Below are 68,773 nucleotides of genomic sequence, written 5' to 3' on the forward strand. Positions count from 1 at the left end.
CCGGGCTTCTCCAGGAACAAAGATGTTCTCTCCACGTTGTTTCTTCCAGAGTAGGAGACTGGATAAGAGAAGGCTAGGAGCATTTGGAGCATGGAGAGCACTAGCATCTAGCCTCAGTAGGTTTCCTCTCCTCCTGCTCTTAGAGCTGAACCCTGGAGCCATGCTGTGGTAACTGTTTCTGCTGCAACAAAATGCCCGGAGAAAGCAACTTAGGGAAGGAGTGGTTTGCTTGGGCTTACAGTTTGAGGATATAGTTCTGGCAGGATCTGGAAGTAGCTGGTCATATGGCATCTGCAGCAAAGCAGCGAGTGAAAGCTGGTGCCGCCCACACCTGGGATGTGTCCTCCCTCGTGTCCAGAGACTTGTCTGCTAGCATGAGTCCAGGTTCTGTCAAGTGTTCCATCACCAGTAACCATAACATGTGTGTCTCCCCACAGGTATGCCTACAACATTAGCCTGAAGGAAGTGATGCAGGTCCTGAGTCATGTAGTCCTGGAGTTCCCCCTGCAGCAAATGGACTCCCTGTTTGACCCAAACCGCTACTGTGCCATGCTGCTTCCTGTAAGCAAAGACTGAGGCCAGGTGCAAGGGGTTGAGTGGAGGCAGCCAAACATCTTTGCAGTGCTGTCTTAAAAGGAAATTAGGAGTCAGTGGGCTTGCTATGGAGTTTCTGTGTTCATTCAACTTGCCTTTGGAAAGTGGTTGGTTTCTAGAGTGGCAGTAGTGGGCCCAGGGTCCAGTAATATTTAATACTGAATGGTCTGTAAGACTCCAGGATTGAGGGCATTCCAAGCCCCAAAAGGGACATTCAGAAATAGTACTGGAAATCAGGTATTATGGAATATATCTGTAGTTTAACTCTTCAAGGGAGTTAAGGCAAAAGAATCAGTGGAGCCTAGCCAGAGTAACACAGCAAAAGTCCATCTCAAGACTACCCCAAAGTCTAAAACAACATGGAGACTAGACCTGCTGTTACTGAGCCCACAATGATTTGATCCAGAACAAGATTAATCCTGGCTGGGGGTAGGGATTTTCAGTCAGTCTTTAGCATCTCTCTGACCCCCTTTTCCCTTCCCTGAGAAAGCTCATCCTTCCCAACCTTTTGTCGGAACAGTCCCTGAACACCTCTTAGGTGATTTCGTACTGCCTGCGTCACCTCACTCTGTCCTTCCGTGTCCTCAGTATTGATGGCCTTTGCTGTTGAGCTTCAGGAGCATGCTAAGGAATTCCTGCAGCATATCACAGTTCCATTTCCGCCTTCCCCTCCTTTCCCCATAGCTGCTCAAAGCCTGGAGCCCTGTTTTTAAGAACTACATAAAGCGAGCAGCTGACCATTTGGAAGCACTGGCAGCCATCGAGGACTTCTTCTTGGAGCATGAAGCTCTTGTCACTTCCATGGCCAAGGTGAACACCATCTCACACTTCCGTGTCCTGCGTGTGCATTGAAGCTCGCCTTCATGAACCCCCCAGAAACACAAAACTGAGGAAGCTTGTTCACCAGTTCACCATACTCTGTCATGCTGACTACTAGAGTTATGCAGCACAGAGCCAGGCTGGTGCTGATGAGGCAGCCATTGAGACTGACCAACATTCAGCAGGAGGTCCACAGGTCATGCCTGTCTCAGTACCAAAAAGAGTGGTTCACTCTTGCCTTTGGGGGGTAATGATGGTGATTTGACTTGGTTTGTATGTGTTTGTTTTCCTCAAACTGGCCTTAAACTTGTGGTGCAGTTGAGTTTGGATTCCTGATCCTCCTGCCTCCCTCCCCTCTACCTTCACCCTACCCCCTTCACCCCTGCGTTGGCATTACGATACCATTCTGCCACTCTCTTGTCCGTTTTAAAGAGACTTCTTGGTTTGTGCAAGGAAGCTTAGAGCCTGGAGGTGCTGAGGTCTCCTCTCCAGTGTTAGCCTTTATTGTTATTATATCCTTGCTAGGTCCAAGAGACCCTAAGAGTCCCCCTTTGACTTTCTGTAGGTTCTGATGGCTTTTTATCAGCTGGAGATCTTGGCTGAGGAAACAATCTTGAGCTGGTTCAGTCAAAGAGACATAACTGACAAAGGCCAGCAGTTGCGCAAGAATGGACAGGTATGTTAGGCTGCCCTCTGCTCCTTGGATGCTCTAGTCCTTCACCTTAAACTCTAGGGACTTTGTGGTCAGAGCTGTTTATCCAATACCAAGCTCAGGGGCATACATGTATCCCCTAACAGCTCTCCCTTCTGCTTCCTTGCAGCTGCAGAGGTTCATCCAGTGGCTGAAAGAGGCAGAAGAGGAGTCATCTGAAGATGACTGATGGGGACTGCCGTCCTGGGCTGTGGTATTTATTGGCTGCCCTCCTAACAGATAGGGCAGAACAAGAAAACTAGCTACAGAAGTGTGAATGGACACTCCAGACAGACTTGATGGAGCACAAGTTGCAACTACAGTATTCCTACTGCTGGCAACCATGTGCGTCCCATCCTGACTGAAGTTGGGAACAGGAGGTTAGACTGAAACAAAACTCTAGGGGAAAATCTAGACAGACCCTGCAGTTGGAGGTAGACCAGAGCAAGCGCATTGTTCTCCATCTTTCCCTCAGGGAACAGTAAAGAGCAGCTGGCCCTCTCTGTTGTTTGTATTTGTTAATATTAAAAAGAGGGGTGTATTGGACTTCTCGCCAACTTTGCCTGATCAGCCAGGAGAGAACGTATATGATCTGACTTAGCTGCTTTTAGCCAACACCTGGAGGGCAGGGAGAAAGGTTGTGGTGGCCACAAGGTGGTGCTATGCTACCTGACTAATTCCACTCCCCGGGCTCACAGAAGTGGATGGCTGAGCTTCCTTCCCAAGCTCCATAGACCCGGCTGGTCTGGGGTGTTGTGACAGAGCCTATTTCCATAGCCTTTCCTGGTGTGGACAAGCTCCACCTGAAGGTGATGGTGCCAGGCATATGTGAAGCCATCTGCCACTAGCCCTTTCCAGTGGACCCAGTACTGGTTCTGTCAGAGATACTGGGCCACGTTCATCTTAAAAGATAAGGAAATCCACTGGATGTAGGAGCACAGGGCTTTAATCCCAGCACCGTGGAGGCAGAGGCAGCAGGATCTCTAAATTCAAGACCAGCAGAGCTGTTACGCGGAGAAACCCTGGGGTCAGTGGGAGAGTAAGGAAACCCACCTAAGATGTTTTGAACCTTGCAGGACATAACTACATACTTTAACCTTATTATCCAGAATTCTGTCTGCTTCAGTGAAGTGCAAACTGTCCCAGAAGCAAATGAAACCTAAAGCCAGAGTGGACATGCTAAGAACATAGAAGTTCCTGTGAAGTATGCTTTCGCTTATGCTGAGTTTAACATGTAGCAGGAATTCTAACTATTCATGTGCTGTTTCACTTGACCTTTGCCGTCCACCCTGTGAAGTAGCTCTTGTCATTTTCTGATGAGCTGCCTGCAGCTTAGAGAGATCTCTGACCTTAGAACTGGAGTTTGTCATTGTGTTATGCAGCTCCTGTAACTCAGTACTCTCCTGTTGTGAGGTCTTTGTTGCCTTCATATAGGGTGAGTCATTAAGTTTCTCTTGACATTAACCTATAGTAAATGTCACACACTTGGCATCATAGGCAAAATAGGTGCCTTTGTTTCAGTTGAGTGGAAAGGAATAAGCTAAACGGGGCTATTGAACTCTACTTACGGGTGAAAAGGCATTTTTGAAAAGGAAGAACAAAAAGATCTTGGCATAGTAGTGACACTTGTCAGCACTTAGAAAGTGGAAGCCAGCCGTTCAAGAGTCCCAGGCTAGCCTGGGCTGTGGTCCAGGATCCAGTGTCTGGAGAGAGCATACAGAGATGATGGCCTGTACCTATGGGACAGTTAAGAAGCTATAAGACATCTTGATCTTGGCTAAGTGATGGTGGCACACGTGTTTAATCCCAGCACTCGGGAGGCAGAGGCAGGTGGATCTCTCTGAATTCAAGGCCAGCCTGGTCTACAGAGCCAAGAAGGCTCCAAACCTACACAGAAACCCTGTCTCAAAAACAAACAAAAAGACATCTTTATCTGTTGAGATAGTGCACAGATCGGAATTGACAGAACTTTAAGAAGGGATTTTTCTATTAGGGTAGTAGAGGAGGCTTCACCAAACAGCCTTGCTTGAAGTCGTCTCGGGCAGGAAGTAAAGCCAGAGCGCCTCCAAAGCAGAGACCTCCGAGCCCTGGGGGAGTGGTAGGAAGGTGGAGAACAGGAGAATTAGATGTGAGGGCTAGAGAGATGGCTCAGTGGATAAGAACTCTTGTCCTCAGGATCCAGTTGACTCCCAGCACCCACTGAGCATAACTCCAGTTCAGGATGCACACGGTACATAGACATACGTGTGAGCAAAGCACTCGTTCACATAAATCAAAGATTAAAACTTCATGGAATAATAAAAGGTGGCTTAGAGTAGATGATTCTTCTTGGTGATGTAGAGTTACTAACAAGCCAGTGTAAGGTCTAGCGCAGTGGTTCTCAAACTTCTGTGCCGCGACCCTTTAATACAGTTGCTTACATGGTGACCCCCAGACATAAAATTGTGTTGGTTGCTACTTCATAGTTGTAAATTTTGCTAGTGTTGCAAATTGTAATGTAAATATCTGTGTTTTCTGATTTTAGGCAACAAAGGTTGTTTGATTCCACCCAAAGTGGTTCTCTACCCACAGGTTGAGAACTGCTGGTCTAGAGCCTTAGGGGAAGGTAAAAGGGTTAGAGGCATGGAACAAGGAGCTCACAGAAACCCCTGCACACATACCATTGCCACTTACAGACCGAGCCAGGGGACTGCCTCTTCTCTGCAAGAAATAGTTAAGTCTGCGAGCAATGGTAGGGAGAAATCACCAAAGAAAAATGTTAAGAAGGTCATGAAACCAGGCATGGGGCATGATTGTTATCTCAAGATCTGTGTAGAAGTTACTGTGGTAATGGAGCACTTGGGAGGTGAAGGTAGGAGAAGGGAGGTCAGGAACTCGTGATCATCCTCAGTCCTAAGCCAGTTTGAGGTCAGTGCAGGCTGCCATGCCTTCTCTCAGACAAAAGGTCACAGGTTTCCAGACCGGAGTCTGCGCCCCCAGCACGATAAGTCCCATGGGATTTCAAGATGTCAGACTCGACTCTGTCAGAAATGTGGTTGGGATGGGGTATTAAGTCGACTAAGGAGTTAAGAGAGACTCTGTGAGTGCTGGAGCCTTGCATCCACACATTTACTTGAACCCCCCTAGACAAAAACAACTACAGGGAGGAAAAATTGGCCTTTGAATGTTGACACATTCCTTTCCTTGACCTTCCCAAAGAAAGACTTCCCCTGCTTTACCACTCTGCAGTGAGACTTAATAGTGCCCCTTGCACATAGAGCTCCAACCTGCATTTTTGTGCCCTGCATGCAGTAAAAGCCAAGGCTCAAACATTTGAAGAACCCTCCAGCATGAGAAGCAGAAACAAAGCAATAAGAGAAACAAGCTCTGCTAAAGTAGGATATTCCAAAATATTAGGGGCAGAAAGCTATAATTAGGATTATGAAAACTCAGGGAAAATACCATGTCCATAAAGAAAACTCACGGGGAAAACTGAAGAATAAAAGAGTTCTTAGAACTTCTGAGGGCTGGCAAAATGACTGAGCAGGTAAAAGCACTTGCCACACAAGCCTGCTGACCTGAGTTCAGGGAAAAGTTCAATCCCCATAATGGAAGGTGAGAAATGGCTCCTGAAGGTTGCTGGCTGCCACATACTTGTGCAACTGCAGTGATGACAGAAACAGCTTAAAGTGGCTGTAAGAACTGAGGGCTGGGTAGGACCGGGGTTCTCGCTGCGTTCTCAGCCTTACATCTGCTTGGAGGTCAATTTGATTTCATTTTCCCCCAAGCCTTGGTATACCTGTTTCTATCCTGTCTGGACATACATAAATAGCAATATATCAGATAACTAAACCCTGATATATTGGATAAATAAGTAGTTGAAATGGTTCTAATAGGAAATCTTGTAATATGAAATTCTCAAAAATAATAGAGCAAAAAGGATACAAAGAATCAATCTGGAAGGTCCAACAAGTAATAAGAATTCAGAGAGGAAGAAAAAAGGTTAGTATAGTATCCATTCAGATGTTGATTTCTAGGTACTCCAAATGCTGGCACAGTGCATGAGGAAAGATCTCCATGAAGCAAAGCCAATACATACCTCTACTCCCAGCTTATCAGACACTGAGCCAGAATGGTATGAGCCCAGGACAGAAAAACCGGCCTGAGCAACACAGAGGCCCAGAAATAAAAAGAATGCCCCAAAGCCTTCTAGAAAGAAGCCAAGTCTTGAAATGACACCAAATCAACCCCTTATTAATGAAAGGAGAAAACAAATGCCTTCAAAAATCTGAAGGGAAATTATTTTCAACTCTTTTTCTTTGTTTATTTTTTTTTTAATTATTTTGCATGTGTGGAGGTGTTGGGGAGCATGTCAGGTTTGCAGGACTTAGTCCTTCCACCGTGTGGATGCTGGGGATCAAACTCAGACTGTCTAGATGGCCTGTGCACTGAGCCACTGTGCCAGTCCTCAGTCATATGTGAGACAGACAGCTTAAAAACAATCTGGGCGGGCTGGAGAGATGACTCGGTGGTTAAGAGCATTGCCTGCTTTTCCAAAGGTCCTGAGTTCAATTCCCAGCAACTACATGGTGGCTCACAACCATCTGTAATGATGTCTGGCGCCCTCTTCTGGCCTGCAGACATACACACAGAATATTGTATACATAATAAAAAATAAATATAAAAAAAAAACAATCTGGGCTTTAGGGGTAGAAATCTCGCCTACATTCACAATACCCTAAAGTGAGGTGGGGGCACAAGCCTGTGATCCTAGGCAGGACTTTCAGTTTAAGGCTAGTCTGAGCTGCATGCATTCCCAGCTGAAGACACCCGGTCTTAGAAGAAAAGAAAAAAAACAAAATTATATTTTTCATCCTTCCTTTCAAAGAGACTTGTCAAAGGAGGCAAAAAGCTTTACTAAAACAGGAATAAAGTATCCAAGAAACAACCAGATTGGAGGAGACATAAAGGGAATTGTGGGGCTATTGAAAAGTCGCCAGGTGACAGCTGACAGATGGAGTCAGCAAGCAGTGTTCACCAGAGCAAAAGAAGGGAAAGTTGCAGAGACAAGCAAGCCTGGATTACCTAATAGATTGGACTGGATGAACAAAATGTCCTGAGAAACTACTGGGTTGTGTACAAAGAATAAAAGTTAACCAAACCATGTAGCAAAGAAACAAGGAATACACGAGACTTAGAAGTATACGTTCACTGATAGTTAAAACACTATTAAGTATTAAGTACTATCTAGTTAGCAAGTATATTTCAGTTTTAAGAAGTAAAAGGTGGGGGGCAGGAGAGATGGCTCAGAGGTTAAGAGCACTGGAAGCTCTTTCCAGAGGTCCTGAGTTCAATTCCCAGCAACCACATGGTGGCTCACAACCATCTGTACTGAGATCTGGTGCCATGTTCTTACGTGCGGGCATACATTGAGGCAGAATGTTGTATAAATAAATAAATCTTAAAAAAAAAAAAAGAAGTAAAAGGTGGGATGTCAATAGGCAATGTCTAGAATGTGTAAATCAAGAAATAGGCATGTAACATGCCTGTAACCCCAGCCACTCCAGAAGCATAGGCCTAAGAGTAGAAAGTTCAAAGCCATCCTGGCTTTTATTGTTAATACTGGGGCTGAGAAATGGCTCAACTGCTGAGAGACTTGCTGCACTTCCAGAGGACCTGAGTTCAATTCCCAGCATCCACATCATCGATAGGTGGCTCACAGCTTCCTGTAATTCTAACTCCAAGGGGTTAACACCCTCTTCTGACCAACTCAGATACCTATAATGTGTGTACACACACACACACACACACACACACACACACACACACAGGCCAGTCTGGTCTACAGAGAGAGTCCCACAACAGCCAATGCTACACAGAGAAACCCTGTCTTGAAATTTTAAATAAATACATTGTAGCATGCTTTTTCAGACTGCCATCCCCAAAATGATGACACAGAGACTTATTAGTTCTGAATGTTGGGCTTTATTGTATACTTGTTCCACAGCTTTTCTTAGTTTAACCTGTTTCTGTTCATCTACATTTTGCCTCGGGGCTTTTTACCTTACTCTCATTCTGTATGTTCTGCTTCATGTCTGTCTGTCTGTCAGCTGCCTGCCTGACTGGCCCTGGGTGTCCCCCTCTCCCTCATTCTCCTTATTCTTTGCCTGCTAGCACCACCTGTCCCTGTACTACCAAGCTATTAGCCACTTAGCTTTTTATTAGATCAATCAGAAGCCTTAGGCAGGCAAAGCAACACATCTTTACATTGTTAAAAGCGCATAAACAAATGTAACACATCTTTACATGGTTAAACAAATGTAACACATCCTTACATCCTTAAATGCAACATAAACAAATATAACATCTTGCCTAAAGTAATGTTCCAGAACAATAAATATTGAAAACAAGTTTTAATATTGCTTAGTTATGAATACTCATTACTTGGAGAAAAAAATTAAATGAAGGGTAGGAACTTAAAACATATAACTGCTACTGATTATGTTCTTTTGCCCATAACCAAACGTTTGGTTATGGTATAATGAGAAAGACTATAGAGGAAGATTGACATTAGATTATGAAGGGCCTTGTGTATCATGTGGAGGGCTCTTGAAAGGTGATATGAAGAGGTTTCTCAGCAGAGGAGGTCCTGACATTTCAGGTGATAAAAATAGGAGCCAAAATGCAGACATGATAGCACATGGTAATCCCAGAACTCAAAAGCCTGAGGCAGGAGGGTTTTGGTATACATTGTTACAAATGTATACACAGAGAAGCTGAACCACAGACTGGCTGTACCTAGTTCTGGTTTGACACCTACTGTCCCAGTCATGCACATGCTTGTTTGCGCCCCCTTTTTCTTTATTTTTTTTTCATATGGGCGGGTGTGTGTGTGTGTTATATTTCGAGACCGGGTTTCTCTGTGTATCCCTGGCTGTCCTGGAACTTGCTCCATAGGCTAGCCTGGAACTCAGAGATCTGACTAAAGGTGTATGCACCAAGCCTGGCTGTTTGCACTCTTTCCTTTCTTTCTTTCTTTCTTTCTTTCTTTCTTTCTTTCTTTCCTCCTCCTCCTCCTCCTCCTCCTCCTCCTTCTCTTCTTCTTCTTCTTCTTATTCTTATTCTTTTTTGGTCGGGGGCAGGGTAGGGTTTTCGAGACAGGGTTTCTTTGTGTAGCTTTGGCTGTCCTAGACCTGGGTCTGTAAACGAATCTGGCCTCGAATTCAGAGATTCACCTGCCTATCCTGAGTTTTGGGATTGAAGGCGTGCACCACCACATCTGCCCAATCCATTTCTCAAACTACTTGTGTATAGGCGCTGAAGTTATAAGGATAAGAACTTGAACTTGCTCAGCCCACAAGGAGCTCAGTTTGGTCCTGTGACAGCAATGATGTTGGCAGTAGAACCCAAAGATCTACACCGAAGCCACCCTCTTCTGGGGATCCAGTTAGGTCTTCAAATCCATCCTCTTCCGCAGAAGGTGGCACCTGTGTTCCACCCCTCCCGGCTGCACGGAAGCCAGCAGACTGTTCTCTTGGGCCCACCCGGTTGAGACTTCCATCTGCTGCGGCCTGAACCCGGAGCGCCCAGAACCGAGCGCCGCCCGGCGGGTGGGCGGGCAGTCGATGGTGCAGCCAGCGCGGCTAGGCGTCTGGGCGGGGCGGGGCCAGCGCTGGACTCAGCCCAGAGTCGGGAGGGCCGAGGCCACCGGAAGAGTCGCGGTCGCCAGCCGAGCGCCGGGAGTGGGGAGCGGAAGCGGCGGCGGGCGGCGCTGGGACCCGGGAGCGGCCGGAGAACAAGGGAGCTGGCGCCCCGGCCGGCGGCTGAGCGGGGCTGAGCAGCGGGCCGCGCCGAGCGCCGCCGGAGAGAGAGGCCCGGCCCCGCTGCCCGAGCAGGCCGCGCGCCGCGGGGCCGAGGCCGGAGCCATGGGCGAGACCAAGATCATCTACCACCTGGATGGGCAGGAGACGCCGTACCTGGTGAAGCTGCCCCTGCCCGCCGAGCGCGTCACCTTGGCGGACTTTAAGGGCGTTCTGCAGAGGCCCAGCTATAAGTTCTTCTTCAAGTCTATGGACGACGATTTTGGGTGAGGATGGCCCCCGCCCCGCCTCCGGGGAGCCCCTGCCGCTCCGTGCTGGGGGCCAACGCAGCCAGTTCGGACTTCCCTCGCTGCACTGGTTTCTAGCCCCGCTTGCAGCAAGGGAGTGACTCGGTCACTTGGGACCCACTTGATTTTGAGGGACTCCCGATCGCCTCTTGGAGGCCTTGCCCTCCCAGTCCAGTGGGACCCTAAACAATCGGTTCCTACCATTCAAGCCTCGACACTCACCACGGATCAGCGGCCCCCGTAAGACGTACATCCCTTCCACTCCACTCCAAAGTCCTCAGCCCTCCTTCCAGGTGCCACCTTTTAAGCATAGAGTTGGGGTATATTGACACATAGCCTGTCTTCCCCATCCTTTGAGCTCTGCTACTCAGAGCCTTATTTGGAGTGTGCTGTATCTAAGGCCCCAGCCGGTGGGACTTTGAACTGGAGAAGGAGTTGGTGGGGGCTGGGGGTCTGCCAGGCTGGATGCTGGACCTGATGTTTATTGAGCGAGCGTTCTCCCCTCTCTCCTCGGTCGATGGGGTGTTGCCTGACCCGGAGGAGGAGGAGTCCTCACTAACCAGGTGCTGGGGCCTTTTCTCGCCAGATGGTGATCCCAGAGGAGATGTTGCATGGCTTCAGAGCCTGGATGGGAAGGCCAGGGAGGGCCTCTTGGTGTTCTCTTGTCTTCCCTTCCCTACCCAGCTGCAGTTTAGAAGCAGGGACTGCCCCTTTAAGGGAGGTTGGAATGTTGGAGCCTGAGGGTTCTGTAGCAGCTGGCCTGAGAGGGGACACACACACATACACACACTCACACCCCTCTCAGGGCTTGAGGCTTGCCCACATTAACTGGACAGTGGGCCTCGAGGTCATGGAGAACACACACACACACTATCCCTCTTCTGGGCCATGCAGGCCTGAAGGTCCCTCTGATGCACTTGCCTGAGGCTGCTCTGTGCTTGCAGCTGAGACCCTAGAGCTGGGTGAGGGGAAGCATTCTTCTCCCCGGTGTTCATTAGTTTGGCTTCTCTCCCAAGGCCCGCCCTCCAGGCCCCAGGAGGCAAGCACCTTCTGTCTCCTGTCTGCCTTATTTGCCATCTTCTTCCTGGAACTCAGCGTTTGATGAGCTCTTGAAATACTGTGTGTAGCAGTGTTTTGTCCAGTGGAGAGCAGATGGGACTGTTCCTGATTCCATTCTTGCCCAGGGATGAGGACTCCAGTGTGGTGATGGTTGTCTTAAGTCTAGAGTAGGCAAACCTGGTCGAAAGATCTTTTCAGGATCTATCTGGGAGAGTTGGGAGATACTGGGTGGGTGTCTCAGCCTGACTCGAGTGAAATAAGGAGAACAGGGCCTGAAGGAACTGGGATAATATTTCAGGGTATGCTGGGCCAGATGCCTGGAGAGATTAGAATAGCCCTGTATCTCCACCCCCACTCGCCTCTGCCTCCCAAGCAGACCACTGTGGGCTGCTTCCTGCCTTCCCAAGGTTGTGTGAGCAGAACTAACTACAATTATAAAAGGCCCCCATTGCATCTGCTAACTGCTCACAGAATATTTTTCTTTAAATCAACTCTTTTTTTTTTTCCTTAGTTGACTAAACTAATACAGTGGTATTAACTACAGGCCTGATTATCCATTTTATTTATTTCTAAACCACGTTACAGATAAATATTAAACTATTGAACTAAGCAACATTTATCATGTGCTACCTGAAGCCATCTTATATCCATTTGTGGTCCTTGAAGCACCTTTTGCAAAATTATCAGTGGCTGTTCTAGCAGTGTTGAGAACAATGCTAAGAGTGAAGTGGATGTGATTAATTGGTTGGTTTACCTCCCCCCGCCCAACACACACACACACCAAGGGTAAATTAGTGAAAGACCCTGTAGGGCTCTCCTATCACAGAGGACTAATAGTAGAGGACCCTGCTCACAGTTTATTTCATTATTTTTATTTTACAAGCTCATCATATGCTACTTACAGTCGGACAGTGATTTGATTCTTTGCGCATCTTTCATCCCTGACTCCTACCAGCCTACGAAATAGGCACAAATATCCCCCTGTGCAAATGAGGAAATGAGACTGCAAGAAGCCTAAATAGCTTCCCCTGTGTTGCAGAGCTAGTAAATGACAGGTTGGTTGTACGGGGGTCTCACTCCAAAAGCTACGGTCCTGATCACACCACTGTAGGTGTCTCTGTGTGTGTGTGTGTGTGTGAGGGTGGGGGGGGAGGGAAGGAGGTAGACATAATAGTGAGGAATACTATATAAATGACCATTTTATGTATTTTCCTCTTCAAAAAAATAGTAACCCTTGGCTAACTGGGAAAGGAACAGAGCTCTCCTGCTAGCCTAGGCCAGTGACCCTGCCGACAAGAGAGAAAGCAAGTCAGGAGGAGGAAGCCTGCTACACCTTAGCCTCAGAGGTTCAGACTGTGAGGCCTTAGGAGTCCCAACTCCCATCTGGTCTCCAAAAATATTTGTCCAGCTCGGGTTAGACTTGCTCTCTTAGGTTCCCTGGGAGAGGCAGGAAAGGCCCTTGCCTTGTGAAGCCTGATGGCCTGGGTTCTAGCCCCAGGACCCACATGATGGAAGGAAAAATTCAACTTCCACAAGTTGTCCTCTGACCTCCATGCGCCTGTACACCTGTACACACACACACATACACACACTCTCTAAAAAATAATGAAAATCTTGAAAAGAAAAGGGGGCTTGCATGGAATGAGAGACTGTGAATCTTACTAAAACTATAGAGTCAGTAACTAGTCTGTATTATATTCTAAGAGTCTCGCTTACTAGGATGAGACAAAGGCTTGGAGAAGCTAACTGATGTCTCTAAGCTGGGAGACCTACTAGGTGGCAGGATGGTGTCTGAGCCCAGTGTTGTTTGTCCCATCTGAGTCAGGGAGAGACACTGCTGTGGAGTCCTGACTACCCAGCTCTACCACAAGGGTCCAGTCGAAGGTTCCTCCCAAGCCGAAGTCCAGCTGCTCATTGTGAGTCAGCAGAGGCTTGTAGACCCGGTGGTAACCCCAGAAAGAGAAGAAACATCTGGAGGATGGAGTGATGGGGGACTCAGCCGAACTTTCCTACCACAAGGACCCAAAATCCATGCTGTGTGTCACGTGTACCCTCTTTGCTCTTGAGCCCAGGTTACCATGCAAGCCTGGGGAACCCAATGGCCCTACTGGCTGGTTGGTCTGGGCTGCTTTCTTAGGGTCGCTGTGGGGTTAGCAATAATAGGGAGCTGGATGGAAGGAGGCCAGCAGCCTTAGCCTGGGAGCTTCATCGTAAACTCAAGAATGTACCACAAGGAAACCGCTGTCCCAGGGTCTAAACCTCACAGCTCCCTCCATTGTAGTCCCAGACCCCTAAGCATGTGTCCTCCTCTAACCTGTGGTCACATTGGCCTCACTCTGTACCCCTGGGGTGAGTGACAGTGTGATGGTCCACAACAGTTTCTATGTCCATCTCTGGCCCCACACCAGAGTTGGTATCTAACTTCTGGCTCTCTTGCATTCCCAAGGCCAACCTGCACACCGTGGCCACATTCTCTGGTCTCTCGCGCCCCACGTTACTTCCCCCCACTCCCCATAGAACCACTACATCTGTCATCAAACTGGGAAAAATGCGACATAGAGTGAAGAGAGAATTGAAGTCAGAAACAACCTGGGGTTCAATTTCAGCTCTAACGTCTCTTAGTACCATAAATAAGTTACCAAATGTCAGTTTCTTTATTCATGAAATGAGAATGATATTGTGTACCTAATGAGGCTGGAGTAAAATTATATATTTATATATAATTTTTTTTTTTTGAGACAGGGTCTCTTTGTATATCCCTGGCTGTCCTGGAACTCTCTTTGTAGACCAGGCTGGCCTCGAACTCAGAGAGCCATCTGTCTCTTACTCCCAAATGCTGGGATTAGGTGTGTGTACCACCACCCCCCGGCTTTTATTTTAGTAAAATTATATGTTCTGAGGATAGCAATAGAAGATATAATACATAGAAATGTGGAGTCACACAAACGGATTCAAACACCAGCTTCCTACTTGTTACTAGTGTGTTTAGGTGGCTGGTTGAACCTAGGCTCAGTTTCCCACTTTTCTTCCCTATAGCATCTTTGTGAATGTGGATGAGACAGTGTATGCGTGCTTAGCATACTGCTGGGCCTGAAATGCATACTCGATAAAGCCAATTGTCACTGATAGTTTTCTTCCTTTCTTCTGAGCAGGTCCTCATGTATCCCAAGCTGTCCTCAAACTCACTGTAAAGCTAAGGACAGCCTTAAACTGGTCCTCTTGCCTCCACCTCTCTTAATTCTGGATTACAGGCATGCACAACCATGCGAGATGGACGAGCTCCATCTTCAGCCTCCTTATGTCCTTATTCATTGTTTCTCTGTGACAGAATCTCATTCTGTTGCCGCGGCTCACCTCATAATCCTCCTGCCTCAGCCTCCCAGACATGTGCCACATGGATGTTTGTGAATGCCTTCTCTCCTCTTTCCACTCCCTTAAGCTCCTTGTCCACAGCTCTCAGAACTAAGTCAGGATTCCTAGCTGAGAAGAGAACAGTAAGAAGTGTGCCTTTTCCCAGCTGAAGGTCATGCTGGGACTAGGACAAGCGCTCTGGAGGTGCTGAGGTGTGGTGAGGGGCCATTAGAATTGCCAGTCACCTGAGGGCTGAGTTGATGCTCTAGCAAGACAGTTGGCCCAGAGCATAGTGTGTGTTCCTGACTTCTGATCCTCCCCACAGCTTCTTTTCTGTTCTACTTCCTGGAGGTGCTAAGGATATGTCTCTAGTCCCTCCTCACAGCTGAACAGCCTTGTATTGATGGCTTGATCTCCCACTTGGGGTAAACGACAGCTCAGATTATGGGCACCCTCCATTCCCACATCAGAAAGTCTCTCTGACATCCCCCTTTCCCTGCAGAGTGGTGAAGGAGGAGATCTCGGATGACAATGCCAAGCTACCCTGCTTCAATGGCCGCGTGGTGTCCTGGGTAAGGAGCCGTTGGCCTCTAGCTGTTTCCCCCGTGCTGGCTGGAGGGAGGAAAGGCTTAGCTGAGATTGCATTTAGGGATTTTATGCCTTTGTATCTGAATCTACCTTTAGTTTTCTAATAATTTCTTAATCTAAAGTCTTCAGCCTTTAATAAAATTGCGAGAATAGTGGAGGGAGGAACAGGAAGACATGGTGGAGACTCAGAGGTCTTCTGTCTCCTGTGTCCGTCCAGACACCCGCTGCCAGCTGGCATCCTCTGTCGTTTGTGCTGTGCCCCGACTCTGCTACAGTCACCCATGCCTGCCAGCCCTTCCCCCTTGTGCACGTGGCCCTTGCATGGGCCTGTCTTCTCGGTCTCACTCCCTCCAGCCTTTGATGTCGTGCTAGCAGCAGCATCTTGCCTTGCCTTGGCACCCTTGTGACCACTCATTTCCTTCTTGGCAGCTGGTATCCGCTGAGGGCTCTCACCCAGAGCCAGCCCCCTTCTGTGCTGACAACCCAGCAGAGCTGCCACCTTCAATGGAGCGCACAGGAGGCATTGGGGACTCTCGACCCCCATCCTTTCAGTAAGTGTGACTTTAAGGAGGGAATGATCCAAGGGGAAGGGGCAGCTCAGCTCAACCCAGGGCTGGGTAGCTCCCAGCCTCTTCTCTTCTCCAACAAGTCCTCCCTCCCCTTTAGCCCTCATGCCAGTGGAGGCAGCCAGGAGAACCTGGACAATGACACAGAGACCGACTCCTTGGTGTCTGCCCAACGGGAGCGGCCCCGACGGAGGGATGGCCCAGAACACGGTTTGTATCCCTCACTTCCAGCCCTTCCCCGCAGATTCCAGCTAGCTCCCTGCCCCTTTATCCTATTTCCTGAGCTTTGGATATGCCTGGCCCCTGTCCTGCCTGCCACATATCCCTTCTTCCCTCCATTGGGCCTTGCATAGACTCAGCTGCCTACCTCCCTTGCAGCAGCCCGGCTCAATGGAACTGCGAAGGGGGAGCGGCGGCGGGAGCCGGGCGGCTATGACAGTTCATCCACCCTTATGAGCAGTGAGCTGGAGACTACCAGCTTCTTTGACTCTGATGAGGATGACTCCACCAGCAGGTGGGGCTTGCCTTTCATAGGTACTGGGATGGGAGTGAGGAGGGCAAGTGACCCATGAGGAGGCCGGAATCCTGCTGATGCTTCACCCCTGGGAGGGATGTGGGCGTTGTGTCGGGGCCAGGATGGGCCAGCCTGGTGGGGAACGACTTTGGGCCCCACAGGTTCAGCAGCTCCACAGAACAGAGCAGTGCCTCACGTCTGATGAGGAGACACAAGCGGCGGCGGCGGAAGCAGAAGGTCTCCCGGATTGAGCGGGTATGGGCTCTTCCGTGTTCAGGATGAGCAGGGCAGATTATGAGTCCTTCCCAGGCAGGACCACAGCTCTTTCTTCCTCGAAGCCCTTCTGTTTGGTTCGGTGATTGGAATCTTAGGGGTAAGGGTGGTGGGCTGAGGAGGAACACCCGCCCTGCCTGTTGCTCACAGCCACTGTCTCTTCCAGTCCTCGTCCTTCAGCAGCATCACAGACTCCACCATGTCCCTCAACATCATCACGGTCACTCTCAACATGGGTGAGTCTGCTGAACACGGTCCAGTGCCTCTGCTGGGACGGCGTAAGGGGTTTCTGGGAACTACAGCACACATTTTCTGGGACTTGGGGTGGGATCTCAGTGGCAGAGCACAAGGTCCTGGGTTCCATATCCAAAACAGGAAGGACTATATTTGTTCCCTGTTCTCGTGTTGTCGTTTTTTTTTATAAATACTGGCACGTAATGTGATCATTTTAGTATTTTGTTGTCAGGGCTTCAGCAGATAACCAGAGAACTGTGGTACCGTGAGAGGTTTCCTGAGGGAGGGGATTTCTGAGAGCCAGCCCTGTCCCTGCTCATCTTGCCGTTGCATCCTTGCTTGCTCTCTGACTTCTGACTCTTTAGACAACAGCTGGTGCCTGGTGGCTCAGCAGGTGGGCCTGCTGCCAGGCCAGAGTCCAGTCCCCAGAACCCACATGGTAGAAGGAGCAAAACTGACTCCCACAAGTTGTCCTCTGACCTGCGCACACACGCACAAATACAAATGAGTGCAAAATAAATAGAAAAAATGTAATAAAAAATTTAAATGTGGATAAATATGACAGAAAGAGCTTAACTTGAGTCTGAGTTTAACTCCTGCCACCTACTGGCTTAGGAAGGACACATGGGTTTTGCTGATCTGTAAAAGTAAGTCCAGGCGGTGGTGGCACACGCCTTTAATCCCAGCACTCGGGAGGCAGAGGCAAGCGGATCTCTGTGAGTTCGAGACCAGCCTGGTCTACAAGAGCTAGTTCCAGGACAGGCTCCAAAACCACAGAGAAACCCTGTCTCGAAAAACCAAAAAAAAAAAAAAGTAAGTCTGGAGTCCCTGCCTTGTAACCAGTAGGAAAATTGAAAGCATGTTTAAGTGCACACTGTACAGTAATATTTACATGGTTAGTATGTCAGTCAGGACCTCTCTCTCTGCCCTGTACTAATGGGTAGGGGCCCTGCCTGGCTCAAGGTGTTAAATTATTCCCTGCAGAAAAGTATAACTTCCTGGGCATCTCCATTGTGGGCCAAAGCAACGAGCGAGGTGATGGAGGCATCTACATTGGCTCCATCATGAAAGGTGGGGCTGTGGCGGCCGATGGACGCATTGAGCCAGGAGACATGCTGTTACAGGTATCAGTGTCCACCCTGGGTGGTAGCATAGTGAGACGTCCCCGCTGTCTGGAGGAAGACCCTCGGGCCCAGCTCCCCTGTTATCTCACTCCCTGCCCTCTTTCACAGGTAAATGAGATCAACTTTGAGAACATGAGCAATGACGATGCAGTCCGAGTACTTCGGGAGATTGTACACAAACCAGGGTATGAACGGGATGGGATTCTGGGGAAGATGGGGAAGGCATTTCTGGAGGGAGGCTTGGTCTGGCCTTCATACCTCCTGCCTTTACTAGGACAACCTTGTTTTCAGGCCCATCACTCTGACTGTAGCCAAGTGCTGGGACCCAAGTCCACGTGGCTGCTTCACATTACCCCGGAGTAAGTAGACCAGGGATTCAGCCCAAAGTTGGTGCTGGCATACGTCAACTCTGTCCCGCCTCTCTTGAGGGGAGATGGGCAGCCTGTGACTCCTTCTCCTCCTCGCAGGTGAGCCCATCCGGCCCATTGACCCTGCAGCCTGGGTCTCTCACACTGCAGCCATGACAGGCACCTTCCCTGCCTATGGCATGAGCCCCTCCCTGAGCACCATCACCTCCACCAGCTCCTCTATCACCAGCTCCATCCCTGACACAGAACGTGAGTACTCAAGCCTGTCCTCAGGGCCCTGCAGACAAGGTGTGAGGACTGGTGTGAGCCGCTTGTGCACTACAGGGCCTGTGAGAGTCTCCTCAGTCCAGACATCTCACACCGCAGCCCTCCCCAGGGGGCACTTAGAACTGCACTGGACACTATGTGCTTCCTCACGCACAGTGAGCGCCTACAGAGCCTCAGTTTACTCTTGTACAGTGGGACTACCAGTATATACTTCACCAGGTTCCTGTGGTGTTTAACAAGAGGGTCTCAGTAGAACATCATTACTGTGTGACATGAAGTAAGCACTCATTTTTATTGTCATAAATGTACATCTGCACTGTGCTAAGTGCCTTCATGAAGTCATTGAGTGAGCGGGGGAGCGGGAACGCCGCTCTTGTCTTCCTAACTCCATGGTGACTCTTTGCTTCACTACTCCACCTCTCCCCCTAGGCCTAGATGACTTCCACCTCTCAATCCACAGTGACATGGCAGCCATCGTAAAAGCCATGGCCTCCCCTGAATCAGGGTTGGAGGTTCGAGACCGCATGTGGCTCAAGATTACCATTCCCAATGCTTTCATTGGTGAGAGAACCTTACAGCAAGATGAAGGGAAGGGTAGGGAGTCGTGGACCAGGGCTGGGGGGGGGGGGGGGCGGGCACGATCCTTGGGCTACTCCTTTGAGCTATTAATTGCCCCAGCCTCACAGCTTCTGTGAAGCCAGAGGAACCCAAATCAACTGGCTGCCTTATCCCCAGGCTCAGACGTGGTGGACTGGCTGTACCACAACGTGGAAGGATTCACAGACCGGCGGGAGGCCCGCAAGTACGCCAGCAACCTGCTGAAAGCTGGTTTCATCCGCCATACCGTCAACAAAATCACGTTCTCCGAGCAGTGCTACTACATCTTTGGTGACCTCTGTGGCAGTACGTGCCTCCCCATCACTTTTGCTTCTTGCCTTTTTTAGAGACAGGGCCTTGCTCTGTAGATTATACTGACCTGATACCTGCTGTGTAGACAGCTTGACTTCGAACTTGCAGAAATCCTGCCTCAGCCTCCTGAGTGTTGGATTATAAGTGCATGCCACCACCATACCCAGAATCCCCCACCTTCTTGTCTCCTGGATAGGAGTAAGGGTGTGATAGGGTGTGATGTGATGGAGTGAGGGTGTGGTGTGATGGAGTGAGGGTGTGATGGAGTGAGGGTGTGATGGAGCGAGGGTGTGGTGTGATGGAGTGAGGGTGTGATGGAGTGAGGATGTGGTGTGATGGAGTGAGGGTGTGATGGAGTGAGGGTGTGATGGAGTCAGGGTGTAGTGTGATGGAGTGAGGGTGTGGTGTGATGGAGTGAGGGTGTGGTGTGATGAGTGAGGGTGTGGTGGAGTGAGGGTGTGATGGAGTGAGGGTGTGGTGTGATGGAGTGAGGGTGTGGTGTGATGGAGTGAGGGTGTGATGGAGCGAGGGTGTGGTGTGATGGAGTGAGGGTGTGATGGAGTCAGGGTGTGGTGTGATGGAGTGAGGGTGTGATGGAGTGAGGGTGTGATGGAGTGAGGGTGTGGTGTGATGGAGTGAGGGTGTGGTGTGATGGAGTGAGGGTGTGATGTGATGGAGCGAGGGTGTGGTGTGATGGAGTGAGGGTGTGATGGAGTGAGGGTGTGATGGAGTCAGGGTGTGATGGAGTCAGGGTGTGATGGAGCGAGGGTGTGGTGTGATGGAGTGAGGGTGTGATGGAGTGAGGGTGTGATGGAGTGAGGGTGTGATGGAGTGAGGGTGTGATGTGATGGAGCGAGGGTGTGATGTGATGGAGTGAGGGTGTGATGGAGTGAGGGTGTGATGGAGTGAGGGTGTGATGTGATGGTGTTAGGGTGTGATGGAGTGAGGGTGTGATGGAGTGAGGGTGTGATGTGATGGAGCGAGGGTGTGATGTGATGGAGTGAGGGTGTGATGGAGTGAGGGTGTGATGGAGCGAGGGTGTGATGGAGTGAGGGTGTGATGTGATGGTGTTAGGGTGTGTCGTGATGGCAGTAAAGGGATATAGTAGCCGACTCCAGTAAATCTAGGTAAACTTAACAGAGCTGGAGTCTGTGATATCAGCAGCCCAGCCTAGCCCTTCATTGGTCTTCCATCTCTCTGTTGAACCTCAGATTCTCTAAGAGCTGTTCTGTCTTGACATGGAACCAGTAGTTTCAGAAGTGTAGTCTTTCCATCCCATAGTCTTCACCTCCCGGTTGGGGAGGGGCATGGGTACTGTCCATGTTAACAAGTGAGATTGATTTACTGATGTAAATAGTCTACCCCAGGGCACAGAATTAGAAACAAAGTAGCTAGGCTTTGGATCCAGGTCTTGCAGTTGTAGTTCCCACTGCTCTGGGAACTTGCTCTGGGTACATAACACATACTCAAGGTATGTGATGCTCCAAAACCATTGTTCAGCCTGCCCTTGACCATGCACCAACAGATACTACCGGGTCAGGATATGGATTGGCCAGGGAGCCCTGTCTTTCTAAGAACCCAGGGGTGAACCATACCATGGAATGAAGCTGGAGAAATTGTCAGTCAGGTTGCAGACGACTTTGCAACCTGCACTAAGGCATTTAAATTTGATCCTGAGAGGGCCTTTGAGAATAGTTAAGCCAAGTAGCCTGTGGAGACCCTTCCTTTTTGGTAGCCTCTAGATGACCTCAGACAGACACCTTTGTTCGCGCCAGCAGCTAAGCCACAGCCCCAGCACCAGCAGACACCTCTGCCCAAAAGAGCTTTCCTTCATACCTGTGGTGCTGGCTGGCACCCAACGGCTAACTCAGACTGCTTCTGGGACTAGAGTGGCCGATATTACAAAACACTGTCCCTTCATAGAGGGTAGGGTTCCTGGCCTTCAGCAGCTCTTACAGAGTCATGGTGGACTTTGGACTGTGGCAGTTCTGGGTCAAATGTCACCCCTTCCTGTGAACATCAGTAGGTGCTCCAACTCCTAAGTCAGAGGTGGAGGAAGTAGAACCTAGGCCATAGGGCGGTCTCGAACACAGCATAAAGTATGTAAACTGCTTAGAACAGGAGCAGTGTGTGACCCACAAGAGGTACTCCGGAAAAGTTGCCTACTGTTCATATATTTAATTGATTATAAGGTGCACTTTTGATTTTTACATTCCATTATCTGAAATTCATAGACACTTCTTATTATTAATATTTTTAGCAGACATCAGTACAGGGCCCCAGACTTCTGGGAACATACAAAGCTTCCAAGACAGTTAAGGCAGTTTTGCTCAAAAGATATTTTCTTGCTGGGCCCAACTGGGTCCTTCACCTAGGCCACCCAAGGTTCAGCTCAGGATGTGCGTACCAGAAAAGGCTTTTGCTTCGCAGAGGGGTCACAGTCTCCTGAGCTGGAAATGTTGTAGGCTCAAAGAGGAACTTTGTGCTCGCCCTGAAGTATATTCTTGGTCCCCAGGACAGCAGCCTACAGGCTGCAGACATCAGCAGCTGTTTGTATTTGAGCAAGCACAGGCCACTGCTTTCCTTCTTTGCCTGCATGCTGCCTCTGGCCTCTGCACAAGTTAGTGGCTTGGCTGGCAGGCTCCATAAACAGTTCCAGAGCCCCATAACCTGCCTTCTTCCTGCAAAGCTGGCTGGATCACCTTGGGCCTTGGAAGAAGATCTAATGGTATAGATGGCCTCTATGGGGGCATTTATAGCTTTCTTAGAATTGATGTGCCGTGAGCAGAGTATGACCTAGCAGGGTAATCAGTCCTGGTAGCCCTTTATAAACTCCCTTCAGGGAAGTTCTAGCTCTTGTGAGGACGCTTACCTTGAGGAAATGCACAAGTTCAAGGGTGGAAGAAAGTTAGGAAATAGTGGTGCTAGTGCACCGGTGCCAGCTCCGGCTGTAAGCAGGATGGGAGTTCTTTCTGGCCCCTCCTATGCCATCCCCACTCTCCACAACAGAACCAGGAAAATGGGATCAAGGCAAGAGCTTCTACAAAGGAGGCGCTTAAAAGACAATGTGTTCATTTAGGATTCTGCCAACTCCTCTTTCTCTTTTAATTTACCCCTCTACCTATTGTATATTGGGTTGCTTGACCTCCCAATCCCACAGGAATGACACAGGTGCACACATCCCACCCAGCCCATTCTGGACTCCTCCTCCGCTTTTGAGACAGGACCTTACTACATAGCTCTCTGGCCATCCTGGAAATTACTGTGTAGACCAAGCTAGTCTTGAAGTCTCATAGATCTGCCCCCTCTGCCTCCTGAGTGTTGGCATTAAAGGAGTGGGCTACCATACCCACTTCATTCTGAACTTTTATTTTTAAGAATTGTGTTTATTTTTTGTGTGTGAATCCTTGGCCTGCACGTGTGTCTGTGCACCATATGCATGCAATGCCCAAGAAGGCCAAAAGAAGTCGCTGGATCCCTGGAACTGTGGTTACTGATGGTTGTGACCGCCATCTGAGCCCAGATCTGCCAGAGCAGCCAGTGCTCTTCACTGCTGAGCCTTCTTTCCAGCCTCGTCCTGGACTTTTAATAATAATAAGTTATTATTTGTCTTGGGAGAAAACATTCACCTTAGTTTTCCAATTTCTCCAGACTACCCCCTCCTAATTCATCTGAGAAGGCAAGTATATGAGCATCTCTCTGCTTCCTTTCTGTCTGCAGCTTAGGTTAACTCAGGCTGCTCATTTAACCTCTCTGGACTTTTGTTTCTGGGTAGTGTTATTTTGTGTTTTGTTTTTATTTTATGTGCATTGGTGTTTTGCCTGCAAGAGGGTGCTGGGTACCCCAGAAAGCAAGTTACAGACAGTTGTGAGCTGCTATGTGGGTACTGGGAATTGAACCTGGGTCCTCTGGAAAAGCAGCCAGTGCTCTTAACCGCTGAACCATCGTTCCAGCCCCATGTGTAGTGTGCTTCATGAATCACAGTGCTACCTACCTGGGGGCTTCTAGTACTTCAGCCTTCCACATTCCCTGACTCTACTTCCTTCTCAACCCAAGAGAAAACGGCAAAAGAGATGAAAGTGTATGGGTGGATGGGGTCGTTTTTGTTTGTTTTATTTCTGCTTTGTTTTTGTTTCATTTTGGAGTTCTTATTTTTCAGTTGTTTGAGACAGTCTGATAATGGAGCCTAGGCTGGCTTCAAACTTACCATGTAACCCAGGTTGGGCTTGAATTCATATCAAGTCTCTTGCCTCAGCCTTTCTGAAACTTAACGGCATTGCGTATTAGATGTGGGGGTTGGCTGTAGAGCTATTAGCAGTGGCCAAGGAGATCTGCAGGCCTCTCAGTCTGTCCATAAATTTAACACTGTTGCTTGCAGTTCATCTTTGGTTGGAGACCTCCTGATTGTGGGTGTGGGACACAAAACAGACCAGTTTACCTAGTCCTCCTTCCCACAGATATGGCCAACCTGTCACTTCACGACCATGATGGCTCCAGCGGCGCCTCTGACCAGGACACACTAGCTCCTTTGCCGCACCCAGGGGCTGCTCCTTGGCCTATGGCTTTCCCTTACCAGTACCCACCACCTCCGCATCCCTACAATCCACACCCAGGCTTCCCAGAACTAGGCTACAGCTACGGCGGGGGCAGCGCCAGCAGTCAGCACAGTGAAGGTAAGTCAGAGAACCAGCCAGAAGGAAGCTGCAGGGAACCCTGGCCACCTCCGTGCCTCCATCCTGGCCCTATTTGATCCCTACAGGCAGTCGAAGCAGTGGCTCCAACCGAAGTGGCAGTGACCGGCGCAAGGAGAAGGACCCAAAAGCTGGGGACTCCAAATCAGGTGGTAGTGGCAGTGAATCAGACCACACTACACGCAGCAGTCTGCGAGGGCCGCGGGAGCGGGCACCAAGCGAGCGCTCAGGCCCAGCGGCCAGTGAGCACAGCCACCGCAGCCACCACTCGCTGACCAGCAGCCTGCGCAGCCACCACACGCACCCCAGCTATGGCCCGCCCGGAGTGCCTCCTCTTTACGGTCCCCCGATGCTTATGATGACCCCGCCGCCTGCAGCCATGGGGCCCCCAGGAGCGCCTCCAGGCCGTGACCTGGCCTCAGTGCCCCCGGAACTGACAGCCAGCAGACAGTCCTTCCGCATGGCAATGGGAAACCCCAGTGAGTTCTTTGTGGATGTGATGTGATCAGGGCCCCTCTCCGCTCCCACCCCCCCAGCCGGCTGCATCCCTTTCTCCATCAGTCGGTCTTTTTTTACTTTGGTACCTAAAAGGGAAATAAATGGAACTAACTGCTACTGCTTGCTGGTAGCCGCAAGGATGAGGGGTACTCATCCATGCTACAGCCCCTAACCTGCCTCTGGCCCAGCTGGTGCCTCTGCCCACTAACCAGCACCCATTCCACCCAGTTCGGGCTTCCCAGGACTTTTATGTCCCTGCCTCTGCACTGCTGGTCTTTCTTCCCGATGCTCCTCTCACATAGGAGCTGAGCCCAGTGGTGTCACACCCTTATGGCCACCTTTGCTCCCTGCCCCCTCCCCAGAACCCTTTCCCCATCTCCTCAAGCATGTGTTCAGAGATCTTGATTTTACCCCACCATACTGACACCGAAAGAAAATGGTCTCTCCCTTCCTGCCCTGCCCACTGCTTCAGCCCTTCACCCTCCAGCTGCAGCCACCTCTAGGAGGCGTCCATGCCAGCTGCCCCTGCTTGAACCCAGCCCCAATCAGAAGCCCTGAGAGCCCCCCTCAGGTGCCAGGGCCACTGGTGGCTTCCAGGGACTATCTCTGCTGAGTCTGGACCCCCATCCATGCCTTCCCTGTGTGCTAGTTCCCTCGGATCTAACCCTACTAACCAACAGGCTCATCAAATTTCTGGGCCTGAAACATTTTTTCTTCTTTTTCTTCCTTCAAATTTCCCTGGGCCTGGAGCAGCTAAGAATTTCGGGCTGTTTGACTTTCTGTGAGCCCCCAGGAAAGGGAGGCCCAGCCTCCAAGGAGACCAGGAACTCTGCTTCAGCATCCCCAAGGATGTCCATCCCTCACACCCACACTGCAAGGTCACTAGGCTTCTGGGAAGGACCTCAGCTTCACCCAGAATAACATCTCTGTTCTTTCCAGAGGGAAGTAGAGAAATTTTCTCCCCACCCCCTTTCACAGACACACACACACACACACTCACACACACACACACACACACACACACACACACACACGTGTGCCTATGCAAGTTTACATAAGCCTCAGGGCTGGTCCCTGCCCAGAGGGCTGGACCCTTTCTCCAAGTAATCTCCTAGATAGTGGGGCTGGTCCCTAACTGCCCTCTCCCCTTTCTGCTTGCCCTCAAGCCTTCCGCACATGTTCCTGAGAACTTGGTACTTGGATAAAGCCCAAAAGCTAGGGCTCAACAGGTAACAAACAGGTCGTCTCTACTTCCCTCCTGCCCCTGAATCCCTTACAGCCTGCCCTGTCTCATCTTCACCATGGTATCTGAAAGCAGAGCCAGGAAACACAGGCCAGTTGAAGTTATACAAGAGGACTACTGGGACTTCCAGACAGTTCCAGTTATTTTTAAAATTGTTTTCCACCTTGTCACAATTTTCTCTTTAAAACTCTGTTGACTTACCCAGACTTGTATTTTCAGGGCAAAGGTGTCAGAGCTGGGGTTGTAGCTCTGTAGTATAGTACTTGCCTAGCATGCCCTGGGGTTCAGTCCCCAAAAAATGCCTCCCTCCATCAGGATGTCCTTAGCCTATGTTTGGGGGTAAACTGAGGTAGGGATATTTTGACATTCATTTAACAAATATTTCCGAGGATTTTAATGAACAAAGGGCTATGTTAGAAGCATAACTTGGTTTCACCTGTCTTCAGTCCCCTCTGACTGCCACGTCCTGTTCTCTTGAGAACCCCTCCACGGTGCTCCTGCCAGTGTTTCCATGATCCCATCTTTGGCTCACTTCTCTTTCCAAAACTGTCTCATTTATTCTCTTTCCAATTGCTGTTGATATGCTGGCCATTTCTAAATATGTATTCCCAGCCCCAGCTTCCCCCACTCTTCAGATCTCTTTATTACTCACGGGGCATCTCCATAGGCATGTCCATATGTCCCTCGCCAAGTATTATTCCTCTTGAATTCCTGTCCTGTGACCTTCATCACAGTCTACTGAGGCCCACTAGCCAGAGACATTTATGGGCCTCATCCCTTCTTCCTACATGGCATTAGTCAGCATATCACACCCTTCCACTCTGACACTCTTTCTCAAGTTCCTTTCCTCCTTTTTAATTTACAGAGCATGGGATTTGGAGTCAGGTTGGTTTGGGCTTGAATTCCAACTCTACCATTTTTGGTTGTGTAATAGTTATTTAACCTCTCTGGAGCCTCAGTCCTCCTGTATGTAAAATGACGATAATAATACCTACCTCACAGGGTTGTTGTGAGGATTTAAATTAGATATTGTACGAAAAGTGCCTAGCACAGTGCCTGGCACACAATAGAGTAGGTGCTCAATAAATGGTAGCTATTATTATTATTATCATTACAAATTTATTCTAAACTGGCAAACATTTAGGGTAAGATGGGAAGACAAAGCTTTTGCAGAGATACATGAAACCATCAGTGGTGCTTCAAGGATTAGAAGTATCAGTTTTGATCATTGAATAATGTTCTAAAGTGCTAATCTTTTGAGAAATGTCAGGTCTTCATCCTGCTCTGCCCTGGCCTCTGGTAGGAGGTTTCTAGCAATAGTAAGGTTAGCAACCAGATTTGCCTGGCCCTCTACCTTCCTTCCTTCCCGCCTTAGCAGTCATGGGCCTGCTCAGGCAATAAGACATCTCTGCCTACTGAGAGAAGAACCAAATTTCCTTGATTTGGCAAGAACCGGGTAGGCTGTTTGTGTCCAGGGTTGGCTCCACCTCCTCATTCTCTCATTTTGGATGTCATGGGAGACGGAATTTCTTAGTTCTATGCACAACTAAATTGGGGTGGATATGATCTTATGTAGCCCTGGCTGTCCTGAAACTCCCTATATAGACCAGGCTGCCCTAAAACTCCTGCCTCTGCCTCCCGAGCGCTGCAATTAAAGGAGTGCATCACAGTCACGGGTTTCAGAGAAAAACGTTTACTAGTTTTGCCGAGAATTAGTCTCCCTCCCCACCCTTTGTCTTTGGTTAATTGTCCCCGGGAAAGGGCTCAGTCGTGACTGCAATAGATACATACACCTTGGGAAAATCAATGTTGGTGTTAAAGAGCAGTAAATTCAGCACTGTTTGTAAGGTGAAGACAGCCAGTCTTCGGAATCTGGAGACAATAAAAGACTTCAGTAACTCAAAATTTACAGCTGGTTTCGACAAACAGTCTTTGATCTTTCGAAGCCTACCGAAACCTAACTAGGAACAGAAAAGATGGAAGAGACTACACTTCCCGTGATACTCGGTGAAGCAAATGAATGGGTGGAGTGTACCACGACGCGTGTCGCAAGCAAGACGCATAAGGCCCGCGACGGCTCCTTCTCGAAGGCAGTCGGTAGTTGTAGTTTTGCTAAACCTAGGGCGCTCTGATTTAGCTGCTTGAAAGCTGCGGGGGCTGATGGGACTTGTAGTCGCCCTGGAGGCAAGCGCGCAGGCGCAGCTGAGATCGGGGCGGGGCGGGAGCACTGCAGTGAAAGCCGAGGCAGCGGACAGGCGAGCTGGGGGCGGGCGGACATCTTGGGATCCGAGAGTGGCCAGGCCGGCCTTGTGGGGGCTGCTGACTCCAGGTGAGCTGGGAAGCTGGACTTATGGGTCCTTAGCGGGCCGGTGAGGGCACCGTGGCCGCCCGCCGTGCCCTGCACCGCGCTGGGTGGAAAACTGCCCGCACCCGGGAGTGGCCTCAGCCTTCAGACCCGGGAGGGAGCGGACGCCCGGGCGGGGGTGCCTCGGGCGCGATTTGCAGCAAGGGCGGGGAGCGACGCCCTCCGGTGACCCGCCCGGCGTCTCTGAGGAGAGACAGGGGCCCGAATCCTAGAGCCGGGACGCCGCGCGGCGCCCCCATCCCTAGAATCCTGACAACCGCTCAACCCGGAGGCTTCCCATCTCTCCCCCCTCCCCCCCAGGATAGTGACATCTCCTTGTGCCACTCCCTTGGACTGTGACAGGTCTCGAACCTTGCGATAGTCCTTCCTCCTATTTATCCCCATGGCTCCTTCCCCTCAGACTTGTGACAGCCCCCGCATGCCGGCGTGCTGTCTTCCCGGCCTGGATATCTCCTCCCTAGGCTAAGAAAACCCCACCACCTTCTCATGCCTCACGAGCCGCAGAGTAGGCCCTGTCTCTCGGCTTTCCTTTTTTCTACTGTCATTCTTTCTCCGCCGATTTTTGCTCCTCAAAAGCTCCTGTGACCTTTGCCATAGAAGAACTTCTCCAGGCACCCCCCACAGCCGTATTTGCTGCTGTGGGGTCACCCTAGTATATTGCTAGCAACTACAGCTAACTGTTCCCTTAACTAAATATTCCATTTCTGTCCAGGACACACACACACCAACCCCCACCCGCACCCGCGGGTTCAAGTGCCCTGAACTACCTACTGCTTGATACCTGTGGACTTGGTCCTTTGCTCAGGCTCCATTTTGCATTTTTTTTTCCTCTCAGCTTCTCTGGAACTGTGAGATGCCAATGAGTCCACTGCCTTAAGAGACTTGTCATTGGTCTTGGGCTTATTTTCTAGTTTCAGGAAGTCTGTTAAACTAACCCCTGTGAAATTAATACCTGGGCTAATCCAGAAAATCTAGAACCAGATTAACCCCTTTTCTCAAACAGTCTAAACTAGTTTTGACCCAAATAATTTAAACAATTGAGGCATTCTATTATCCCTGCCCATTGCTTATACACATCAGGCTTGAAGTGAGGTACCGGCAGATCCAGAGTCACAATGTAGATGGCAAAATTAATGCTACACACGGACCTCATTTTTATTGCACTTTGAAATTTTGAAAGAAGGTGACCAGAAATAAGTGTCACAGGGGCTCAGCATTTAAGAATACTTACTGCTCTTCCAGAAGACCTGATTCAGATCCAAGCACCCAGGTGAGGTGGCTCACCACTGCTTCCGCACACACAGCATCCACACTGGCATATACACACATGAAAGTAAAAATTAAGTCTTTTTTAAAAGGACTGTAATCAACTTGGATCATTGAGTGTGGTTTGCCGGCACTGGGACCTCTGCCCCCTTGCCTGCTTATCTCACTGCCTGGGAAAGAGGAGCCTTGCTTCAGCCACATTCCTGTGTCAGTGTTAGAGCCCGTGGGCCTGCTTTCTCTCCCCCTCCTATCCTCATCCTGCACACCCTTTCCTGGAATGTGTAGGCTTCTAGAGGTTCATGCTCTGCTGCCTTCTTGGAAGGGGTAGTGCTTGCTCTAAAGGTTGTGCCTGGTGGCGGTCCCAGGCCCAAGCCAACTAGAGTAATTCCTACCGCCATTCCTGCATCAGCAGGCAGGCCAGTGACTCACTGGCAGGAGCCTGAATGAGAGTCTGCACAGTGGGAGGTTGAGAAGAAACCTCACTGAGCTCAGCACTGGAGAAGGAGTGGGGGTTATTCTCTGGCTCGGCCTCTCAGAAGAGGCTGGGTGAAAATGGCCTCAATCCTGGGCCCCACACTCTGAAATTTCTTTCTCCTATCCAGTGTGGAATAAACAGGAACTGGAGCGTAGCTGAGGGGGAGGGGCTTCCCTGGGAGAGCTGCAGAGTCACTTGCTGGAGGGCTGAGTCAGGAAAAGAGCCATGCTGCACAGTCCCACTGGGTACTTGGGCAAGGGTTCTGAAGATTTCCTTTATCCTAATCCCACTGTTCCTTCCTAGGTCTGTTCTCAGAGCAATGGGTCCCAGAGACTGAGCTGCCACCATGATTGGAGGGTTATTCATCTATAATCACAAGGGGGAGGTGCTCATCTCCCGGGTCTACAGAGATGACATCGGGTAAGTTCTTGGCTGAGCATGCTGTGCCCGCACCTCCCTGTGGCCTTAGCCTGAGCATGCAATATAGCCTGGTTCCCATTAGGCACTGGCCTAGCAGCTAGGCTCAGGCCCTTGGAATGACACCCCCAGCTCCCAGGCTTAGGAATTCCTGCCCTTCTTTTTCCTGTATCTCTGAGGTCTGGTTGCTAAAGATGAGTGCTTTTTCCCAGTCAGGTTGTCTTCCTTTCAGGAGGGAGTGCTATCTCCAGTGGGTGTAGTTAGCAGCAGGGTGGGTACTAATCCATCTAACACTTGCTTTCAAAATGCTCCTCATATTGAGAGCCTTCGTTAGACCCCCGTAAAATCTGGTCTGTTGACTCAGCTGTTTTTTTTCTTCTGGGCCCTTCCTGGATGTGAACAGGCTTGAAGCGCTCTAGGGGTCATGCTGCCTTTGTAGTTCGCCTGGGTGGACCTGAATGGCTCCACGTCCTAAGTCCCGCAGACCTTACAAAGAGCTCATTATAGCCTTGCTTCTCGCTCTATCTCACGCTATGGCTCTTTGCTGACTAAAAGATCCTCCACTGCTCTAACCTGAACCTAGGCTCCTCTGCTACTTCCTACCTTGATTTTCTTTCCCAGACAGCTTGAGCTAAATAGTCACGGAATAGATCTGTCGTAGTTCTCCTATCTTCCTGTCTCCCTGGCTGATGGGCTAGCTTGGTGTGGCCTCTGTGGCTGTATCCATTGTTTGGTGGTGAAGCTGAGCTAGACTTTGTGGCAATGCCTAGCCTGAGTGAGCCTGCCTGGTCCACCCCTTCTTGTTCCTCCCACCTCTGATGGTCCTGGTTGATGCTACAGCTAGGCCACATGACTTCCCTGCATGCCTTGGTGTGCTCTCTACCTGTTGGCTGTTTGTCTGCTTCTCCCTCTTGGTATGTGCGCCCCCCTCCTCGCGCTCTTGGTGTGTTGTGTGTCGTCTAACCCTCTCTCTCCTTGCTGTCACTCTCCTCCTCTTGCTGGCGTCATTTCTCTCATCCCATCTCATTGGCTGATGTAGCAATAGGTAAGCAGCCAGTCATGCTGCCACTCAGGTACAGGCGGGTAGGGGGTCTTGCTCCACATGATTGTTTTCCTTCATCTTTTTTTCATTCCTTTAACTTCTGGAGTCAGATCTTAGTCCTCCCTGAGGTCATACTAACTTTCTCCAACTTCCAGAGGAGTTGGTCTTCCCCACTGGTGGGCCCCATAGAGATTTCTTTATCTTCAGGACCTGGAACTTCCTGGAAAGCTAGAGAGGTGGCAGCTGAGGTATATCCGGGAAGTCAAAGTCAGGCCTGGGAGTCACTTTATTAAAGCTCCACCTACCCTGCCGTTATTATCATTTGACTTCCCTGCTTCTCATAGCCTTCTTTCCATGAGCCTATAAGAAGGGAAGCCCTAGTAATTTAAGCCTTGACTTGGGGATCTATGTCATTTCAGTGGTATGGAGGGTGGAGCTGCAGCGTCTGTAGGTGACTCTCATGAGGTCTGCCTAGATGCTGAGCAGACTCTTTGCTTCCTTTCCCCTCAGGAGGAATGCAGTGGATGCCTTTCGGGTCAACGTGATCCATGCACGGCAGCAGGTGCGCAGCCCTGTCACAAACATCGCTCGCACCAGCTTCTTCCATGTTAAGCGGTCCAACATCTGGCTGGCAGCCGTCACCAAGCAGAATGTCAATGCTGCCATGGTCTTCGAATTCCTCTATAAGATGTGTGATGTAATGGCTGCTTACTTTGGCAAGATCAGTGAGGAAAACATCAAGAACAATTTTGTGCTCATATACGAGCTGCTGGATGGTGAGGCATCTGGGGACTGATGGCCTTGGTGGGGATTAACCTAACTGGGGAGGGATCTGGAGACTCCTGCATGCTCTGAACTTTGTTTCTGAGTCTCTGGTTTCTTAGATGATGAGCTCTGGCTTTGGCACAGCTAATCCACATCCAGGCCTGAAGGCTGCTTTGAAGTAGAATACAAAAATAGGCCAGCAGGTGTGCTGTGGAAGTTTTGGTCTTCGTTGGGGCTGGGAGCATGATGAGTTCTGCGGCTGAGCCTGTATTAGGCCTCTCCTTTGCAATTTGAGCCTAGTTCACAGCCCATCTTCCCAGCTCTCATCTCACACTGCTGCAGAGCCTGGAGAAGAGGAAGTCCTAGAGGTCCCTTTGGCTGTCGGCTTTCTTCTCTTAGCGTGTCTCACTGCTTCCCCTTTCACAACGTCTGTTTTCTGGAGAAAATGAGGACTCATGATTTTTTTAGCCTCTTACCCACTGACCATGTGACTCTTCTGTGGTTTTTTTTTTACATTAAAAAAAAAGTTTTATTATGAACAGCAAATCATAAGCTGAGTGCTCTAAGCCGAAAGACCTTACTGCAGATTGTTACACAGAGGCATCAAGACCTGGGCTAGCCAGGTCTACCTAGGCCAGAGGAAGGACTGGAATAAAGGAAGGAGCCTTTGTTTTTCTCTAGAGGCTAGTAATTCCTTTATAGTATATCCTTGTTTTTGTTTGTTTTGGGTTTTTTGTTTGTTTGGTTGTTTGGTTGGTTTTTCGAGACAGGCTGGCCTCGAACTCCCAGAGATCCGCCTGCCTCTCCCTCCCGAGTGCTGTTGTTTTTGTTTTTTCGAGATAGGGTTTTCTCTGTAGCTTTGGAGCCTGTCCTGCAACTAGCTCTTGTAGCCCAGACTGGCCTCGAATTCACAGAGATCAGTCTACCTCTGCTTCCCAAGTGCTAGGATTAAAGACGTGCAGCACCACCTCCCTGCCTTGTTTTGTTTTTTGTTTTGTTTTCTTTGTTTAGTCCTGGCTGTCCTGAAACTGGTTCTGTAGACCAGGCTAGCTTGAACTCTGAGATCCACCTGTCTGTGCTTCCAGAGTGTACCACCACTGCCCAGCTACAATTTCCTTCTTTTTGCAGAGATTCTGGACTTTGGCTACCCACAGAACTCAGAGACAGGTGCACTGAAAACCTTCATCACTCAGCAGGGCATCAAGAGTCAGGTACTTGAATTGTACAAAACACAGGGAGGGTGCACCCCAAACTCCATTCCTTCCCACTGGTCCCCAGCTTTATCCTAGCTGACTCATGAGCCTGTCCTAGACAGGAAGTGCTGGCCTCAGCCTCCTGCAGGCCTGCTTTGTCCTGGGTAGCTCTCTCATTCCAGAAACTGCCAACTCAGCCTCTCCATTACCAGTAATACAGCTCAGTTGGTTTCTTCTACACCAAGGACAAGGGCTGTGGCCTCGTGGAGGCCTTGTGTTCCTCAGAAGAGCACGGGGCTCTCCTCCAGGACTCAAGCCTCATAACTTTCTCCTTTTTTTTTTTTTTTTTTTTTTTTTTGCTTCCTGTGCTGCTCCCTGTTGTGACTTTGCTGGACCTGCGGCCTCTAGCATCAGGTAAGCTGTTCTTCATGTCTACCATCCTAACTTGGCTCTGTTCTCCAGCCCTGCCTTGTAAAGGTTGTGAGGGAGGTGGATTATAGAGTAGTGAACAGAAAGGAGAGTGGTGAGGTTGGAGTGGGGAGAGGAGTGAGGTCATCTGCCACCTTTCCATCATATAGACAAAAGAAGAGCAATCCCAGATCACCAGCCAGGTGACTGGGCAGATCGGCTGGCGGCGGGAAGGCATCAAGTATCGCCGAAATGAACTCTTCCTAGATGTTCTGGAGAGTGTAAACCTGCTTATGTCCCCACAAGGTAAGTGCCATCTCATGAAAAAAGCTAATGGGGGCAGGGCAGAGCCTGGCCTTGCTGTTTGGCTCAGCTGCTGCCCTTTCTCTCTGTCTGTCCTCAGGGCAGGTGCTAAGTGCCCATGTGTCAGGCCGGGTGGTGATGAAGAGTTATCTGAGTGGCATGCCTGAATGCAAGTTTGGAATGAATGACAAGATTGTCATTGAAAAGCAGGGCAAAGGCACAGCTGATGAAACAGGCAAGAGGTACCGGACTCTGGGGGCTCAAGGGAAACAAAGATGGTGGGCCTTTGAGAATTCAGTGAGGCCTAGTGACTCAGATTTCCTTTTAAACTGCATTTCTTCTGGAATTGCTAAATCTCTTTCCAAGAGCATTCAGTGATGGTACTGTCATTGTCCTCAAAGAGCCAGCTCCTTTATTTGGTCCCCAGCAGCAGGGTTCTCGGGTGATAAGGAACCTGAAGGCTCTCCCTCACTTCGAAATGCAGGGCCAGGATTCCCAAGTGAGAACGCTGATGATAGCGTCCCATAACCAGAGTGGCTAGCCTGCTGTGGTCTCTTAGTCTGGCACATACTGTACCTGTGAGAGTTCCGCTTCTGTTTGCAGTGGTAAACAATCAATTGCCATTGATGACTGCACCTTCCACCAGTGTGTGCGACTCAGCAAGTTTGACTCTGAACGAAGCATCAGCTTCATCCCGCCTGATGGAGAGTTTGAACTCATGAGGTGCCACTGGGGAGTGAGGAGGCAGGGGTGCACCTGGGAGGGGTGGAAGGAAGAGAGTGGGACCAGCCCTGCGCTATCGAATCTCTTCTCCCCTCCAAAGATACCGTACTACCAAGGACATCATCCTTCCTTTCCGGGTGATCCCATTGGTGCGGGAAGTGGGACGCACCAAACTGGAGGTCAAGGTGGTCATCAAGTCCAACTTCAAGCCCTCACTTCTGGCCCAGAAGATTGAGGTGAGGGTGGGGGACTTGGAGAAGGAAAACGTGACTCGGGGAGTAGAGATAGATGATATTAGTCCTTCTTAGAGCTCACTGACAAGTGTGTCACTCCTAGGTGAGGATCCCAACCCCACTGAACACAAGCGGGGTGCAGGTGATCTGCATGAAGGGGAAGGCCAAGTATAAGGCCAGCGAGAACGCCATTGTATGGAAGTGAGTCTTAAGGAGGCCACAGCCAGGCCCAAGATGCCATAGTGTACTTTCTCGTTAAGTCTAACCTTCTGTCTTCCTGTGTGGGTTATGGGGTGAGAGAAGTGTGCCTGCTTCCTGGGAACCCGTGCTTATATTGTTAGCTGAGAGAGAAAGTGTGTGTGCGTGCCTGCTCTTGAGCTTGTATATATGTCTCTTTGAAAAGTATTTCCCACTGGCCCTTGTCTTGTGTCTGAAGCATACAGTCTGGGTAAGGGAGAGTTTACCCATCCATCTAAGAAGAAATTAAAGCCCCAAGTGCTTAAGATGTAACAGTTCTCAGGGTCCCGATCTCTCATCCTTGTCCTGGAACCTCCCATAAGTTCGTGTGCCCTTATTCCCTCTCCCTCGCCATGCTTAAAACAAGCAATCCCTGCTTTGAAACGTCTCCAAATTACCACAGGCTCCTCCTGCCCATTATCCCTGTGTTCCTAGGATCAAGCGCATGGCAGGCATGAAGGAATCACAGATCAGCGCGGAGATTGAGCTTCTGCCCACCAATGATAAGAAGAAATGGGCTCGACCCCCCATCTCCATGAACTTTGAGGTATAGCAGAGGGGAGGCCTAGTGCCATGGCTGTGTGTGCTGGGAAAATCAGCAATGGTTGAGATCAGTCTCTGCTCCTTAGGGTTGAGGGAACTGGGTCTCGGCTGGGAATTGCCTTGAGTTGATATACCCATTCTCTTTAAGCCTCTTAGTAGAAGTTGTAATTTAATCTGACTTCTCTTGACTTGTCTCAAAACAATTGTTGAGAAACAGACTATTTGAAAGACAGTTAAGACAACAAGCTGACTTTGTGTGAATCAGACATAGCATTTTCTCCACTTAATTTATGCAGTCCATAGTGTTGACAAGAATAAGTGTGTTCAGCCGGGCAGTGGTGGTGCACGCCTTTAATCCCAGCACTCGGGAGGCAGAGGCAGGCGGATCTCTGTGAGTTCGAGACCAGCCTGGCAGCCTGGTCTACAAGAGCTAGTTCCAGGACAGGCTCCAGAACCACAGAGAAACCCTGTCTGGAAAAACCAAAAAAAAAAAAGAATAAGTATGTTCAAAGGTAGTTCTCTGGTTACCTCCTGACATTTAAAGGAATGGTTATCATCACAGCTGGGCCTTCTTCAGACATGAGATGATCCCTAGTAACTCTACTTGGTAACCTCCAGTGGGCTCCCCACCCCAACATTCTTCTGTTACTTCTGGACCCCAGCCATTCACAAAACCCTGTGGTAGATGAGGGGGGTGAACCATGGAACTTGCCAGAGTAGAGCCGATGTGATAGGAAGGCCATGTTCCTAACTGGAGCTGTCCTCTGCCTAGGTGCCATTCGCGCCTTCTGGCCTCAAGGTGCGCTACCTGAAGGTATTCGAACCGAAGCTGAACTACAGTGACCATGATGTCATCAAATGGGTGCGATACATTGGCCGAAGTGGCATTTATGAAACCCGCTGCTAACTGCCTAGTGGCAGGTGGCCCACCTCCCCACCCACCCTTTCCACAGGTCCAAGTCTCCCCAGTGACCACTCGTCAGTGTCCTTCCTCCCTCTTGCTTTGCTGCCTTTCCTTTACAGCAGCCCCTGAGTATAGGTCTGAACCCGCCACAGTGGGACTGCCGACAGTCCCTGGCTTCCTGGGCAGGGTGGTTTCTGAGGCTTCTCTTCCATCTGTCTGTCCTGGCTTAGTGCCAGGCCCTGAGTTTTGTGACCAAAGCCAAGTGGCTCCCTCTCCTTTCTACCCTGTGGCCACACCTCTGCAGTGGGAAGGTTGACTCCCCCTCCCCTCAGAACTCCCCCAAAGGCCAGTAACAGATCCCCAGCCCTTAATCCCTACTCTGCTTTGGGATAGTATGCTTTGTTTTGTATACATGTGACTTGGTCCAGTTCTAAACCCAATAAACTGTAGAGTGGAGTTGTTGGCTAAGTGTCAATGGGGCTGTTGGGGTGGGACTGTAACTCTATGAAGCCCTGGCTGTCCTAGAAATCTTGTGTGTAGACCAGGCTGACCTCAAACTCAGAGATCTCCCTGCCTCTGCCTCCTGAGTGCTGGGATTAAAGTGTGTACTGCCATGTCAGGCTTTGTTTGGGTCTTGCCACGTATAGCCCTGGCTGACCTAGAATTTACTATATAGACCAGACTGGCCTTGGATTTTTGTTGAGCCCTTGCCTCTGCCTCCCAAGTGCCAGTATTACAGACACGTGCCTCCACTCCAGGCTTTGCTTTGAGGTGGATTTCATTGTGCAAGCCCAGCTGACTAAATTCAGAGCCTCTGCCTCCACCTCCCAAGTGCAGTGCTGTAGATGTGCAGTTTTTTCTAATTAGCACATATCAAGGAAGATTTGTGTTTGTTCTTGCAACTATCCTGAGAAGCTAATGTCTGAACTTCATCCATTTCTCTTTTAAGCTAGGTTCCAGTCTTGCTGTATGAACCACCAGAGGAAAGATTTATTTTCCCTATGCATTTTGTCAAACTTCTCTGATGAAAATCTTCATCCTTCCAGAGTTCCCAACGGGACTGTCCTGTGTTAGGACCGAGAAAGTAGGTTTGCCAGATTTCAGCTTTTTTAAATGGGAGATAGATAGATGATAGATAGATAGATAGATAGATAGACAGACAGACAGACTAAATTTCAAGCATAAGCAGAAATTAATATAATAATAACAAACCACAACTTGTCACCCAGCTTCAACAGTAATCAACTCATGGCCAACTCTAGTGTGTAACTTAACAGAGGTATCCTATAAAATTTTCTACAATTGCATTGGGATCCAGTTCTGGTATCAGATCCCCTGCAGCTGGAGTTGTAGGCAGTTTATAAGTTTCTGGATGTGGAAGCTAAGAACTAAACTTAGGTCCTCTATAAGAGCAGTGTGTGCTCTTAACTCCTGAGCCATTTCTCTAGCCCCTAATTGTGTTTGGTTATTCATGTTAATGAGTATTTTGCCTGCACCACATGCATGCAGTACTCTCCAATACCAGAAGAGGGCATTGGATCCTCTGAGATTGGTTACAGAGAGTTGTGAGCAGTTGTGTGGGTTCTAGGAAACAAACCCCAATCCTTTGAAAGAGCAAGTGCTCTTCACTTCTGAGCCATCTCTCCCAGCCTCTGGGTTTTAGTGTGGTGTCTGTGTGTGTGCACACATGTGGAGGCCAGAGGTCAGGGTTGAGCGTGCTCAATTGCCTTCCACCTTAATTGTCAGAATATCTCACCAACCCTGGAACTCTGATTTGGCTCAGCTGATTAGCTAGTAAGCTCCAGCAATGGTCTTTCTTGTCTTTGCCTGCCCAGGGTGATTACTTTGTGTGAAAAACAGTGGCCCTCACTTCATAATAAGGGTACTAGAGACTTAAAGCAAAGCACTTTATTTTTTGACCTTGCAGAATCTGTCATCAGCCTAGAGAAGAGGCAAACATGGCTGGCTGACCCTCTGATTTGGCATCGAACAAAAATCCTGCCCTCTTTTTTTTCCTCTCATAGGCTGATATTCCAGAGAGTTACAGTCCTTTCCATTATCTTTCTAGCATTGTCCCCACCCAACTTGTGCTGAAGATCCCTCCCCACTTCCCTGATACATGGGCTCAGTTATGTAGCTCACCAACTTCTCAGTCCTAAGGTAAACCTGCCAGGTAGCAGGTAATAGCCTCTAGGGAAAGCAGGGACATCGTACCTCGTGCTTACATGTGACTCATTGATGAGCACTAAGTATACCTTATACTGGAAATAGACCATAATCATTTATTCCTTACAGATGACTTTTTACTTAGATCAAATTCAGGTCCTTAATGCTTGCATAGATAGCACTTTATTGAATCATTTCTCCAACCCCTAATCTGTATTTACAGTAAAATGGTTATTAGATTAGATTTAGAGGCTCAATGCTGGTTTTGTGGTTGTGGGTGACCTTTTTTCTTTCTTTTCCTTCTGTGACAATGTTTCTCTGTGTAGTTAGTCCTGGCTGTGTTGGAACTCCCTCTGTAGATTAGGCTGGTCTTGAACTCAGAGAGATCTGAGTTGCTGCCTCCTAAATACGGGGATTAAAGGTGTGCACCACCACTACCCAGCAACCTTGAATTCTTGATACCGTCACTGCCTCCTGAATGTTAAGGTTACAAACATAGGCCGCTGCGTCCAGTTTTATGAGGTACTGGGACCAAACACAGAGCTTCAGGCATGCTAAACAAGCACTCTACCAACTAAGCTATATCCTCAGGCATGCTGCTATAGGCTTTTTAAACTTTAAACACCAAGACTGGCTCCCCATTGCAGTAATGTTTAAGATGGATGAGTGGGCAGTCCAGTGTGGTGGCATATGCTTTTAATTCCAGTACTTGAGTGACAGACAAGGTTAGCTTGGATTATCTGGAAAGACTGTCTCAGAAAAAGAATACGGGTGTAATTTGAGCGTATTAGGAAGAATTTTCATAGTGTTATCTAGAAACAAAATCTACCTGAGCAAATCGATGGGTGGTACTTTTACACATCCCCAGATTCAGGATGTAAGAAAATCTGCTTTGTCTGTAGATCCAGAATAAACAATGTATAAAGCGCTTCTTGTTGATCGGGTTTTCTGGCGGTGGGTGGTGGTGCCTTGGAGTGGTGGAAGAACAGAATAGCCTAATTCTCAATGACCTGGTTGAACACCTATGGAGTGTGAAGGAACTGAGCACAGAGCAGGCAGGGGAGGGTGGAAGGCTGGGTGGGCATCACCAAGCTGGCCAACTAACTGGACGAAACGAAACCGATAGACTGCACTGAGCTGCCGTGAGTCAGCAGATCGCCGAGGCCTAAAGGCCTGGGTGGGCGTGCAGCGGCACGCGCCTGCAGGGAAGGCTCCAAGCTAGCAAAGCAGTTCACTTCTACGGCCGTCTGTCTCTAGGCGAGGCGCCCCTCCCAGCACCCACTGTGCTCGCGCTGATAAACGTCAGGCGACTCCGCCACACCCCTCAACTCCATCTCTGCTTTCCAGAAGGCAGCAAAAACCGCACAGGTGACGAATATATTCGTGAAGCAGGAATTGCGCAGGCGCAGAGGTCCCTGTGCCTGGGGACATCTCGGCGCTTGCGTGCAGTCCCGCTAGCCACGCCCCCTGGGCTCACGCAGGCTTCTGCTTTCTTACGTCATTATTGCGCTTGCGCCTTGGAAGGAAGGGGGGGTGAGATTTCGGGGAGGGGGAAGGGCAAGGAGGCGGTCCTAGGTCTCATCACGACTGCGCAGACGAGATCCCGAATGAATATGGCGACTTGTGCCGACATCCTGCGGAGCGAGTTCCCAGAAATTGACGGGCAGGTCTTCGACTACGTGACCGGTGAGCGAAACGGAATTAACTGCCGGGGGAGGCTGAAGTGGAGGTCGTGAGGGAAGACTGAGGGTGGACAGTGCAGCAGACTGCTGTCTAGTCTCTCCTCTGTGTGACCTCTTATCTTGAGGGCCGGTGGGGTCTGGAGCCCGGAGTTGGCTGATCAAACACTGAGACTGCTCGCATATAAAGACACCCGATGTCTTTCTTGTTGTGCGGTACCCGGCCCAGGCGTTTTGCACAGCGGCAGCGCGGACTTCGAGTCTGTGGACGACCTGGTGGAAGCTGTCGGCGAACTATTGCAAGAAGTGTCCGGGGACAGCAAGGATGACGCGGGCATCAGGGCTGTCTGTCAGCGCATGTACAACACTCTACGCCTGTAGGTGCCAAGGGAAAGGAGTTGATGGGCAGGGGGAGGCGAATGGAGTACAAACGTGGGGGAAGGTCTGAAGGCTGTAAATCTTTTCTCCGAACTGACTGCTTTTTATCCCTACCCACGCAGGGCTGAGCCACAGAACCAGGGAAACAGCCAGGTGCTACTGGACGCCCCCATCCAGTTGTCAAAGATAATGGAAAACTACGGTGAGATGGAGGGGAGATTGAACTAGCTGCCTTATGCCTCCACCCCTATCCACCTGCTCCTTGCATCTCGGGACTCCGTCCATCTCTTCTACTACACGGCTTGAAGGAGCTTGTGGTATTTTGTGAACCTAAGAGCATGTGATGACCTGGGCAGTGGTGCTCCGAGCATTACAGAGGCAGAGGCAGGCATGAGTTCGAGACCAATCTGGTCCACAGAGCAAGTTCCTAGACAGCCAGGGCAACACAGAAACCCTGCCTCGAAAAATAAAAACAAACATACAAGAAAAAAAAAAGAAACTGTGATGAAGGGTTGGAAGGTTCTCCAAGCTATTGCCTATAGTAGGAGGCATAGAGCCTTGAACTAAACATACTTTGTTTTGCCAATTTTGTACTTTAACCAACAGCATGGTCTTGTAAGAGTACATCAGCCTCTGTCTTTAAATATGAGATCTTTTTCTTCTTTATTTCAAGGCGAATAATCATCTATTCCAGTGTCATAATACTGACTTGTTTGTTTTGTTGTTGTTTTTGGTTTTTGGTTTTGATTACAGGGTTTCTCTGTAGCTTTGGAGCCTGTCCTGGAACTAGCTCTTGTAGACCAGGCTGGCCTTGAATTTACAGAGATCTGCCTCTGTCTCCCCAGTGCTGGGATTAAAGGCATGCACTACCATTGCCCAACTAGAAACAGGAAAGGGCAGCTTTGTTTTTGTTTTTGTTTTTTTGAGACAAGATTTCACTGTAACTTTGGAGCCTGTCCTGGTACTCACTTTGTAGACCAGGCTGGTCTCAAACTCATAGAGATCTGTCTGTCGGCCACCCGGGTGCTGGATTAAAGATGTGTGCCACTACTGTCTGGCATAATCTTTCTTAAAAACTGTTCTTGGTTCTTGTTACTCAAAGTCTTCATTTCCCTTCCCTGAAGAAGGTGACTGCCTTTCTTATCACTTACAGACTGTGACACCAAACTTCCAGGACTGCTAAAGAGGGAACAGTCCTCGGTGAGGAGCAGAAAGGGGAAGGGGCTGTGTCTATGGTGGGCGTGACTGTCTAAATAGTGGATTTATTGGGGGGGGGAGGGGGTTCTGATGTGTCTTCCTGCGAGTCTTTGGTTCTATATCATCATGGGTAAGCTGTAAGGGTTTGTTTGAAGTGGTCCCTGGAGTTCCCTTTCAAACCTGTACCCTAGTATGAGCTGGCTGTGTTTGGAATTCACTCAGACAGTGAATGCGAAGAAACTGGAGAAGGCTGAAGCTCGACTGAAGGCAAAGCAGGAAAAGCGTTCAGAGAAGGAAATTCTGAAGACCAGCAGCCCTCTGTGAGTTTAGGAAGAAGTACTCAGAAGGGAGCAGGACGGGTTCTGGTATTCAAGGACTGTCAGGAGCCCTTAAACCTGTCCATTTCTCCTTTTGTAAGTGTCTTGGAGGAGGCATCCGCTAGCCAGGCAGGCAGCAGAAAAGAGAGTCGGATGGAATCATCTGGCAAGAACAAGTCCTATGATGTGCGAATTGAGAACTTCGATGTGTCCTTTGGGGATAGGTGAGGGAATGACCAGGGGCATGATCTTTATCATTAGAGAAGTATTTGGAACTATGGAGTGTTAACTTTTCTTTGCACCTGCTCCTGAATCACTCTTCACCTCTTTTCTGCCACCCCTCCAGGGTACTGCTGACTGGAGCAGATGTGAACTTGGCATGGGGCCGACGCTATGGGCTGGTAGGACGCAATGGTCTGGGGAAGACGACATTGCTGAAGATGCTGGCCACTCGGAGCCTGAGGGTTCCAGCCCATATTTCCCTGCTGCATGTGGAACAGGAAGTTGCTGGAGATGACACCCCTGCCCTGCAGAGTGTTCTGGAAAGTGACACCGTACGGGAAGACCTGCTACGGCAGGAACGGGAGCTCAGTGTCAAGATTGCTGCTGGCAGGTGAAAGCTTCAGGCTAGAGGGTACAAGCAATAGCTGTCTGTCCTGGTTGATTGGTGTTAACTTGACCCAAGCTAGAGTTACTAGGGAAGAGGCACTTCCAATGGAAAAGGCCCTCATCAGATTGGCCTGTGGTGAAGCCTGTGGTGCATTTTCTTAACTAATGATTGTGGGAGGACCCAGCTCAGTTGTGGGTGGTGCCACCCCTGGGCTGGTGGTCCTGGGTTGAATAAGAAAGCAGACTGAGCAAGCCAGGAGAAACAGGCCCGTAAAGCTGTGTTCCACCATGGATGGCTCTGCTTCACCTTCTACCTTGAGTTCCTTCCCTGACTTTCCCTGAGATAAGATAAAATTGCCCCTCCAAGTTGCTTTTACCACAGCAATAGAAACCTGGATGCTAAGACACTATCTTTTACAGAATGTCTCCATAATTCATGGGGCCTCCCAAGTGAGCAGCGGAGCTTGGAGTTTGGCTTATGGAACTGTAAAGCCCTCTCTCCTGGTGGCCTGCCTTCCAACTTAGAGGGTGCACGATTACCTCTTAGGCGGTCTTTATACAAGCTGTTTGGGTCTTTTTCCTTCCCAGGGCAGAGGGCTCAGAAGCTGCACAGTTGGCAGAAGTCTATTCCAAACTGGAGGAGATTGAGGCCGATAAGGCACCTGCCAGGTATTTAAAATTCCCGCTTGCTTTCCTGTTTAGTTGCTCAAATGAGATTTGAGCTGTCTCAATTGGAGTCTTCTCATTTTCCTTCCCAGAGCATCGGTCATTCTCGCAGGACTTGGTTTCACCCCTAAAATGCAACAGCAGCCTACCAGGTGGGTAAATTTGGCCATTCTTGGCTTTGAATGCTGCTGGCTCTGGCCCTGCTTGTCCTGATGAACACCCACCCCTAATGTGAGTCTGTTGTCATTAGGGAGTTCTCAGGTGGCTGGAGGATGAGATTGGCCTTAGCCCGGGCTCTGTTTGCCAGGTGAGTCTCCTGAGCCTGAGAATGTGAGACTGAACACGACAAGCTGGTCAGTCTCCTGCCATAAAACCTCATGCCTTGTATTCTTTTTCCTAGGCCAGATCTCCTGCTGTTAGACGGTGAGTCTGAATGAGTTGCTCTGACTTTGGAACTAGACAAGGATGATAACGTTCTTTTTTCTAGTTCTCCAGCCCTTCATTCCCAAGTATGTGTTTCTTATTTCCTCTCCAGAACCCACAAACATGCTGGATGTAAGGGCCATCCTGTGGTTGGAGAATTACCTGCAGGTGAGTCTAACTACGGCTTTACAGTAGGTTTGGATAAAGTTTGCCTCCAAGACACTTGGGGCCGGCTACCCTTCCAAACAGCTTCCCGTCCTGTTGTTCCTCAGACGTGGCCCTCCACAATCCTAGTTGTCTCTCATGACCGCAACTTCCTGAACGCCATTGCCACGGACATCATCCACCTGCACAGCCAACGACTGGACGGCTACCGGGGGGACTTTGAAACCTTTATCAAGAGCAAGCAGGAGCGGCTCCTCAATCAGCAGCGCGAGTATGAGGCCCAGCAGCAGTACCGCCAGCACATCCAGGTGTGCAGAGGCGGGGGAGGCAGGACTGAGTCCCATCCCATGGCATCAGTCGGTGGCAGTGAGGGAGCCTGATGAGTGCCCATTTCTTGTAGGTCTTCATAGACCGTTTTCGGTACAATGCCAACAGAGCATCTCAAGTGCAGAGTAAACTCAAGATGCTGGAGAAGCTGTGAGTACAGAGTCCTCTTCCAGACACCAACTCCTTCATTTCCTCCCCTCAGTTTGTGAGCTGACCTTGCCTTTCCATTCCAGGCCTCCCCCAGCCAGCAGCCAGCCTCTACTCCAACCACTAATCTCAGACGTATTGTCTGCCTCTGCCTATCTGCTTTGTCTAGCCTTTCTTTCTCCCCGTACTGAAGTTTAAGACTAGTGCAGACTAAGCCTCACCTGTGTCTGATTTCCCTAAGAGCCATGTTTTCTAGGGTCATCCATGTCATAATGTTAACACTTCACCGCCTTTCGTGGTGGCATGATGCTCCATTTCATGACTCGAATACATTTCGTTTATTGCGTCAGGTGATGGACATTAGGTTATTCCCATTTTGTTTTTAGGAATAATGAATGCAACTGTAAACTTTCTAGGGGGTGTGGGAGTCTGTAAGACTGACTGCCAGTTTACAAAAGTTCTCCTGCCTCGGTCTTCTGGGTGCTAAGATTACAGATGCAAGCCACCACAGCTGGCCTGCTGTGCACATGATTATATTCGAGTTTTTTTATTTTTATTTTTTTTAAGATTTTTTATGTGTGTGAGTGTTTTGTCTACATGTATGTAAAGTCTGTGTGTGTGTGTACTCTTGGTCAAGCGCCAGAAGTTGGAGGCGAGTCTCCTGGAGTTGGAATTAACAGATGACTTTAAGCAACTATGTGGGTGCTAGAAACCAAACCTGGGCCTTCTGCAAGAGCAGTAGGTGCCCTTAACCACTGAGCCATCCCTCCAACCCCCTATGTTCAAGTTGCTAAGCAAACATTTGTTTTTGCTTAGGTACATGTCTAAGAATAGATTAGCTGTTTTACATGGTAATTTAACTTTTGAGGGGGTCTTGTTGCTGCTGCTGTTGTTAAAATGGTTTCACTGTATAGCTGGCCTAGAACCTGCTTTGTAGACCAAGTTGGCCTCAAATTCACAGGGATCCCTTCTGTCTTTACCTCCCAGGTGCTAGAACTAAAGCATTTGCCACGAGATTTTACCTCTACTGCTTAACTTTTAAAGGATCTGCCAGACTGGGTTTGTTTATTTGTTTTGAGACAGTTTTGTAGCTCAGACTGGTCTTAAACTCTTACTTGTTTGTTTTTGAGGCAGGGTTTCTCTGTAGCTCTGACTGTCCTGGAACTCACAGAGGTCTGCCTGCCAAGTGGCCTTAAAGTCTTCTGTAGCCAGTGATGACCTTGAACTCCTCATCCTCCTACCTCCATCTCCCAAGTGCTGAGATTATGGACTTATGTCACCACACACAGTTTGTGCATGCTGGAAATTGGAACTAAGACCTGTGCACAGTAGGCAAGCATTTTAGCAACTGTTTTATATCCCTAGAGCCCTTCCAGATCAATTTTTTTAATTCAGTAACTGTATACATTTATTTTAAATGGGACACACTACAAGTCTCACTAAAAGACAACTACAAGTCATATCAGAATTCTTTTTTTTGCATGTTTTTAATGAATTTTTTTCTTTTGTGGAGATTATAATCAAATCATTTCTCCCTTTCCATTCCTCCCTCCAAACCCTCCCTTATATGCCTCCTTGCTCTTTTTCCAGTTCATAGCCTCTTTTTTTCATGAATTGCTGTTACATGTGCATATGTACATGAATATATTCCTAAGTATAACTTGTTCAATCTGTATAATGTTACTTGTGTTTTCAGGGCTGACCATTTGGTACTGGATACCAGTTGGTGTGCTCTTCCCTGAGGAAGATTGTTCCCCTACTGTCAGTGTTCCTTGGTTGCCTATAGTTCTTTGTGTAGGGTTTAGGCTTGTACCCCACACACACCCACACACACTTTGGCATGTCTGTTGACGTCATTCTCGTTCAACTCATGTTCGGGTAGTCATATTGTTGAGACTTTATGGGTGTGCTTCTGACATTGCTAGGAAACAGTCTCAGAGCAAACTCCCTGCTCCTCTGGCTCTTAGTCTTTCCCTTCTTCCAAAAGGTTCTTTTGCATGTTTTGTGGATGTATTGGGACTGGGTTCTACAACACTAGGTTTTGATTGGTTGTAGTTTTCTGTAATGGTCTCTCTCCGTTGCAAAGAGAAGTTTTCTTGGTGAGGAGGTGAGGCTAGACCGTGGAAAAGTACTTAGAAAGTCTGGTTGGGTAGAATAGTTGGATGCAATGCAGAAAGGATCTGTGGGTGGTTGCAGGTCCAGACCACTCTTTTTGTTTTTGGTTTGAGACAGTCTCTCACTTTGTAGCCCAGGCTAGCCTCAAACTTCAGGTACATCTGCTTCCCACAAGCTGGAATCACTTCCACTTTTGGCTCGTCAGATTATGTACTAAAACAGAGGTATTAGTTTATATACCTCCTCCAGTATAGGAGCTGTCATTGTCCTATATCTTTGCCAGCACTTGTTTTTAACTCTTGCTTTCTTGGCCGCCCCAATAGTTTGGAAGCAACATCTCACTGTGGTTTTGATAAGCAGTTCCATGACTAATAAAATTAGTCATTGAGAGTTTAATCTTGAAGGAGTCGTTCTAGAAATTCTGGGAGAATAAATTCATAAGGCTTACAACTCTGACATGGAAACATTTATTATATCTTAAGGGTAAAAGCTACCAAGACAGACTGGGGGCTGGAGGCATAGAGCTGTAATCTCAGAACTGGGGAAGGCCAAAGCCAAGGACTTCTAAATTCAAAGCCAGCTCAGGCAAGCTGGTGAGCCCTTTCCTCACATGTACAACATAAAGGAAGAACACAGATTTAAGTTTTTTAAAAGCTGTTGAAAGATGGGGTTTGGGGTGCGTTTTGTTGCTGTTGTTGTTTTTGTTTTTTTATTGGGGAACCATTCAGCCAGGAGAAGGTACCCGCGGCAAACATGATGGTTCGAGTTTTATCCCCAGGACTCATAGTAGAAGAGGGAATAGGCTCCAGACTTTTTCTGGGGTTTGTTTTTTGTTTTGAGGCAAGGTCTCACCATAGAGCCCTGGCTGGCCTCAAACTCACAGAGGTCCATCTGCTCTGCCTCCCAAGTGCTACAATTAAAAGTGTGTGTCACCGTGGGCAAATAAATGTCATTAATATTTTTTTAGAGCAGGAGAGATGTCTCAGCCGTAAAAGATATGCATGTTGCTCTTGCAGAGGACATGGGTTTGGTTCTCAGCACCCACATGATAGCTCACAACTGTGTGTAATTTCAGTTCCAAAAGAATTGACACCTTCTGACCTCATGGGCACTGCATACATTTGGCATACAAACTTACATGCATGTAAAATACCCATACATATAAGAAAATAAATATTTTCAAATTTTTATATGTATATATTTTTAATGTATATGTTTTTAATTTTTATTTTACTTTTTGTTTGAAGCTGCATACACCCTTTATGTAGTCTTAGCTAGCCTGGAACTTGCAATGTAGAACATGTGGGGCTTGAACTCAGAGAGGTCTTCCTGCTTCTGCCTTCCAAGTACTAAGATCAAAAGCACCTAGCTTATATATGTATTTTAATTTTTTTTAATGTGCCTGCATGTATTTTGCCTGCATGGATGTCTGTGTGAGGATGTCAGACCGCTGGAACTGGAGTTACAGACAGTTGTGAGCTAGGTCCTGGGAACTGAACCCAGGTCCTCTGAAAGAACAGCCAGTGCGCTTAGCCAGTGAGCCATCTCTCCAGCCCCAAGTTTGTTTATTTTTTAAGCTACAAAAAAAGATGATTCTCTTTATTAGAGATTGTGAGCTAGAAGAATACATTGTAGCATTAGCTAATTGAAGGACTGGCAAGTCTGTTTTCTCCAAGCATTTCCTTGTGTAAGAGGAACTGAGTTCTGTTTTTAAGTTTAGATAATTCTTGTCATTTAGTTGAGTCAGGTCTCTCTGCATGGCACAGAATGTTTATGTAAGTTGGCTCTAGGCCCCTAAATGGTACTATTGTGGGTGTGTTACCACATTCAACACCAAGCTGAATTTTACTGCTTTTATTAGAGTGTGTTAATGATAGAGAATGTTCCCTGGGCCCTTGAGAGAATGTTATATCCCATGGATGGCTCAGCACTCACCAGTTGCTTGTTCTTGGCACTTGACCAGATGGGAGTCTCTGCAGCTACAGACTGAAGCTGACTAACCTATGGGGATAGACATCGTTTAGAAAGCAATCTGATGGGCACGTCGTGATGTAACAAATAGCTGTAGCTGCCACACTAGTGCTTGTGACCTCCCTGGCCCCCAGTTTTGATCTGGTTTACAGCACAGATGTGAGGTGCTCGTATGAAGCAGGCCTCAATTCCTGTTGAGAAGCAGTTGGTTAGCCCATAGTAGTCTTGCCAGTGGGCACACCTTACTTGGCCAGTCAGTAGTGTAGCACATGGTTCCATGACTAAGGACTGTTGATAGCAGTCCTCCCTCAGCAGCCTACTTACCACCTCCCAGCGCCGAGGACCAGCCAGCAGGGCAGAAGCTTCGTCTCAGTTGTCTTGCTTTCTCTGTGCTGTAACCAGCCTAAGTCTTGTCGTGTTTCTGCATAGTGGAGTTCTTTACTCCTGAGTCATCATGACCTTTATACCAATGCCTGCAGTTAGGATAATTGCGTGTGAGTGTGTGTGCATGCGTGTATGTGTGTGTGTGTGTGTGTTAGGATGATTGCATGTTGCGTGAGTGTGTGTGTGTGCGCGTGTGTTAGGATGATTGCATGTTGCGTGAGTGTGTGTGTGTGTGTTAGGATGATTGCCCGTTGCGTGAGTGTGTGTGTGTGTGCGTGTGTTAGGATGATTGCATGTTGCGTGAGTGTGTGTGTGTGTGTGTGTGTGTTAGGATGATTGCATGTTGCGTGAGTGTGTGTGTGTGTGCGTGTGTTAGGATGATTGCATGTTGCGTGAGTGTGTGTGTGTGTGTGTGTTAGGATGATTGCACGTTGCGTGAGTGTGTGTGTGTGTGCGTGTGTTAGGATGATTGCATGTTGCGTGAGTGTGTGTGTGTGTGTGTGTCAGGTTTCCTTGTGGTTTTTCCATTAATCCCTCCCCCAGTCTTCTCTTTTCCACTTTCACATCTTGTTAAATAATCATTTTTCCATCTCTCCTCAGACCTGAGCTAAAGCCAGTGGACAAGGAGTCAGAGGTGGTGATGAAGTGAGTTCTAAGCCGGGGAGCTGATGGGGAGTCTCTCCTGGCTGTCTCCACACTTGACACTTGCACCTCCTGCAGGTTCCCTGATGGCTTCGAGAAGTTCTCACCACCGATTCTGCAGCTAGATGAGGTGGATTTCTACTATGACCCTAAACACGTCATCTTCAGCCGCCTGTCTGTCTCTGCTGACCTTGAGTCTCGCATCTGCGTGGTACGGTTGCTCCTCTGTTCTGTGTCCCGGGACTTGTTTGTCTTAGCAAGCGTGGGTTGGACAATCCTGAGACGTTAGAAGGAAGAGGACAGGGCCTGAAAATTATACTTAGACTGCTGCTGTCCTCTGTAGTCACACAGGCCACCTCAGAGATGGGAAGTCTGGCTCGCAGCATTCCATAAATTATAGAACAGTAGTTTACTGCTCTTGGTCTGGTTATGTCAGCCATGAGACATTAAAGCAAGACCGTAGGTCGTAAGTCAGGATTTAGAGTAGAGTATGCTGTTCTATAGCTTGGTTTAAGAAATCTTCTTTCCTCAGAAGGGAGAGAAAGGCTGGGGAAATAGCTCAGCAAGTAGAAAGTGCTTTCTGCCAAAAGTGAGGGCCAGGATTAAGTCCCCAGAATTCATGTTACAGTTGAGTGCTCATGACAGCGCTCAATCCCTGTGTGCAAGGGTCAGAGACTGGGAGTCACCAGAGCAGGGTGGCTAGCCAGCTAGTGCAACTGTGAGCTGCAGAAAAATTTGAGGAAGACATCCTGCGTTGCCTTGGGCCTCCACATGCACATATTTGTACCCAGATGTACCCATGCATGGGGACACGCCACTTCTGGTTACCGGAAGAAGTAACTCTTGCCCCTTGCAAGTACTCAAGTATCGGTTCCCTTTGCGGCTTTGCATGTGGTGGTAGTTCCTCGGAGGTTTTGGTTGCAAGGCTGGGACTACCCAGAGCCCCTCTTCCTTCCTTCCCCCACACATGTGCACTCATTAAACATGCTCATGCTTCTTTCAGGTTGGAGAGAACGGGGCTGGGAAGTCTACTATGCTGAAGCTGCTCATGGGGGACCTGACTCCTGTTCGAGGTATCAGGCATGCCCACAGGTAAGGACACCCCCCACACACACACATACTCCCCACCCTGCCCTGCTGTGAACTGTACACATTCTCTACACATTCAGCTACCTGTACTACTCCACAGCGGTGCCTTCTGTTTTCTTTTTGCCTCCAGGAATCTGAAGATAGGCTATTTCAGCCAGCACCACGTGGAACAGCTAGACCTGAACGTCAGCGCTGTGGAACTCCTAGCTCGAAAGTTCCCTGGTATGTTAGGGTAGGGTTTGCAGCAACAGCGTTTTAGCTGTCCTTGCACCTAGGCCCATCTTCGGTCAGCCTAAGCAGCTTGCCTAAGTCTGGGTATAAAAGCCTGGACAATTGAGAAGAACGTAGGGAGTAGCAAAAGCTTTGGGCCAAGAGCCCGTCTGATGTGGGGGCCTTTTCCAGGGCGACCTGAAGAGGAATATCGACACCAATTGGGCCGGTATGGCATCTCTGGGGAACTGGCCATGCGCCCTGTTGCAAGTTTATCTGGGGGCCAGAAGAGCCGGGTAGCCTTTGCTCAGATGACCATGCCTTGGTGAGATTTATTTTCTTGGGTTCTTGCTTCTTGCCCATTACAAAATGATTCTTTGATATTTGTGCCTTAGGAATTCATTGTCTCCCATCTTGTAACTTCTGTGTTCTCCCTTCCAGCCCCAACTTCTACATTCTGGATGAGCCCACAAACCACCTGGACATGGAGACAATTGAGGCTTTGGGCCATGCTCTCAACAACTTCAGGGTGAGCCTGCTCTAGCCTGACTGTTCTTCCCTAGGCCTCAGCACCACTTGATAGCCATTCCCCTGAGTCTCCTGTTCTGTCTTTCAGGGTGGCGTGATTCTGGTATCCCATGACGAGCGCTTCATCCGGCTGGTGTGCCAGGAGCTGTGGGTGTGTGAGAAAGGCAGTGTGACCCGGGTTGAGGGAGGATTTGACCAGTACCGTGCCCTCCTCCAAGAACAGTTCCGCCGGGAGGGCTTCCTCTAGAGCCGCCGACTGAGTAAGGACTGTGCCTAGGACATGGACTGGTCTTGCGAGACCCCTGAGCTACCGTATAGGCAACCAACTCCAGAGTTGGGACTTTCCCTATTTGGGGACAGCCTTATTTCCCAGATTTCTTTTCCTTTCAACTGGAGCATCCCCTGCACAATGTGGGGAGGCCTATCGAAGGGCTGGTGGAGACAGCTCTGACGGAAAAGGGTAGGGGTGCCATCTGGGGTTATAAGTACCCGAATGCCCAGCTTGACAGGGCCCCACGTGGCTGCTATGTAAATTAAATATCCTCTGTATCTCTCTTGCCTCATCTCTGCTCTTTCATGGGCAGGATTTGCCATGGTTTTCTGCTGTAGGTTCTGGGCTCTCTGATTGGTGTTTTCCTAGGATATAAATGTCATGCACACAGAACAACGGCAGTGCCAGCCTTCCTCTTGTTGGGAGATGGCATCTGTCTGGCCTTTGGGTGGGCTCGGGCTGGAGGAATGGAAAGCAGGGTTCTGGGGTTACTGGTACTTAAACCCTAGCCTAGATGTGGCCTCAGCTGAAAGCATCTTGGGCTCAGCTGTCTCAACCCCTGCTGCTTGGGATTTGAACTGATTCTGGAATCTGGCCTCATACATGGCTCACCAACTGCTCTCTCCAGGGACTCTGACCCAGCCTCCAGTTTCTCTAATCTGAACCTTCAGGCTCAAGAGAAACTATTGTTGTTCCCAGTTTGCATTAGCGATCTGACATTCTGGTTTTTTTCTCTAATCATGCAGAAGGAGCCTAGGAAGTAGGGAGTTGTCTAACTGAAAGAAATAGGACACTTCAACACTTTATTCTTTTCAAATAAAGCAGACTTCTAAGAGGGGAAGACATGCAGTCACATGGGCTTATAGTCCCAGGCACCCCAGAGGCTGAAGCCAAAGGCTCATTTGGGTCCATTTAAGAGACCAGCCTGACCCGGGAGACCCATCCCTTTATGAAAGAGGGAGGAGAGGTGTTAACAAGAGTCTGGCTTGTAAGTTCTCAAGGACTTAGCTGCTGCAGTTAATCAGTATGTAGACGTTAACATGGAGTCAACAGAGGGACTGCCTTAGCCTACTGGAAATTGTAGTCATGAGTTTCCAACCCAAGAGTCTTCAAGTTGTGCTGAATGTTGTGGTCTAGGTAATTTGGGCAGAGAACCTGTGGGGCAAGGGAGAATGTGAGATAGCCTTGGATTGTGAGAAAGTTCCTCACAAGAAACACTAAAGCAAGGAAAGATTTATTTTGCCTCGTGATTTTAGAGGCTTTGGCCCAAGGGCGCTTGACTGTGTTGCTCATGTGCCTGCGTGGGGTGGGACAGAATACAGTGTGGGGTATGTACTGAGACAGTAGCTCAGAGTGCCACTCTCGCACTTCCTGGAGTGGGTTCCCAAGGACTCAGTCCCTCAGCTAGATCCTCCCTGCTACACGTGCGCATGATCCTGGAAGCCAGAGCTCTGGATGCACACACTGGGGCAGACCTTCAACACACAAGCCTTTGCATGATTCCCAGATCCAGAAGGCTCTAGTGACCACAGAGCTGGTGCTGGTGGGCTAGTAAGTCCTGTCCACCCCTCAGATATCCCTGTGTACGGCTGCATGTACCTTGGCAGTGATGGAGGCTTTTCCATCTCGAAACCCACAGAGAAGTGTATTGGGGAACCATAGGCCCTATGTCTGTCAGTCTTCCATGCTCAGCCCGAGTCCCTCTGACTTTGTAAGCCTCTTAGGAGTCATGCAGATGCTTATGGTCCCTGGAAGAGCTTGGAGCACCGAGAACATCGGAATTCAGGGTGGTATGAGGACAGATCCAGCACTTCTGCTGTCAGTGGAAGGGGTTCCAGAAGAGTAAAGCAGACCACCTGAGCCCGGGTTCTTTGTGGCACTGTTAAGGGACTAGCTACCACACAGTATAAAAGCATGCAGGATGGGTTTGGTTTGCTGGGTGCGCACAATGACTAGAAGGATTGCAAAAAGAAGACATTTCTTTTTTTTTTTTTGATTTTTCGAGACAGGGCTTCTCCTTAGCTTTTTGGTTCCTGTCCTGGAACTAGCTCTTGTAGACCAGGCTGGCCTCGAACTCACAGAGATCCGCCTGCCTCTGCCTCCCGAGTGCTGGGATTAAAGGCGTGCGCCACCACCGCCTGGCTAAGAAGACATTTCTTTAGCTAATCATGGACCTTAAAAAGAGTGCAGGCACCCAGGCTGTCTTCAATGTTCTGGAGCCTATGGGAAGGGGGCGGCACTAGGTGGTGACTAGAATTTCATGAACTGTGAAGAGCCCACCCACGTTGCAGGAATTCTGGAGATGAGATGCCAGTGACTGAAAGTTAGGCATGGAAAGATTGGTGGCAGCCAGCCCTATTTCAGAAAACACGTGTGGAAAGCAGCCCTGCACTGGAAGGCATTCTGTGCAGCAACCACCCACTGCACTGACTGATACCAGCTATGGGCGGGGCAGTCCTGTTCTGCCTACGTCTGGCCTTTGTGCTGACCAGGATCTTAAACTTACTGAAATCATGGACTGCTTGCCTGACCATCCTATCCTCACCAGCATCACTTGGGTAACTTGGCTGGTTCTCAGCACAGTTCTCGCAAGGCAAGGCACTTCGGCCAGTCCACAATCTGCTCACTCCCATATGCTGTTACAATCTTGAAGTCTAGTAGACATTTTGCTGAGTTCTGCCTGAGCCTATCTCTCCATTGGGCTTGAGCATGCAGAGTGGATACCAAAGCCTGTAGGAGATGCTGGCAGAGTGGGCCAAGGCTGGGAAAGAATCTGACCTCCCGCGGAAGGCTGGTGGCACTCACCTTTAATCCCAGTACTCAGGAGGCAGAGGCAGGTGGATCTAGATGCGTTCAAGGCCAGCCTGGTCTACAAAGCAAGTTCCAGGACAGCCAGAAATGTTACACAGAGAAACCCTGTCTCGAAATATAAAAGACTTGAGTTGTCCTCTGACCTGCACGGTGTATTGTGATGCCTGGGCACACAGACCAGGCTTTTAAAAAGCTAGATGCTGGGCAGTGGTGGCGCACACCTTTAATCCCAGCACTCGGGAGGTAGAGACAGGCAGATCTCTGTGAGTTCAAGGCCAGTGTGGCCTACAAGAGCTAGTTCCAGGACGAAATCCTGTCTCAAAAAAACCAAAAAAAAAAAAAAAAGAAAAAAAAATGCCCACGTTTGATAGCTGTGAATAACAAAGGCTACTCCATTGTCTGGAGCGCATGTATGTGCAGCTTGGTGCTAGTGGGAGTCCTAGGTTGCTAACAGGTTGCTAGGTGTGCTGTTCAGAGAGGGATAAGGTTGCTAAGATATGCCCCATGCTTGACTTCCTCAGTTTCTAGTAGCTCAAGGCTTAGCCAATATGATGATCGTGACTACTTGTGAGCCTCACTGCTTTATTGGTTCTCGCTAGGTTTTGATTTGGTTTAAAGCTTTGGCTTCACCTTGTCCAAGTACATTTACAGGGCCTCCTATATATATTCTCGGGAGAGGTAGCGACCAGAATTCTGGTTGTCTGATCAGGTTTGCTGCGGGCTTTGCATCATGGGTGCTCTTGGTCAGGTGTCAAGCGTGCTCTAGAATGGCCATGGGCCAGGCTGTCACCAAGACCATTTTGCTTTGTACCTAGTCCTTGGGCACCACATGATCTACAACACAGGACATTAGATGTCCTTGTCTCTCTCTTCACTTTATACCATGAGCAGAGTCTCTCATTGAGGCAGACGCTCTCTCTATTTGCTCTAGGCTGGCTGGCCATCGACACCCCCCCACCCCCCCCAGCCCCCCACCCCACCCCCACCCCCACCCCCGTCTCCACCCCCAAAGTTTCAGTTACAGACATTTACAACAACCATGCCTGGCTTTCTAAGTACTTACGTAGTTTTGATATTCAGCCTGCATAGTAAGTGCTCTCACCAGCTGCGCCAGCCTTCATCAATCCTAAAGGTATCTAAATACAAAGTATCACAACAAGTTAGATGCTTCAGACAAAGTTACATTTCTTCCCCCAGCTCCATGTGTATCTGTCTTAGTTACTTTTCTTTTCTTTTTTTTTTGATTTTTCGAGACAGGGTTTCTCTGTGGCTTTGGAGCTTGTCCTGGAACTAGCTCTTGTAGACCAGGGTGGTCTCAAACTCACAGCATTCCCCTCTCTGTCTCCCATAGACTGGTGGTCATACCACAGTGCAAAATGCATTTAACCCGAGTTCAAAAGCCCCCTATGGTCTTACACTGTTTAAAAAAAATATTAAAAAAAAAAAGTCCAAGTTCAGATATGTGTCCCATTCCCCAGCTCCATGGCACTTCCTAGGCAGGGGGATGAGTCAAGATGAAGCTGAGTATATCCTTCCCAGCCGCCTGCTGTCAGAAACTCCCTGAAGGCCGCAATGAATACTTGCTTGCAAACTTTGTACTCTTCTGTGAGACGCTCACGGCCATAGGCGTAGCTGCCGATGCTCTGGGTGAAGAGTGGAAGGGTCACGTGGTCCCAATCAGTGGTGGGAAGAACAAGGTTTTCCCACGAAGCAAGGTGTCTGCTGTTGAGTAGGGGTGGAATTGTTCTAGATCAAGGAGAACTGGAGAGAGGAAGTCTGTTCACACGACAGAAAAAGACACTGCTGAGGTCCCTCCATCTTAGATTCTTGCTGAGGCCATTTCAGGTTTAACTAGAATCTGGTCTCCTTAATGGAGAATTGTGTGGAAAATTATTACCCAACTCTATTTTAGGTCAAGATTCTCCAGCTAACTTAATTTCTGTTAAACGTCTTGCTTGCTCAAAACCTCTCCCTGCAACTGGATATAGTTTTTTGCCTTTAAAAACCCCTTACCCTAAAACACTCGGGGCTACACTTGAGTCCCAAGTATCGGAGTGTAGACCAGCCTGTGATGAACCAGCCTGTCTCCATTTTTGGCTTAAAAGCCATCTTATTGTAAAGGCAAGCTAGGTTCATTTGATTACACCTCTTTCTCAAGGATTGTGCTATGCCCCACCTGTGACCTTAGCTACAAATGGTTCTCTACTGCCTGTTCCGGGAAATGGTCTTTGTTTCTAATCCTCTTACAACCCTACCTTTGTTTCAGAAGGTTGTTATGACTTCCTTGCTATGCCCACCTTGCAACCGTGTCTTTGTTTCAGGAGGACGTTATGATTAACTGGCCATGCTTAGGTTCTGCTCCTGTAACCCCGTCTATTTTGACTGTCAGCTTCCCCATATGGAAACTCCTGAGCTATAAAGTTTGTCTTCCTCACATCCAATGCTGACTGACCTCTAGAACCCCACTTAAGGGAGAGGCAGCCTGTGTACACAATTTTTTTTTCTGTGTATACAACTTAAAAAGCTTGCTTTAAGCTTGGTGGTGGTAGCATATGCCTTCAATCCCAGCAGTCAGGAGGCAGAGAAAGGTGAATCTCTCTGAGATTGAGGCCAGCCTGGTCTACAAATTGAGTTACAGGATAGCTAGGGCTACACAGAGAAACCCTGTCTTAAAAAACAAAACAAAAGCTTGCTTTAATAATTGTTTGCTTTAGTTAATTTGGCCATAATGATTTGGGTTGGTGATCTTCTCCGCCCATCTTTGAGATTAGCATTAGCTGACATAAAGACTTTCAATTGGCTATAAACTATGCCTTAGTGACCATCTCTGGTGGGCTACCTGTAACATTCAGGTTGAATTGTGGATGTCATTTTAAGTGTTCTCAACTTGGTTATTGTGAGAGAGAGAGAGAGAGAGAGAGAGAGAGAGAGAGAGAGAGAGAGAGAGAGATATTCCCAGGCAGTCATGCTACTGTACCTTTTTTGCTGGGGCCCAAAAGAGCTAGCAGAATTTCTGAGCTTTTAAATCTCTCTAAAGAAGAAAATGTATCTACGGATATGCTGTCAGAAACTCCTTTAAGAATAAGCCCAGGACCAAAGCACCTAATATTCAGTGTCTTGTTACTCTAATGTCCTGCAACACAAACTTAGATGTACTTCTCAGAAGAAAGAATGCACTGAGAAAGATGAGGAGGCTGCAGAGTAGTCTAGACTTTGGGCTTAGAGGATGGAGCCAAAGCAAAACACCAGGAACTGATTGACAAGAGGTGTGGGATGTCCTTGTTGAGGACTGCTTCTGAGTCCAGTCAAAGATAAATCTTTGCAGCCCGGCAGTCGGGAGGCAGAGGCAGGCGGATCTCTGTGAGTTCGAGGCCAGCCTGGTCTACAAGAGCTAGTTCCAGGACAGGCTCCAAGGTTATAGAGAAACCTTGTCTCAAAAAAACAAAACAAAACCAAAAACAAAACAAACAAAAAAAGGTAAGTCTTTACGAGGAACAAATAAATAAGCTGGGCATAGTGGCTCACCCCTTTAATCCCAGCACCCAGAAGGCAGAAGCAGATGGAGGTGGTTAGATCTTTTCAGGTTTGAAGCCAATCTGGCCTAGGCCAGGCTGGTCTACATTGTGAGTTCCAGTACAGCCAGAGATATATAGTAAGACCCTTTATTTAACCAGGTGGTGGTGGCGCACGCCTTTAATCCCAGCACTCGGGAGGCAGAAACAGGTGGATATCTGTGAGTTCGAGGCCAGCCTGGTCTACAAAGTGAGTCCAAGACAGGCTCCAAAGCTACAGAGAAACCTGTCTTGAAAAACCATAAAAAAGAAAGGAAAGGAAGGAAGGAAAGAAGGAGGGAAAGAAGGAAGGAAAAGGGAGAAATGGGAAAAAGTGATAGGTAAATAATCACACCTTGCTAGAGGGGAGGGGCACTGAAATCCCTCAGTGCACACTCCAAGGCCTGCAGCTCCATATGCCTCCATGTAGTCATGTGCTGCCGAAGGACTTAAATGGCTCTGCTCTTCCAGCTTTGCTGACCGCACATGTGTCCCCTCTTGGGCTGATTCTATTCCCTGTATCCAGCTCTCCCTTGTAGACATCCCACAGCTCTGGCACCTCTACCATCTTGGGAGGTCCAATAAAATCCAAGCTTCACTTTCAGGCCCTCACACAACAGCTTCTCGGTGCACAGGAACTCACAGGAACTCCCCTGCCACCTGCCTGGGCTCAGAGGTTTTCCTTAGCCACAGAGGAAGATTCTGCAACCCCTTTACTTGTAGAGTAGTTTTTTTGTTGTTGTTGTTGTTGTTGTTTTTTTTTTTTTTCGAGACAGGGTTTCTCTGTGGCTTTGGAGCCTGTTCTGGAACTAGCTCTGTAGACCAGGCTGGTCTCGAACTCACAGAGATCTGCCTGCCTCTGCCTCGCGAGTGCTGGGATTAAAGGTGTGCGCCACCATCGCCCGGCCCCCTTTACTTGTATATTTTTTACGGTTCTAAAGTCACAACCACGTGAATGATACTGCCAGCATTTACCATCCACTTGGGGTGAACCCTGGCACTCTTGAATCACATTCATACCAGCTTTGATTTGCTCTTGCTTTTTTAGGAGCCAAAAATCTCAAGGCAACTTGTAAAATAAAGCATTTAATTTGTATTACAGTTCCAGAGGGTTAGATTCCATAACGGAGGAGTAAAGGAGCTTTACATCTTGATCCACAAACACAAGGCAGAGAAAGAACTGGGAGTCACAGGAGTCTTTTGAAATCTCAGCGCCCACCCCCAGTAGCACACCTCTTCCAGCAAGACCATACCTCCTGATCCTTCCCAAACAATCTAATAGCTGGGGACCAAATATTCAAACATACGATCCTATGGGGGCTGTCTTAAGGTTTCTATTGTTGTGAAGAGACACTATGACCACGACAACTCTTATAAGGAAAATATTTAATTAAAATAGTGACTTACAGTTTCAGAGCTTTAGTCCATTATCATCATGGTGGGGAGCATGATAGCATGCAAGCAGACATGGTGCTGGCTACATCTTAATCAGAAGGCAACAGGAAGTGGACTGTCTCGCTGGGCAGTATCTTGAGCGTAGGAGACATCAAAGCCATTCTCCACAGTGACACACTTCCTCCAACAAGGCCAGACTTCCCATTAGTGCCACTCCTTTGGGGGCTCATTTTATTTCAAACCACAACATTCTACTTCCTAGCCCCCAAAGGTTTGTAGTCATATCATAATGCAAAAATGCATTCAGTCCAACTTCAAAAGTCCTCATAATCTATCACAGTATCAACAGTGTTTAAAAGTCCAAAGTCTCTTCTGAGATTCATGCAATCTCTTAACTGTAATCCCCTATAAAATCAAAATAAAAAACATATCACTTCCAATATATAATATTACAGGATATATATTACTATTCTAAAATGTAGGGAAGGGAGCACAGCAAGAAAAGACTGAAAACCAGGTGGGCAACTCCGAGCTCTACATCTCCATGTCTGATGTCAAAACGCTCTTCAGATCTCCAACTCCTTTCAGCTTTGTTGACTGCAGCACACTTCTTTCTCTTGGTCTGGTCTCACTCCCTGTTGGCAGCTCTCCTAGGCAGGTAGCCCATGACTCTGGCTCTCCAACACTTTGGGGTCTTCAAGGCAATGCAGGCTTCAACTTCAAGGCTTCACACAATGGCCACTCCAGGCCTCCGTTCAGGGAGATCCCTGACACATGCCTGACCTCAGTGGCTTTTCTTGGTCTCAGAGGCAAATTTCATAGCTGTATCTTCAATCCTTAACTCCAGAACCATGTGAACAAAGCTGCCAAGTTCTGCTGCTTACAGGGCTGGAACATGGCCCCCTTGTTCAATTACATCTTCACTAGCTTTCTGTTTTCCTTCACTGCCTAAACTTGGCTGTCCTGAAACTGGATCTCTAGACCAGGCTGGCCTCAAACTCAAGAGATTCTCCAGCCACTGCCTTCCGAGCACTGGGATTGAAGATGGGCACCACATCACACCTGGCTCTTAGCTTTTCTTTAGTTCCTTTTTCACAGCTTGGAAATTCAGCTGGGTGGGATCTTCCTTTAAGGCCACCACTCCCTTTATTCTATTTTATAGTCTGTTTATCTCCTGGAACGTAGGATTTAATGCAGTTCCACTTCCTGGTACCCTTTTTCTCAATCTGTACATTTTATATTTTTATTTGCTCGGCTTGTTCCTTTTTTATTAACTTTTCATTAGAGTTACCAGTAATAACCACACAACAGAGTCTCTACCAGGATATTGAGATTTCCTCTGTCAACAGAATTAAACCAGACTTCCTCACTTTGGCTCAGGCAGACTCTTCAGACAAGGGCAAAAAGCAGCCACATTTTTCACTGCAATATCGTAAGAACTAGCTGGGCAGTGGTGGCACACATCTTTAATCCCCGCACTCGGGAGGCAGGCGTATCTCTGTAAGTTTGAGGCCAGCTGGTCTACAGAGTGAGTTCCAGGATAGACTCCAACTACATAGAGAAATCCTGCCTCAAAAACACACAAAAAAAAAATCATAAGAACTATCTCGGGGCTGGAGAGATGGCTCAGTGGTTAAGAGCATTGCCTGCTCTTCCAAAGGTCCTGAGTTCAATTCCCGGCAACCATATGGTGGCTCACAACCATCTGTAATGAGGTCTGATGCCCTCTTCTGGCCTTCAGACATAGAGACAGAATATTGTATACATAATAAATAAATATTTTTTTAAAAAAGAACTATCTCTAGGCAACATACTAAAATTCTCTGGAACGTCTTGAGCAAGCCCCCAACAATTCAAATAACTCTTAGCACTTCTGTCTTCCATGCCCTGCTAGGATGGCCCATTAAGCTTACTGCAGCCCACTGCTTTCCTAACTCAAAGTACCAAAGTCCAAATTCCTCTGAACAAAAATATAGTCAGGCCTATCACAGCAGTTGCTGCCCCCGTCCCTGATACCAGCTCTGTCTTAGCCAGGTTTCTGTTGCTGTGAAATGACACTGGCAATTCTTATTAAGGAAAACATTTAATTGGGTGACTCACATACAGTTTCAGAGGTTTAGTCCATTATCATATGTTGGGGAGCATGGTGGCATGCAGGCAAACGTGATGCTGGCTACATCTTGATCAGAAAGCAACAGGAAGTGAACTGTCTCACTGGGCAGTATCTTGAGCATAGGAGACCTCAAAGCCCGCCTCTCAGTGACACACTTCCTCCAACAAAGCTACACCTCTTCCAACAAGGCTATACCTCCTAATAGTTCTGCTCCCTGTGAAATTATGGGGGCCAATTACATTCAAACTACCACAGGGCCCATTTTCATTCAAACAACTATACATGAAAATATCTTCTCCTGGCTTGCCATATAATAGCTCAATTGGTAGAGTGCTTACCTAACACACAGAAATCCTGTGTTGGATTCCCAACACCCATAAACTGCATATGGGGACACAGCACTTGGGAATAGAGCGGGGGGTGACAAATTCAAGGCCATTTTTGGGTACATTGTGAGTTGTAGCCATTATGGGCCTTATGAGACCCTAGTCTCATTTGTTGTTTGTTTGTTTGTTTTTTCAAGACAAGGTTTCTCTGTTGCTTTGGAGCCTGTCCCGGAACTAGCTCTTGTAGACCAGGCTGGCCTCGAACTCACAGAGATCCACCTGCCTCTGCCTCCGAGTGCTGGAATTAAAGGCGTGTGCCGCCACTGCCTGGCCCTAGTCTCATTTTTAAAATATATATATATGTATGGGTATTTTTGCCTGCTTGTATGTCTGTGAGCCACATGTGTGCTTGGTACCAGTATAAGCCAGAAGAGGGAGTCCGGTTCTCTGAAACTGGAGTTACAGGTGGTTGTAAGCCACCACATGGATGCTGAGAATTAAACCTTGGTCCCCAGGAAGAGTAGCCAGTGCTCTTAACCTCTGAGCCATCTCTCCAGTCCCTAAATTTTTTTTTTAAGATTTATTTATTATGTATACAGTGTGCTGACTGTCTGTATACTTGTAGACCAGAAGAGGGCACCAGATCTCATTCCAGATGGCTATGAGCCCCCATGTGGTTGCTAGGAATTGAACTCAGGACCTTTGGAAGAGCAACCATCTCTCCAAACCTGCTCTTATGTTCTTGTTTGTTTTGCTGTGTTTGACAGGATCTTGTTGTGTAGCCCTGGCTAGACCCTTAACTTATAGCCATCCTCCTGCCTCTGCCTCCCGAGTGCTGGGCTTACAGGTGTGTGCCAACACATGTGGATACCATTCTACTTTAATTACTGTAGACCCCTTTTTTTTTTTTTTTTTTAGTAGACAGGTATTTTGCTATCTGGCAAGGTAAGTTCTAGTTTTTCTTTTTAGGTGTTTAATAATTTTCACAATGTATTTCTTAATGTAAATATTGACGTACATTTAAAAAATCTCTTGCAGAAAATCCTCTCAGAGCCAGGCGGTGGTGGCACACACCTCTGCCTCCCAGATACTGGTATTAAAGGTGTGTGGTCTCTTTCGGTCAAATTCCCTTCGGATAACTGCACAGAGACACGTACTTTTGTCTGATTGTTTTTGTTTTGCTTTGCTTTTTCAACCCAGGGTTTCTCTGTGTAATCCTGGCTGTCCTGGAACTTGTAGACCACGCTGGCCTTGAAATCACAGAGTTCCTCCTGCCTCTGTCTCCCCCGCCACACACACACACACACACACACACTGCTAGGGTTAAAGGCATGTGTCACTACCGCCCAGAAAAACAGGTACATTTTTTTTTAATTTATTTATTTATTAAGGATTTCTGCCTCGTCCCCACAACCGCTTCCCATTTCCCTCCCCCTCCCCCGATCAAGTTCCCCTCCCTCATCTGCTCGAAGAGCAATCAGGGTTCCCTGACCTGTGGGAAGCCCAAGGACTGCCCACCTCTATCCAGGTCTCGTAAGGTGAGCATTCAAACTGCCTAGGCTCCCACAAAGCCAGTACGTGCAGTAGGATCAAAAACCCACTGCAATTGTTCTTGAGTTCTCAGTATTCCTCATCGTCTGCTATATTCAGCTAGTCCGGATTTATCCCATGCTTTTTCAGACCTAGGCCAGCTGGCCTTGGTGAGATCCCAATAGAACATCCCCATTGTCTTAGTGTGTGGGTGCACCCCTCGTGGTCCTGAGTTCCTTGCTCATGCTCCGTCTCCTTCTGCTCCTGATTTGGACCTTGAGATTTCTGTCCGGTGCTCCCGTGTGGGTCTCTGTCTCTGTCTCCTTTCATCGCCTGATGGTTAATATTCCTGAGGATGCCTATGTGTTTGTCTTTGGATTCACCTTATTTAGCTTCTCTAGGAACATGAATTATAAGCTCAATGTCCTTTATTTATGGCTAGAAACCAAATATAAGTGAGTACATCCCATGTTCCTCTTTTTGGGTCTGGCTTACCTCACTCAGGATAGTGTTTTCTATTTCCATCCATTTGTATGCAAAATTCAAGAAGTCTTTGTTTTTTACTGCTGAGTAATACTCTAATATGTATATATTCCATACTTTCTTCATCCATTCTTCCATTGAAGGGCATCTAGGTTGTTTCCAGGTTCTGGCTATTACAAACAATGCTGCTATGAACATAGTTGAGCATATACTTTTGTTGTATGATAGGGCCTCTCTTGGGTATATTCCCAAGAGTGGTATTGCTGGATCCAGGGGTAGGTTGATCCCGAATTTCCTGAGAAACCGAAACACTGCTTTCCAGAGTGGTTGCACAAGTTTGCATTCCCACCAGCAATGGGTGAGTGTACCCCTTTCTCCACAACCTCTCCAGCAAAGGCTATCATTGGTGTTTTTTATTTTAGCCATTCTGACAGGTGTAAGGTGGTATCTTAAAGTTGTCTTGATTTGCGTTTCCCTGATCGCTAAGGAAGTTGAGCATGACCTTAAGTGTCTTTTGGCCATTTGAAGTTCTTCTGTTGAGAATTCTCTGTTCAGATCAGTGCCCCATTTTATAATTGGGTTGATTAGCCTTTTACGGTCTAGTTTCTTGAGTTAAAAACTCAAATTAAGGGGCTGGAGAGATGGCTCAGTGGTTAGAGCACTGGCTCCTCAGCCAGAGGACCTGGGTTTAATTCCCAGCACCCACATGGCGGTTCACAACAGTCTGTAACTCCAAGCCTGACAATCTCACACATACATGCAGGCAAAAACACCAATGCACATTAAATAAATAAAAAGAAAAGAACAAACCCCTGTCTGTGAAAAGGTACCCCACAGCCTAGTTGCTGAAGGGAATATATTAGCACAATGGAGACCACCAATATTTAAAAAAAATAAAAAAACTCAAATTAAAAACTAACGACGTGTGGTGATGCATTCCTATCACCCTGGCATTTGGAAAGCTGAGGCAGGAGAATTAAGTTTGTGGCCAGGCTGTGGCTCAAAAACAAACAAGAGCTGGCATGTAGCTCTGTGGGAGACAACTTGCTTAGCATTAGTGAAGTCCTGGGTTTGATCCCCACCACCCAAAGCGAATGAAGTACATCTAACTACACCGAGAAGTACACTGTGACTGAATTAGAAGATTCTAGGCAGTTCCTGATCGTAAGGTCTCTTACCTACAGCCTGGAGTACTTGTTATGGGATGCTGTGTCAGGAAGACCACTTAGACAATAGTCTGGGCCCCATCTCAAACCAACACAGTACTAATGCCAATTCTTCCAAACTTAATATCGGGTTTAACGCGATCCTTAGTGTCACAGCGTCGTTTGTTTTGTTTTATTCTTGCTTTTGGTTCCTGTGTTTAAAGGGTTTTCTACAAGCGGAATCAATGACTTGGTGTTTAAGGTCTCTTGTTGCGCTTCCAGAGGACTTAGGCTCAGCTCCCAGGACCCACATGGCAGCCCATAGCCATCTGGAGCTCCACTTCCAGATGATCCAATGCGTTCTTTTGGATTCACAGCACCAGGCGCGCACTGGCACACAGACCTACTTGCGGACAAGACTCAGGCACATACTAATAAATCTTTAAAAACAAATAAAGTATGTTCCTTTTGAATGAAACAGTGGCTTGCATTTGCAGTCTAGGGTGCTGCCTCATCAAGGCTCCGCGATCTGCTCCCCAGGCTCTAGCTGTCGCCGGCTAACTCTCCAGTGTCCCTGAGCATGTGACAGAGACGTTTTCTTCTGGTGGCAGCTGGGTTCTTTTCATTTTTATTTTTCCAGATAGGGTTTCTCTGTGTAGCTCTGGCTGTCCTAAAACTCACTCTGTAGACCAAGCTGGCCTCAAAGTCACAGAGATCCTTCTGTCTCTGCCTGCTGAGTGCTGGGATTAAAGGCGTGTGACACCACTACCTGGCCAGGGGCTGCATTCTTTAGAAAATTGTTATTACATTTATGATTTATCTTGTGGATGTGGGTGTGCACATACCGTGGCGTATATGTAGAGGTCAGAGTCTAGGAGATTGGACTCAGGCTTGGCAGCAATGCCTTCACCTGCTGAGCCATCTCCTCACCCCAGGGACTCAATTATGTTTTTCCTTTTCTTTTCTTTTTCTGTTTTTCCAAGTAGTCCTGGCTGTTCAGGGTTTCTCTGTGTAGCCCTGTCTGTCCTGGAACTTATTCTGTAGACCAAGCTGTCCTTGAACTCACAAAGATCTTCCTGAATGCTAGGGTTAAAGGCACTTGCCACAACACTGGGCTGGGACTTTCTGCTTTTCTTTCTTTCTTTCTTTCGACTTTATTTTGGGACTGGAATTAGATCAGCAGTTAAGAGAACTGGCTACTCTTCTGGAAGACTGGGTTTCAAGTCCCAGCGTCCAAACAGGAACTCACATCCATCTGATCCCCCAGTTCTGGAGGATCTGACCCCCTCTTTGACCTCCTAGGCACCAGGCACACAAGTGGGGCACAAACATATATTCAGGCAAAACACTCATACACATAAAAACAAACAAAAAATTAGGTCTGGAGAGGTGGCTCAGTGGTTAAGAGCTCATATCGCTCTTCCAGATGATCTGAGTTTGATTTGCAGCACCCCCACCAGGCGACTCACAACCATATCTGCCTCCAGCTGCAGAAGAACCATGCCTCTGGCCTCAGCATCCACCTGTACACACGCACACACACAATTTTACAAGTAGCAAAAAAATTAAAATGCTTCTAAATTTAATTTTTATAAATGTATGTACTTTTATTTCTGTGTATTTACCTGTGCACCTGTGCCAGCGGAGGCCGGAAGAGGGCATCTGACTTCCTGGAGCTGGCAGGCAGGTGGTTGTGAGCTGCTTCATGTGGGTTCTGGGAGTCCCACTCTGACCCTCTGAAAACACAGCAAGCACTCTTAGCCACCGAGCCACCTCTCCAGCCCTGATGAATTATTATCATCCTTTTGAACAGTACATTTGGTGTGGTGTGATGTGTGTATGCGTATGTGCATGCGTGTATGCATGTGTGCGTGTCTGTGAGTTCAAGGATTCCATCAAGAATTCCAGGCCAGCTAAGACTTTGTAAAGATAACCTCTATGAGGAAAAAAAAGCCAAAATGTATGTATAAGCCACTCTTAAAAAGTACATCAAGGGGCTGGAGAGATGGCTCAGCGGTTAAGACCTCTGGCTGCTCTTCCAGAGATCCTGAGTTCAGTTCCCAGCACTCACATGGCAACTCACAACTGTCTGTAACTCCAGTTCCAGGGCATTTGACTCTCACACCAATGAACATAAAATAATAATAATAAATTAAACTTTAAAAAAGTACATCAAGATTATTCTAAAATTTATATGAAAAAGCAAATGAACTAAAATAATTCAAATTATTTTGAAAAGCAAGAATAGGGAAATCATTTTACACAATTTCTTGCCTTATCTATCTTCAGTAAGCAAAACTGTGATCTGGGCAAAATAACAAATATCTAAGCATCACAGAAGACAAAAAGCTAAGGCTGGAGAGATGGCTCACTGGTTAGAGCATTGGCTGCTCTTGCAGAGGACCTGGGTTCAACTCCCATGGCAGCTCACAACTGTCTGTAACTCACACAGATGTATATGCAAGCAAAACACCCAATAGACATAAAACAAAAATAATCATTAAAAATTTTTAAACAGGAAAACTAAAAACTACCTTTAGACAAGCATAATGAGAAGATTTTTAATTAAGAAGTTTGAAAATTGCATTTTACTTATTTTTTTTTAAGACTTATTTATTGGGGCTGGAGAGATGGCTCAGAGGGTAAGAGCATTGCCTGCTCTTCCAAAGGCCCTGAGTTCAATTCCCGGCAATTGCAGGCATACACACAGAAAGAATATTGTATACATAATAAATAAATAAAAAATATTAAAAAAAAAGACTTATTTATTTATTATGTACACAGTGTTTGGCCTCCATGTATGCCCGCACGCCAGAAGAGGGCACCAGATCTCATTACAGATGGTTGTGAGCCACCATGTGGTTGCTGGGAATTGAACTCAGGACCTCTGGAAGAGCAGTCGGTGCTCTTAACCTCTGAGCCATCTCTCCAGCTCCCAGCATTTTACTTATTTTACGAGCATATTTGTGGAGGAGGTGCACATGATGTCACAGTATTCATTCTTCTGCCACATAGGTTCTGGGGACATATAGGTTGTCAGGCTTGGCAGCAAGAGCCTTTGCCCACTAAGCCACTATCTCATAGGCCCACAAACTTATTTTTGACAGACGCAGGGGCAGTTCAATAGAGGAAAAGATAGCATTTTATTTTTGTGTATTTTATTTGGTTAAGATAAGGTCTCATATAGTCCAGGTTGGTTTCAAAGTCAAGATCTTCCTGTCTTTGCCTTCCAAAAATAGTATTAAACTTTCTTTAAATTGCATATATTTGGGGCTGGAGAGATGGCTAAGGGGTTAAAAGCACTTGTTCTTGCAGAGAACCAGGTTTGGGTTCCCAGCACTTACATGATGGTTTACAGCCGTACAAAATTCCAGTTTGATGCCCTC

At 48.2% G+C, this 68,773-nt stretch overlaps 4 protein-coding genes across 6 annotated transcripts in view; all 4 read left to right on the plus strand.

Moving 5' to 3' along the window:
• Eif2b5 (eukaryotic translation initiation factor 2B subunit epsilon) overlaps positions 1-2,605 on the plus strand; it is a 9,530-nt gene extending 6,925 nt beyond the window's left edge. Inside the window, exons 13-16 of the mRNA XM_041678152.1 lie at positions 438-561; positions 1,279-1,404; positions 1,979-2,089; positions 2,235-2,605. Of these exons, the coding sequence (XP_041534086.1) occupies positions 438-561; positions 1,279-1,404; positions 1,979-2,089; positions 2,235-2,294 (421 nt within the window). The 3' untranslated portion in view covers positions 2,295-2,605. The remainder of the gene's footprint in view (positions 1-437; positions 562-1,278; positions 1,405-1,978; positions 2,090-2,234) is intronic.
• Positions 2,606-9,802: 7,197 nt separating this feature from the next.
• Positions 9,803-26,974, plus strand: Dvl3 (dishevelled segment polarity protein 3). Of its 2 annotated transcripts, none has more exons than XM_041678023.1 (16): positions 9,803-10,169; positions 15,103-15,172; positions 15,618-15,739; positions 15,855-15,964; positions 16,136-16,268; positions 16,430-16,523; positions 16,708-16,777; positions 17,760-17,899; positions 18,008-18,084; positions 18,191-18,258; positions 18,367-18,516; positions 18,964-19,095; positions 19,270-19,437; positions 23,901-24,116; positions 24,203-24,613; positions 25,386-26,974. In XM_041678023.1, the coding sequence occupies exons 1-16, from the start codon at positions 10,009-10,011 to the stop codon at positions 25,415-25,417; spliced, it is 2,154 nt and encodes a 717-aa protein (XP_041533957.1). In that variant the 5' UTR covers positions 9,803-10,008; the 3' UTR covers positions 25,418-26,974. The 2 variants fall into 2 exon arrangements, with proteins under 2 accessions (XP_041533957.1, XP_041533956.1); XM_041678022.1 differs by having other exon boundaries at positions 9,804-10,169; positions 16,133-16,268.
• Positions 26,975-28,077: 1,103 nt separating this feature from the next.
• Positions 28,078-37,205, plus strand: Ap2m1 (adaptor related protein complex 2 subunit mu 1). The gene is made up of 12 exons (XM_041677896.1): positions 28,078-28,204; positions 30,285-30,401; positions 31,951-32,216; positions 33,334-33,416; positions 33,807-33,812; positions 33,977-34,112; positions 34,210-34,351; positions 34,713-34,832; positions 34,933-35,068; positions 35,169-35,266; positions 35,738-35,849; positions 36,618-37,205. The coding sequence occupies exons 2-12, from the start codon at positions 30,328-30,330 to the stop codon at positions 36,750-36,752; spliced, it is 1,308 nt and encodes a 435-aa protein (XP_041533830.1). The 5' UTR covers positions 28,078-28,204; positions 30,285-30,327; the 3' UTR covers positions 36,753-37,205.
• Positions 37,206-40,447: 3,242 nt separating this feature from the next.
• On the plus strand, positions 40,448-52,313 carry Abcf3 (ATP binding cassette subfamily F member 3). Of its 2 annotated transcripts, XM_041677894.1 has the most exons (21): positions 40,448-40,601; positions 40,824-40,971; positions 41,095-41,174; positions 42,126-42,172; positions 42,392-42,489; positions 42,588-42,710; positions 42,833-43,099; positions 43,684-43,764; positions 43,854-43,913; positions 44,012-44,068; positions 44,162-44,184; positions 44,297-44,352; positions 44,457-44,657; positions 44,750-44,826; positions 49,894-49,938; positions 50,014-50,146; positions 50,939-51,027; positions 51,155-51,246; positions 51,427-51,559; positions 51,676-51,763; positions 51,851-52,313. In XM_041677894.1, exons 1-21 carry the CDS (start codon positions 40,523-40,525, stop codon positions 52,007-52,009), a joined length of 2,136 nt encoding a protein of 711 aa, XP_041533828.1. In that variant the 5' UTR covers positions 40,448-40,522; the 3' UTR covers positions 52,010-52,313. The 2 variants fall into 2 exon arrangements, with proteins under 2 accessions (XP_041533828.1, XP_041533829.1); XM_041677895.1 differs by lacking the exons at positions 40,448-40,601; positions 40,824-40,971; positions 41,095-41,174; ... (1 more) ...; positions 42,392-42,489; positions 42,588-42,710 and having other exon boundaries at positions 43,000-43,099; positions 43,659-43,764.
• Positions 52,314-68,773: the final 16,460 nt, after the last annotated feature.

Source organism: Microtus oregoni, unplaced genomic scaffold, assembly GCF_018167655.1.
Source record: "Microtus oregoni isolate MIOR12 unplaced genomic scaffold, Mior012 000029F_ref0000214, whole genome shotgun sequence".
NCBI lineage: Eukaryota > Metazoa > Chordata > Mammalia > Rodentia > Cricetidae > Microtus > Microtus oregoni.

Bases quoted from the DNA above. Each gene is read 5' to 3' on its own strand.
- Ap2m1 (XM_041677896.1), top strand. From the start codon at position 30,328: ATGATTGGAGGGTTATTCATCTATAATCACAAGGGGGAGGTGCTCATC. The intron at 32,217-33,333 runs GTGAGGCATCTG...TTCTTTTTGCAG, and splicing joins CATATACGAGCTGCTGGATG to AGATTCTGGACTTTGGCTAC. The intron at 34,113-34,209 runs GTAAGTGCCATC...GTCTGTCCTCAG, and splicing joins CCTGCTTATGTCCCCACAAG to GGCAGGTGCTAAGTGCCCAT.
- Dvl3 (XM_041678022.1), top strand. From the start codon at position 10,009: ATGGGCGAGACCAAGATCATCTACCACCTGGATGGGCAGGAGACGCCG. The intron at 10,170-15,102 runs GTGAGGATGGCC...CTTTCCCTGCAG, and splicing joins TCTATGGACGACGATTTTGG to AGTGGTGAAGGAGGAGATCT. The intron at 18,517-18,963 runs GTGAGTACTCAA...CTCTCCCCCTAG, and splicing joins CTCCATCCCTGACACAGAAC to GCCTAGATGACTTCCACCTC.
- Abcf3 (XM_041677894.1), top strand. From the start codon at position 40,523: ATGAATATGGCGACTTGTGCCGACATCCTGCGGAGCGAGTTCCCAGAA. The intron at 51,247-51,426 runs GTATGTTAGGGT...GGCCTTTTCCAG, and splicing joins CCTAGCTCGAAAGTTCCCTG to GGCGACCTGAAGAGGAATAT. The intron at 51,764-51,850 runs GTGAGCCTGCTC...TCTGTCTTTCAG, and splicing joins ATGCTCTCAACAACTTCAGG to GGTGGCGTGATTCTGGTATC.